This window comes from Phoxinus phoxinus, assembly GCF_949152265.1.
Source record: "Phoxinus phoxinus genome assembly, chromosome: 9".
Lineage (NCBI taxonomy): Eukaryota > Metazoa > Chordata > Actinopteri > Cypriniformes > Leuciscidae > Phoxinus > Phoxinus phoxinus.
The window spans coordinates 37,001,515-37,070,316 of NC_136884.1; the positions used below are offsets into that span (position 1 = coordinate 37,001,515).

The 68,802-nt window shown below is 39.5% G+C and overlaps 1 protein-coding gene across 3 annotated transcripts; it reads right to left on the reverse strand.

The window, feature by feature from the left end:
- Positions 1-518: 518 nt before the first annotated feature.
- LOC307004126 (NACHT, LRR and PYD domains-containing protein 12-like) lies at positions 519-49,793 on the reverse strand. 3 transcript variants are annotated; one of them, XM_079623077.1, is made up of 11 exons: positions 49,467-49,793; positions 48,774-49,052; positions 43,965-44,243; positions 36,540-38,334; positions 36,081-36,254; positions 32,461-32,628; positions 30,127-30,294; positions 23,610-23,783; positions 20,325-20,371; positions 4,281-5,741; positions 519-4,126 (listed from the first exon to the last, which is right to left on the reverse strand). In XM_079623077.1, exons 3-10 carry the CDS (start codon positions 44,221-44,223, stop codon positions 5,173-5,175), a joined length of 3,354 nt encoding a protein of 1,117 aa, XP_079479203.1. In that variant the 5' UTR covers positions 44,224-44,243; positions 48,774-49,052; positions 49,467-49,793; the 3' UTR covers positions 519-4,126; positions 4,281-5,172. The 3 variants fall into 3 exon arrangements, with proteins under 3 accessions (XP_079479203.1, XP_079479204.1, XP_079479205.1); XM_079623078.1 differs by having other exon boundaries at positions 48,784-49,052; positions 49,467-49,774; XM_079623079.1 differs by lacking the exon at positions 43,965-44,243 and having other exon boundaries at positions 48,784-49,052; positions 49,467-49,791.
- Between the last annotated feature and the right edge of the window lie 19,009 nt (positions 49,794-68,802).

The window sequence follows — 68,802 nt, forward strand, 5'->3', positions numbered from 1 at the left end:
TAGTTGGACCAGGGAGAGGACTAGATGGTCGAGTGAGAGGACAAGTTGGACCAGGCAGAGGACTAGATGGTCGACCGAGAGGACTAGTTGGACCAGGCAAAGGACTAGATGGTCGAGCAAGAGGACTAGTTAGACCAGGAAGAGGACTAGATGGTCGAGCGAGAGGACTAGTTGGACCAGGTTTAACGTGCTAAACTTCCCTGCCTAACAAGAAACAGAGGATAAACCAAAATATTAGCACGTATTGCTAACCTTGCCTGCCTGAACAGAGGATTAAACTTAAATTAAATCAACTTCTCTGGTAAAGCAAAGAAGAAATATTCCCTAACTTTAACCTCTTAAGGCCCAAGCTGTTTTTTTACATGCATTTTTTATTTCTCTATTTTTATTTGGGGTTATTGGAACCTAATTAGAATAAAAATTAAGTATCATCTTTTGATACGATGTACTTTTAGAGAAAAATGATGTCCACATATTGGAAATGAATTTCCACAGAATTTCCATAAAACACAATAAAGTCACCTTTGTGTAATAGAATGAAAAACTCTTTATTTCTGCCTTGAACACAGCAGTTTTTTCCTGGCTGGTTTTTTATGTATTAACACATACACACATATTGTTTGAACATGTTTTGACTATCAGTGAGTAAAAACAACATGGAGACATTGCATTTTTGCCCATTTTGGACAGTTACAAATAGTGGAACATTTGATATGCTGCAAAACAGTTGCAGGATGACATTGTATGTCTGTAACAATATATAAAACATTCAAAGCATTTTAAATATCCATGCTTGCTACTAATGTGTTTTGAACATCATAGTGAAAAAAAGAAAACACATAGTAGGTGAGTAGCTCATGTGGCATTTTGCATTGAACATGTTAAAGGCTGCGATCTTGATGGCGATAACTGAGCACTGAAGGACCAGGCCTGCTTACAGAGGCCCAGAGGTCACCTGATTGATTGACCTTCACGGAGTCGGAGAACATGGAGGAACCAAGGATCATGTACACACCTTGATAATAACTGCCATCACTTATGTGTGAAAGGCTGAGTAACAGTTGCGCTCGGTTTGCAAGCACAGGAACACTTTGCAGGACATACAACGCACTCGGGTTCTTCCAGTGCAGCCTAGTTGTCTGCAGCGCATTGCATTTTTCAGGCCGATCATCTCTGGGATAGGGCTGTAGCAATACACTAATCTCACGATGCGATACGATACACGATATTCAGCTCACGATACGATATATATCACGATATTCAGGCAACGATACGATTCGATATAATTCGATACGATTCGATATAATTCGGTACGCTTACATCATTTTCTGATAGATTTAAAGGGGACATAGTGATTTTGGTGACATCTTGTGTTGTGAGTGTTTCATTTACTTGGATTAATTGAAATGAAAACTCAAAAAACATCAGACAGCTTGCAAAATAAATGCTGGACAAAATTAATCAAAGATGTGTTGAGAAAAGTTGTATGGGGGAGGGGCAGGGGGGGGGGGGGTGTTGTATGTGGAGGGAAAAAACTTCCATCACAATAAGTTGTGATTGTCAAAACATTTGGTAACTTATTTTTATTAAGTTTACTGACAACATGTTACAGTGTTTAGCTGCATGGTTACAATTACGATTCATTTTGATAATTATTAGTTACATACATGTTAAAAAATAAATCACTAATGCTGTAAACATAGAGAGCCCTAGGCTATTTTTATTAAAGGTTAAAAATAACAACTTAAATAAAATATAATGCGTTCTTTATTATAATAACAACTTGATAATATTTTAATGATATAGTTAAAAATATATGTAGCCTAATATAGTGGACATATTTAACAAAACTCTATAGCTAATTTTTCCAGCCTATAAATGGTCATTAAATTGCTTTCCTGATGTAAATGTAACTTATGTGACATTGTTCTAGCCGACCTGTTTTGCAGTCCATTTACATTTACCATTTACCTGTTTTATTGACTTCTTACCGCGGTTGAAAAACACTGATTGATCCGAGGCATACATTTTGATAAGTTCGGGTTTATAATAGTAAAGAAGAGTTAGAGTTAATCGGGTCACGTGCCGCTTGAACTGAGGCGCTACAGAGATCTGTCAGTCACGTCGCATTTACAAGCGCCAAAACGGTATTATTGTTTGAATTGCGTAATAAAATTGACAGAATCTGAGAGCTGATAATTTATTTTATATCAAAGTAACCTGCTCTGTCTTGTCTGTCGTTGTCAGTGTCCTCTTTGCTCCGCGATTCTTTTCTACATGAGAAAATGGATGTGTGGCGTGAGAGCGTGTGATACGTGAGTTGGCAGCCCTGCGTTAGTGCCACATAGCTTACAAACCGCAACGCTTTTATCCAAGTCGTTGCTTTCCTTTTTTTTTTTTACCAAAGTGCTCCCACACATCTGCTTTTAAGCAGGCGGGTGCCGGATTTATATTCGCCGCCATTCTCCGAATATCCTCGCTCTGACTTGGTAAACAGGAAGAGGTAGACGTCTGCGTCTGTGTAAAGTTAGTACGGGTAACTTGCTCTACAGCAACACTAGCGGCTGGCTGACCAAATCGCTCTTCCTGCAACGCGAACGAGGGTTAACACGGGGGATTTGAATGGGACGTATGTATCGATACTCGCGGCTAAAAAATCTATACTTTTTTGGGGAAAAAAATATCGATTTATATCGCAGAATCGATAAAATCGCCCAGCCCTACTCTGGGAGGTGGGCATTAGCCCTTCTGTGGACCGTGACATGGGGCAACTCTGTCACATGACGTTTCACTCCCTGGTTTGAATCTTCTTCTTCCTCTGACTGTGTCGAAAGTTCTGGATCTGCACCGTGATGCCGGGCCAAGAGGATCGTAGCCACTTTCATCCGGAACTGAAGGAACTGGATGGGTCTTGTCTTTGGTCCAGCACATATTGCATGGTCTTTTCGGTAGAGTAGGCAGCTGTTGGCTAAAGCCAGATCCGTGAAGTGCATTACCATCCGCATTGTCCACTTCTTAGTACGGGTGCTCATGTGATAGTAACTTATCATTCTATCCATCAAATCAACTTCACCCATCTTGATGTTGTACTCACAGATAATGCTTGGTCGCGAGACAGTGACATATTGTTTAATTTTCTTGTCCCAGCGCTGGCAGGTGTCTTCTGGCTGTATACCATGAACAACAGACATCAGCAATACTGGTTTGATGTCGTACCACTTCACTACACACAACTTTCCATCTTCAGTGGAAACTTCTGATGAGGTACCTCTTCCTGCGTTTTTCATGGCTTTGTCACTGGGTAACTTATGCTTCGCTTCAGCGAGTCGGTTCTTCATTATTGTACCAGTCAGGTACAGCTCTTTCTCCATCATTCGTTGCACACCTTTGATGGAGGTGAAGAACCAGTCACAATACACCTTTGTGCCACAATGCAGAGTTTGGCACAGACGCTCGATGACTAAGCTTCCCAAACTCAGGTCCTCTGGTTCTTCAACCTTCTCAATCAGTGAACCTGTGCCTTTATACAGCTCAAAGTCAAGCACAATGCCATCTGCTGTAGCACAAACAAAGTTCTTTATGCCAACTGGGTTTGGCTTCATTGGCAGATATTGTCTGCACGGACAGGCTCCTGTAAAAGGAATCATCTGCTCATCAATAGATGCGCAATCAGGTCGATTCAGAGACAAGCAGCCTCGCAGAATCCGATCCAGGCCTCACCTTCCAGAATTTGTCCGACATTCTCAGGTCTTCTGGCACATCATGATCAATAACCACTTTTATTGCTCCCCTCAGTTTGAGGAATCTGGCACGTGTGAAAGGGCAGTGATTTTCAAGGCTTTGGACCAGTACATTCTAATGGTTGGGTATCGGATGCAGGACATCAAAATACAGGCACCAAAAAAGTGGTAAACCTCATCTACTGTCATGTTAAGTGGCTCCCCACTCTTAGACAGTGACATAATATTAGAGCATTCTGCAATCGTCATCATCAAATCTCTATCTATGAACTGTTCAAAATAGTCTAGTGGGGTCCAGCCATGTCTGTCTAGATCAGTTTCGTCCTGATGCTGACACTCTGCCAGGTTTGGCGTCAATGGAGTAGCCTTCCAGCGTAGTCCACGTCCTGCACAACCAGAATCAGAATAAAAATAGTATTTATTGTAGGAAGTTACATTTTTACCCATGTAAGCAATTGAGGTGTATTGGTGCATAAAATACTTGAATCTGTGTGGAAGTTTATATGAAATTTGAAGATTTACCCTAAAAATAATAAGTACCTTTTTCAGAGTCTCCCTTTTTCTTTTTCTTTGGCTTGGTCTTGGTGTTGGCTTTTCCAAGTCATCTTCTGAGCTATCAGCCTCAATCTCTTGACTTTGACGGTGACGTCTGAGAGTGCGGGATGAACCTGTACCTGTGCCTGTACCTGTGCCTGTCTCTGTGCCTGTCTCTGTCCCTGTCCATGAACCTGTCAACAAGTTTTGTAAATTCAAGTTCTCCTTCACATAGCCCTAAGGCCCTAACTGCATAACAATTATTCAGAGCATTGATGCTAATCCAATCATCCTGACTTGATTACTCAAACCTTAACATCTTGAGCTTAATGGTCAGGAAGTGCATAAAGACAAAAGCTAATGTCAGACTCCTGAATTGCTTGACTTAATCTTCATCTATACCTCAAATGCTAAAATCAGTATTCTTCACCGTGACGTTTATGTAAGGAAGCATATCTGAAATAGATTCTTAAATTTGTTTATTCTTCAACGTAAACAAACTAGAAGCCAAAATCAAACACAAAACAACTGAGAGCAAATGAGCACACCATACAAAGCCTAAGGTTTTCTAGCGGAAGAACAGGTGCACATTACTCTCTTGATTAGCCTTCTAGCCACACCTACAGCAGGAAGAGCAGGAGACCCGTCACAAAACTCAGATGTACATTTAAAGAAATCTTCCTGTTTCCACAGATTAGTTTCAGTTTTGTCTTTAGTGGAGTTTTGAGTTGAAAGTCTTGGATTTGCTCGTATCATCCAGACATGTTTGCAGTGAGTCTCATATTTCCTCTCTCTTCTCTGTGTATCACTGTCTGTTTGTCTTTATTTCACTGACAGAAGTTCATCTGTGTTATTAATGTAATAAAGAGCAAATAAGAGACTCTATAACATCTTGTTGTTATTTATTTGTAATGTTGAATCTCTCTACAGTCTGTTCTACAGTCAGTTTCACTGATGATCCATTATAATAAACCCTAAACCCAGGATAAAGTGTGTCCATGAATGTGGTCTGGACTGTGTGGATGAGGCTCAGTGTGTCTCTGTCGACGCTGTAGAAGGACAGAGTTCCTGCACTGGGATCCACACACACTCCTGTTCTACTGCTGATGAGCTTTCCAGGGAGTTTAGTCTCTGTGTTATTGTGTCTGAATGAGTAACTGGAGGAAGAGCAGGACAAACTCCAGGACTGATCATTATATCCAAACACACACTCTTTACCGTCCCCCTTCCTGCTGATGCTCTTATATGACACTGATATAAACACATACCCACTCCACTCGATCTCCCAGTAACAGCGTCCACACACACTCTCTCTACACAACACCTGCTCATAATGATCAAATCTGTCTGGATGATCAGGATACGGCTGATCTGTGAGAGTGTCAGTGCATTTAATCACTCTGTTCTCCTCAGACAGACGAAGGTTATTATTCACTGTGTTCAGATCCAGATTGAGCTGATGAGAATCTGATGGAGAGAAAACATATCACAATCAGGAATTATGAATCTGGTCTTTTAATGAAGCTGTCAGAAGAGATAACGCACACTAAGGGTGTTTTCACACTGGTCTCGTTTGCTGCGGTCCGAGCCTGAGCGTGATTGTTCCCGGCGCCCCCGCAGCGTTGGTCTGGTTTCACACTCAACTTGATTTTATCGAACACTGGTGCGTTTGCGTGCATCTTACGTCATTGCAAACGTGCACGGCGCATGAGAGAAAACAGAACGCTGGCAATATATGTTTTTTTTTTTATTAATTCGGTGTTATTATGTGCAGCTGAGTGAACAACACAGGTTTACTGTGTGTGTGTGTGTGTGTGTCGCATAAGGTGGTCTTCTGCTGCTTGCAAACGGACTCAGAGGAGACAGATTTCCATTTCCTTTAATTTGTTGCCCAGATTCCACACAGTATGTGCGAATTAGAGCCCTGCATTTCAGCCCGAGCCCGACGGGCCCCGACTTATTTACGCCCCTAGGGCCGGGCTTCGGGCCCATTTTCACGTCATAGTTCACACGCGGGCCGGGCCTCGGCCTGTTTTAGGCTTATCCTTCTTTTTATAGCCTATTTCAGACATGTATTAAAATTAAATATGAGAAGTTGACGATGGAAAAACAAACATAGAAAGACGTTTTAAACCTATCACACTGACATATGACTGACACATGAGAGTCTGCTCGCGCACACACGCACGCACGCACACAGGTTTCCCGGCGGCACGACCCAAGAATTGCGCGACTGGCGCGCTGTTTTTAGGATCCCCGCCAGCAGCAGAAGTATAGCGAGCGTGACTTCAGCATAGCTGGAATAGTTCAAGAAAAAAGTAGGCTACGACTGGATTAAAACCTTCCTTGTGGATGCTGTGATTTCTCTTCACGATGCTCTGTGAGAAACTGTTCTTAGCCATGTTAGGGGCTGTCTTGTTGGTTTTCGTTTGAAAACGACTTTATTTTCATCAGTCTGTTGGAAACTATTGGAAATAAGAATGGCCATGTTCTGTAGTGAAGACTTGATTTTTGAGGTAAGATAATCTGCATGTTTGTTTTTAATTTAATGCCATTTATTTGATTTGTTTAGATTGTAGGCTATAGCTCATGTCGTTTGCGAGCGCTGTTGCGACTGTGAGCAGCAGAGCAGTTTGCCTCAGCTTTTAAAAAATGATAATAAACTTTTAAACTATAACTGTCTATGTGTGATATGCTTATGATGTTTTATGGATTTTATTGTAGCCAAGCAAAGTGTTGATTTGAGAGGCTAAATGGATCGAACATGTTTAACTCGCTGTCGGCTGGTTGTTCGTCAATAAAAAAAACAAAAAGAAACCGAACATTTGTCTAAATTAACTTAATAAAGAAATGAAAAGAAACATAACTAACAAAACGGACCTATTTTAATGGCTGCAAATAGTTCGTTTGCCCTAGGCCAGGCTACAGCTGTGTATATATAAAAAAATAAAAAATAAAAAAACGGGCTCGGGTCGGACTCGGGCTGATAATTATGATGAGCTGTCGGACACGGGCCGGGGCCTAGATTTGAGGCCCGTGCAGGGCTCTAGTGCGAATACACTGCAGGCTCACTCTCGCTCGTATCCAAGGTAAATCATCAACACTATCATCCCTTACATGTGTTAACTAAATGCATAATAATCAGCTAAAACGCAATGCGCAGGTCACATTACTTCCTGAAGAAGTGCGCACCCGAGTCCGTGTTGCTTTCACATTCACGAGAACCGTGGCACGGTAACACCTGACATGATCACGGTGACATGACCAGTGACTTAGAGCATCATGGTAGAACATTAAAGTCAACTAGTCAACTGGTCTGTGCAATAGGGGTGTAACGGTTCTCTGTAAAAAAAATCTAATCGTACAGTTCTCCATCCGTGGTCCTTGCATTGCTGTTCATCTCACAATCTGACGATGCATCTATGATATGTTTTGTTGAAAATAACAACCAAAAAACAGACAGAAAGAGTTTGGCTAATGTATGTGTCAGTCAATGGATAATCATTCTGTCTTCCCAATACGTTACAACAGCAATGATCAGAAACATGGAAAAAAAGTCCCTCTTTGTAAATTGTTCAATGCAAGTGTCATATGCTCAAATAATGAATGACTTCTCATATTAAAGCCTTGCCAATTTAAACATTTAAGCGCAAGACGTTAAAGAGAACTTGCTTATCTCAAACAGCGCTTAAATACTTAGTTCTCTTTCAATTATTGCGCTTGAACAGACAAATTCACACAACAATTATGTCAACATGCCCCTCTTGGCAAGTATCCTAGCAAACACAGTCAGTTAATCGTGAACATAAACAGATGAGAAAGACGTGTAACCGTATCAGACGTGCAAGTGTACTGGATCTGTGCACTACTTCCTCGGCACCCTCAATTTTGGCAAGTGATGCATTCATGACATAGCCAAAATAAAAAGATTTCTGCTCAGAACTCATTCTGAATAGACACATAACCAACATATATTTAGAAAGCCAACCCTTGAGAGTTTACAGTTCAAGACTCAAAATTCATCAAACTGTTATAAATATTGAGATATATAAGGTCAAACATAAAACAAAAACAACAAATATTAAGAATATATTTATTAAATGTATAAAATATTTTTTTAAATGTAGGATATCAACTTATAACCACAACTAAAGTGTAGCTACAAGTGTGGTCATGCTTCATTTTAAATCTGAGGATGATATCACTAAAAGCATTTTATGAAGCCTATTATAAGGTCATATCATGGGAGGTTTTGGAGAAGTTTTCATGGGAGGCTTTGGAGATGCTTATCGGATCATTTGTATTGCCCTATAAATACCCATTTACAGTCTTTGACTAATGTCTGGCGAGGAGAAATGGCCCATTAGTGTAAATCGACCAACATTTAACACTTCTACCAGTGAGAGACTTAATCTGCCATTATTCTTTTATTCTTATTCTTTTGTTTGAGATCAGCCATAATAGCCTGCATTCCTGTGTTATTTGCTTGGTCATCTAAATCTCTGCCATCCCACTAATACAAGTAATCCATATATTATCTTCAGTCTACGAACAAAAAAATAACTGTTCTTGAAAATTCTTTAAAAAAAAATATTGTATGGAATAACGTTAGTCAAGCTCATGTAGCAGGTGCATTTAGCTCATCATGTAGCCTCAAGCTAAATGACACAATATAATTTATTAATAATACAGTTTTACTTAAAGCTCACTTTAAAACACCATCGAGTATTTGAATCATATTCCGGTCGCGGTTTAAAATGGTTTCAAGTCAAAAAAATATTTTAAAATATGTTTTATTTAGCATTTTATACGAAGCTAGGGGCTATCTTTACTAGCATGCATACTGTAACATTCTTTGTTCCTATATAATAACCAAAATCGAACAGAAAGCACACACACAAACCAGATATACTTGAATCCTGAATTTATTAGCTTTTTTTAATCACACGAAGAGATGTTTAGTTGCGTTTGCCTCGTAGCTCAGAATGAGGAAGTAAACAGACAGCGCGTCAGTGAAGAAGCACAGCCTTTTGGTCACGTTGGACACGTGGATGATTGACAGATTTAGAAACGAATCATATCGCGCTGATGTCATGGTTTACTCGAGTCAGGAAAAGTAGAGTCATCGCTAGCTCTGTTAGCTGTTTTTAGCATTTTTGATCGCTTATTTCAAGTATATTTGAATAGAAATGTGTTTCTGCATTATAAAATATAAAAAAAAAAATGTCATAATAATTCATTATTTCTCCAAATGTGCGCACCATTGGACTAATATCCCTTGCGGATCGTGGATATTGTATGTATATGAACACAAATAAACCGGACATGAGATGAATGGCTGCTGTATAAAGTGATGATTTCTATTCCAAATAACGAACGTTACAGATGAATTATTTTGCACTCCTGGGATAAATTAAGAAATTAAAGTCACTGAAAACCAGTTTAATTATAAACAGTGGTCAAATATCGAAGCTGGAGTTTTAAACCATCCTAATAAAGCTAATATTGTCCAGATTAAGTAAGAGTGTGATGTTTTTAACTAGTAATGAAATTAACAAAAAAAATATTCAGGATCACCAGTGATCCTTGCGGAGGAAGGGGTTTTAATGTTTATCTAATTAGTGATTATTATCAAGGTATTAATCAATATTTTAAATATCAAATGAGTTGAATGACTTAGTTATAGAAGTCACCGACTTGTCTTGACTTCCAATGACCCTTGTGACCTATAGTTGTCATGATGAGCTAGAAGAACAGATATATGGTTTAACACAATGAAGACCTTCAGTAACTGAAATGTTCTTTTCATGTATTCTTTAATGTCTATAATACATATCTGAGGGTCTGGCCCATGCCAGGAAAGCAGTAACAGTGCTTGCTCATTTATCCTGGTTTCCTGAGATGAAATATGGACTTATTTTGTTTGAGAAAGGTCTTCATTGTGTTAAACCATATATCTGTTCTTCTAGCTCATCATGACAACTATAGGTCACAAGGGTCATTGGAAGTCAAGACAAGTCACCTTCATTTATATAGCACTTTTAACAATACAAATGGTTTCAAAACATCTTTACAGTGATAATAGGAAATTAAAGTAACAGAGATTGTTTTAGCTTTACAACAGCTCTAGAATAAAGTTATTGTCCAGCTAAAGTTAGTTTTGAAACCAACAGTTAACCTGTTAACCTTCACCAGAGCGAGGACGCTCTGAAGCGTTTTTTTTTTTAAATAGTTCAAAGTTACTATCAGATTTAATGTTATTACCTTGACAAACTATACATCATTAAAAATATATAAGTCTCACGTTTCAGTATTTGACCACTATTGTATTCTGAGAAACTTATAGTGACAGTTATGTCTTAATTTGTGTCAGGATTTATGTAATGAAAAAATGAGTCGATACCTTTAATATGAATTATGAGCGTCAGCTGCTCCATTCAGAAAAAAACTCCGGTGCTGTTGTCTTGAGAACGCGTGACAAAACAACGTTCCTCAGGGCTTTTGGCTCAAAAATGTGCAGATTTGGAGAAATATTGATATATTATCATAGGTTTACATCATATTTCTATAGACAGGAATAATATTTATTGAATTTATATCCAAATGCGTCGATGTATACATAAAGAGCGCTGGATACTCTGATGTACTGTGTTTTCAATCCATACAGCAGGCTGAGGGCGCCAGAGATACACAGTATTTTCCGTGCACTGCACATGAAGAAGAACATAACATGACAATTCTGGACGCCACCACTAACATAAACAAAGCAGCTAACAGAGAGAGATTGCCATGTCTATGGCTGTAACATGCAGATAAAGATGTTTTGAAGACAATAAACATGATTGCAATGATATTTGATTTACCTGTGTTCTTCGAGCCATGTCAGGTATTTTTATAATAATAGATTATATGTATAATGTAATGCTAATCGGTATAGACTTTACAATAGTGCAGAATAATATCAAATCATATATTTTCTGTCTGATTTTCTTTTCTGAAGCCAAATAAGCTCATAGAAGATTATTTAAAACACTCGACTTGCACTATAAAGTAAGTTTGGAGCTCAAACAGGGTTTTAATCTCATAAATTGTCGTGTATTGATGGTGTGCTAAGCTAACATGCTAGCTAGCTCTCTAGTTGCACCTGCCATCTAGCTGTTATTTTTTATGATTTTTTTTCTAAATCGGAATGCTTACTGAAATATTTCTTTATTTAAGAAAGGCATTTGATACAGTTTCAAATGTGAAGTGAAGATTATGAAAGAAATTAGGGGGTGAAACACCGTGATTAGCCAGTCGTTAGCGATTATAATGGAGACAAAGGAAAAGAATATTTATGGCCATAAGCCGGCTGGAAAGGTGTAAATGTGTGCAGGAGAGAGTGACACTGAATGGGGCTCGTTTGCACCACAAAACAATAGAGACAATAGACTGAATAGATGCTAATAGATGACAATAAACACAAGTTTGCATTTTAGAGTCAATTCAAAATAAAGTCATTTGAGATGATCTTGAAAAACATTTAACAAAATACAGAGTTTTAGACTTATCACCTTCAAATTTTAAATATAACATGGTCAGACATGTGTCTTTAGCTGGAGTGCATTTCTAGAGTGCTGACGGGCCAACTTCAATTTAATTTTCATGAAGATGATTCATAAAAATAAATTTCTAATAACTTACACAACTTTGAAGCTATTCATAATTTTTTTTTCATTATGACAATAATTCATTCTACATTTCCAATAAAGTGCCAGGTGTCAGCTTTCAAATGAGACCATACTTGAGCTTTTAGGACAAAGGGTCAATTAATTGAATCTTTTTTAGGTTGGGTATGCTATTTCTGGGGATTTTTCAAAAGTGGCGCTGAAGGCTAACAGGTTAAAGGGTTAGTTCACCCAAAAATGAAAATAATGTCATTAATGACTCACCCTCATGTCGTTCTAAGCCCGTAAGACCTCCGTTCATCTTCGGAACAGAGTTTAAGATATTTTAGATTTAGTCCGAGAGCATTCTGTCCCTCCATTGAAACTGTATATACAGTATACTGTCCATGTCCATAAATGTAATAAAAAGATCATCAAAGTAGTCCATGTGACATCAGTGGGTTAGTTAGAAGTTTTTGAAGCATCGAAAATACTTTTTGGTCCAAAAATAACACAAAATAAGACTTTATTCAGCATTGTATTCTCTCCCGGGTCTGTTGTGAATCTACGTTCACGACTCCGCAGTGACGCTGCTGACGTAAGACGCTGATGACGTGTTATCTGGTGCGCCCGAGCTTCGTTTACAGTCTGAGGGAGACGCACGCTATATTCAAGCTATTCTACATTGTTTGTGTGGATATCATTTTTTTAATGGTGCGTAAATGTGCATGTCGCGGATGAGACACTTTTACAGCGTGCGTTTCCCTCAGTCTATAAATGAAGCTCAGGCGCACCAGAAATACACGTCATCAGCGTCTTACGCCATCAGCGTAACTGTGAAGGATTGACAACAGACCCGGGAGAGAATACAATGCTGAATAAAGTCTTATTTTGTGTTATTTTTGGACCAAAAAGTATTTTCGATGCTTCAAAAACTTCTAACTAACCCACTGATGTCACATGGACTACTTTGATTATCTTTTTATTACCTTTATGGACATGGACAGTATACTGTATATACAGTTTCAATGGAGGGACAGAATGCTCTCGGACTAAATCTAAAATATCTTAAACTGTGTTCCGAAGATGAACGGAGGTCTTACGGGCTTGGAACGACATGAGGGTGAGTCATTAATGACATTATTTTCATTTTTGGGTGAACTAACCCTTTAAAGTGACCATTTCTTAGTTAAAGCATTTACTTTACTGTTCTATATTAAAGTTTCCATTGAGAGAAAGAACATGTTATCTTGATGTGTTGGGAAGAGTCTCCATTTTACAGTTAGAGCCAAACCAAATTCAACTTGAAGAAGCTGTGTGTCTGTGTGTGTGTTAGTATTCTTGGTTACAGGTTAAGGAACAAGTGACATTATTAGAGATTGACTTAGTTGTATTCTTCAACATGCAGGTCTTGTTATTATTTTATAATTATATCTGGTCCTTTGGTCTTTAACTGTACATTCCCTAACAATAGCTTAGAAGAACTCAATGTTGCAATAGAAACTTTAGAAATAAATTAGTCCAACGCAGTCGTACAACGAGCACACTTGGGCCCTTAAAAGGACAGACAGAAAAATGGAGCACAGCTGGAAGAAAGTAAAACAAGAGGTTTTTAGCATTTCGTGGAAAGAAAGCATTATTGCATACAGAAAGGCCCCTAGAACAAGTGTCCAGACATGTTGTTGTCACAACAGATGCCTCCACCACCGGCTGGGTGCCGTATGCAATGGGCATGCTGCCTCGGGCTCCTGGACAGGACCTCGACTGCAGTAGCATTTCAATTGGGCTTTGGCGTACGGCGCCTCTCTGGCAGACAACTGCAGAGCTGCCAGCCGGGATACATCTAACACGTTCGCGAGATTCTACAATCTTAGAGTGGAGCCGTTTTCTTCCTGTGTGTTGGCTACAAACAGGTAATGTGTTCCCCTCTAACAGAGGGATACGAACGCTAGGTAAATAGATAAATAGATACCCCACTAGGTGAACCCTCAATTGAGTTCCTTCAGCAGTCAGACATGGCGGAGGTGTTTGACACCAGGCCCATTACTCATGTGCATGCCCAGCCAGTCAGTCCTTGTAGTGCACTAGATGCCTATATGATGTTATTCCCCCTCGGTAATCCCATATGTGTATTTTCCATAAGGTTTCCCTGTCAGTAAACTTGTGTCTTTCCCTGGGCGGTTCTGCTCTGCCCCGGCTCTGTGTCGGTGGTAGATCAGAGATCTTCCATATCGTTAGCCTCAAAGCACAATTGCCTAAGTAATTTTTTGGCCAAACTGTGATTAGGCAATTATGCTATGAGGCTATCGATATGTAGCACTGCCCCTCGAAACAGTCTATATGTGTAGCCATATGAAAAACAATGGGAATTGAGATCCAAAGCACTCTTCCCCATGAAATATCACATAATAGGAATAGCAGCTATGACCGTCCCCACAGTGATTCCTGTCCCTTCCATCCCGTTTGGTATTGAGGACTACCCCTCGGGCTTATTTGGGGTGCCACTGCCCTGAACCACCGCTGAATGGCCGGGATCCTGTCTCGGCTCCTCAGCAAAACATGAATGAAGGGAGTAATGCCGGTCCTATTCATACCCATATGTCTGGGTAGATGTGTCTCGACATGCAAATCTCACCGGCCAATGTCCATTGGCTCGTTCTCTTTCCACTTGGAGGTGATTGGGCTCCCAGAGGAGACCCCATGACGTCAGTCTGATGTAACGTCTCTGTTCCCTCCTTCAGGGAATGGGGGTTACATTAGTAACCTAAATGTTCATGTAATGATCTCCAGAGCGCTATTTTCATTCTGGCCAGTAGGGGTCGCTCTCCATGTCATACTCCTCCAGGACTGTGGATGGCGCTTGTATCATGAACACTAGTCTCTCCACTCCTGAAGGAGGCGCCATTACCCCTAACATGTTCTAAATCCTTCTCATCAATCCTGATTCCCCACACCTGTGTTTGACCCTTTATAAGTCTTTTTGTTCCCTGCTTCTGTGTTCAGTCTTGAGCCATTTATCCCGTGTATCCTGCTGCCTGTCTTTGAGTTAAGTGTATCTCTTGTTGAATATTTTTGGACCCTCGTGTCTGTTTTTGTTTTCACTGTTGAAAGGAGATGAAAAGAGTGTTCCAACACCGAGCCAGTAGGGGAGACGTGGATCACCGCCTGTTGAATCTCTCTCAAGGAACCCGGAGTGAGGCTGAGTTCGCCATAGAGTTTCGTACTCTCGCAACAGAGAGTGGCTGGGATCAACGAGCCCTAAGAGCAACCTTTCACCACGCTTTGTCCCCCAAGCTTAAGGACGAGTTAGCATTCAGAGACCCCGCTACTGATCTTGAGTCCCTTATTGATGTGGCCATCCTGGTCGACCATCGCCTCAGAGAACGCCAGCTGGAACGCCAGCGGGAGACCAGCTTACTTGAGGCCGTCAATCCTGTTCAATTGTCTTTTGCCCCCGGTGACCTAGAGGAGCCTATGCAGTTTGGGGGAACCCGGATATCCCAGACCGAACGCAATCGAAGGATTAGAGAGAGATGCTGCCTCTACTGTGGCAAACCAGGCCATTTTCGCATGGAGTGTCCTGAGCTGTCGGGAAAAGCCAAGTCTCGTCCTGGAGTAGGGAGGCAGAGGCGAGAATAGGAATCATCCCCTGCTCTGCGACCTCGGGCTTGACGATCCAGGGCACTATCACCCAGGGCCAGCGACAACATCAAATATGTGCCTTTGTTGACTCAGGGGCTTCTGGGAGCTTTATGGACATTAAGATGGCCCAGAGTCTATGGTCTAGATGGTCTATAGAGTTGCTATTTACCCTGTGACTCTCCAAGAACCCCTAAACATTTCTGCAGTTGACGGCAGCCCGTTGGGATCAGGTCGGGTCACCCAGTGCACTCCGCCTCTTCAGCTACAGGTGGGGGACCACCAGGAATGGGTACAGTTTTTCTTAATTCATACCCCTAAACTCCCTATAATCCTTGGCTTCCCATGGTTGACTGCTCACAACCCACATATTGACTGGTCCCAAGGAGTCGTCAGAGAGTGGGGAACCAACTGCCAGGTCTCGAGTACTGCTTTCTGTTGTTCCTCTGAGCTACTTAAGACCTTTCAAGAACCCTTGCCAGCCAACCTCAAGAACAACCCCCTCTTTATGGTCAAAGCCCCGCCTATGGAGATCATGGCCGTTCCCAGGATGGAACCTGTCACTAACAAGTTTCCACTTCACCCTCCCAAGCCACCCCAGGTTCCCCCAGAATACACAGACCTCCTTGAAGTTTTCAGTAAAGTCCAAGCTGCCACCCTACCTCCTCACAGACCTTATGACTGCGCTATTGAACTTATGCCAGGAACTTGTCCACTCCGTGGAAGGCTCTACTCCCTCTCGGGCCCAGAGAGATTAGCTATGGACAAGTACCTTAAGGAAGCCCTGGATAGCGGGTTCATTCTTCCCTCCACATCACCGGCAGGAGCCGGTTTCTTCTTTGTTGAAAAGAAGGATGGTAGTCTCCGACCCTGTATCGATTATCGGGGCTTAAATAACATCACCATCAAGAATTGTTACCCCCTCCCACTTATGACCACAGCTTTCGAGGTCCTGCGGGGGGCCACCATCTTTACTAAACTGGACCTTCGAAATGCATACCATCTGGTCAGGATCCGGGAGGGGGACGAATGTAAGACGGCATTTAATACCCCTACAGGCCACTACGAGTACCAGGTAATGCCATTCGGCCTAGTTAACGCTCCAGCTGTCTTCCAGGCTTTTATTAATGATGTGCTCAGAGAGATGCTTAATACTTTTGTGTTTGTTTACTTGGATGATATTCTGATATTCTCCCGCAACCTTGAAGATCATGTTCAGCATGTCAGACAGGTCCTTGCCCAGCTGTTGAAGCACAAGCTGTTCGTTAAGCTGGAGAAGAGTGAGTTTCATGTCCCAGCTGTCTCATTCCTTGGCTTCTGTGTGTCCAATGGTAACCTCCAGATGGATCCTGGCAAGATCCGAGCAGTCTTGGACTGGCCCCAACCCACTTCAATCAAACAGGTACAGCGCTTTCTGGGGTTCTCCAATTTCCATAGGAGGTTCATAATAAATTTTTGTTCTGTTGCAGAGCCTCTCTCCGCACTGACAAAGAAGTCAAAAAAGCCATTCATATGGACCAGCAGAGCTAACCATGCATTTAAAACACTGAAACAACGCTTCACATCTGCTCCCATCCTAATGCTCCCAGACCCAGAATTGCCTTTTGTGCTGGAGGTGGATGCCTCAGATGTGGGGGTAGGAGCTGTCTTGTCACAGAGAAGTAAGAGCAATCACAAACTTCACCCATGTGCCTTTTTCTCTCGCCGCCTAACCCCTACTCAGAGAAACTATGATATTGGGAACCGGGAATTGCTGGCCGTTAAGATGGCGCTGGAGGAGTGGAGGCACTGGCTGAAGGGGGCCAAACACCCTTTCCTCATCTGGACGGACCATCGAAACCTCACCTACATCCGGGACGCTAAGAGGTTAAACTCACGACAGGCCCGTTGGGCCCTCTTTTTTAACCGATTCAATTTCACCCTCTCTTATCGCCCAGGTTCAAAGAATCTCAAGCAAGACGCACTCTCGAGGCAGTTTGAACCACCTGAGAGGGAATCCTGTCCAGAAACCATCCTCCCCACATCCAGGGTGGTAGCCCCCATCCAGTGGGATATAGAGACAGCCGTCAAGAGAGCCCAACAGCAACAGCCTGATCCAGGTAATGGCCCAGCAGGGCGACTCTTTGTTCCTAATCGTATGCGCTCTGAGGTCTTGCTGTGGGCACACGCTTCCCTCCCCTCTGGACACCCGGGAACCACTAGAACCTGCAAGCTGATCCAGAGGAAGTTCTGGTGGCCCAAGTTACGAGGAGATGTTGGGGCCTTTGTCTCTGCCTGCTCCGTGTGCGCACAGAACAAGGAGTCAAGGACCCGCCCTCAAGGCTTGCTGCACCCACTGCCTATCCCAAGACGTCCCTGGTCTCATATCTCCCTGGATTTCGTCACGGGCTTGCCTCATTCACAGGGAAACACGGTAATCCTGGTGGTGGTGGACAGATTTTCTAAGACTTGTCACCTCTTACCCTTACCCAAGCTCCCCACAGCCAACCAGACTGCAGAATTAATGATGAAACACGTGTTCAGAATTCATGGCTTTCCCCAGGATATGGTTTCTGACCGGGGGCCACAGTTTACGTCCCGGTTCTGGAAGGCATTTGGTCGGCTCATCGGTCCTCTATCAGCTTGTCCTCTGGCTTCCACCCCCAGTCAAATGGCCAAACTGAGAGGGTAAATCAGGAGATTGAGAAGACACTGAGGTGTCTGGTCGCTGACAACCAATCCACTTGGAGCTCTCGACTTATGTGGGCTGAGTTTGCTCATAATACCCTGTACCATTCTTCTCTAGGCATGTCCCCTTTTGAGTGTCTGTATGGTTTCCCTCCCCCTCTATTTCCCGGACAGGAGCCAGAGGTTGAGGTCCCAGCTGCCACACAGCTAGTGCGCCGGTTTCGACGTTCCTGGAAGAGGGCTCGTGCTGCTCTAGTTAGGGGGGCTCGACTACAACAGAGGCAGGCTAACAAACGCCGGAGGGCAGGACCCACGTTTCGCCCAGGACAAAGAGTGTGGCTCTCTACTCGAGACCTTCCCCTACGGGGTAGAATCCCGTAAGCTGGCTCCACGATACATCGGCCCCTTTAAGATCCTCAGGAAGATTAACCCGATTTCCTTTCGACTCATTCTGCCCAGGTCTATGAAGATTCACCCCACTTTCCATGTTTCTCGATTAAAACCAGTTGTTTGTTCCACTTTGTCTCCAGGCAGGAAGTCTGCCCCAGCTCCCCGCATGATTGATGGACAGCCAGCATACATGGTCCGCAGGCTGTTGGATTGCCGCCGGATACGCGGAAGAGAACAATACTTGGTAGACTGGGAGGGTTATGGCCCGGAGGAGCGGACATGGGTTCCAGCTCGGGATATTTTGGATCCGGCTCTCATCTCAGAGTTTCACCAAGAACGAGAAGACCATCTAGGGAACGTCAGGAGCCGTTCTTAGGGGATGGGCTTCTGTAATGATCTCCAGAGCGCTATTTTCATTCTGGCCAGTAGGGGTCGCTCTCCATGTCATACTTCCTCCAGGACTGTGGATGGCACTTGTATCATGAACACTAGTCTCTCCACTCCTGAAGGAGGCGCCATTACCCCTAACATGTTCTAAATCCTTCTCATCAATCCTGATTCCCCACACCTGTGTTTGACCCTTTATAAGTCTTTTTGTTCCCTGCTTCTGTGTTCAGTCTTGAGCCATTTATCCCGTGTATCCTGCTGCCTGTCTTTGAGTTAAGTGTATCTCTTGTTGAATATTTTTGGACCCTCGTGTCTGTTTTTGTTTTCACTGTTTTATGGAAGCTCGGCTCTCCTAGTTTATTTGTATTTTGTATCTTTTATTTCTCTAGTAAAGATTACCTTTATTTTTTGAAGACTCAAGTCTCCTGGCTCTTTTGATCTTCTGCTATTGGGTTTACGTATTCGGGAGTTAGCTCAGTGAGTTACCACTCACACTTAAGAGCACCGGAGACCAGGGTTCAATCCCCACCAAGGGCAACTTCTTACAGTTCATGAAATCGAGGCTAGATTACTCTACTGGGTAGTTGCACTGCATGCTTAGTTAACAAACTCCAGCTGGTCCAAAACACAACAGCTAGAGTTCTTACTAGAAGCAGGAAGTATGACCATATTAGCCCGGTTACTGAACTGAAATGAGTACAAATAGATGACAATTTTTCCCAGAGCTGCTGTATAGATAAATAAACTAAAGGTACGTTTACACGACAACGATGTACTAAAAACGCAAAAAAAATAATATATATTTCCCCTCTTTACAGATGATGTTGTAAAAATGATCCACGTCCACACAGATCCATGACAGACAAGTAGTGGGCAATGTCACTTTGTAAAGAAAGACTACGTGCCTGAGCACATACACAGACTCATTGAGTGTATGTGTGTAAGTGTGTGTGTAAATGTGAGAAAGAATGTTTGTGTGTGTGTGTGTGTGTGTGTGTGAGAGAGAGAGAATGTGTGTGTGTGTAAATGTGAGAAAGAATGTTTGTGTGTCTGTGTGTGTGTTTGTGTGTGTGTGTGTGTGTTAGTGTGTATAAGAGAGAATGTGTGTATGTGAGTGTATGTCTGAGAGACTGTGTGTTTGTATGTGAGTGTGAAAGTTTCATGTAATGGGTAGATTTAGGGATAGGGTTAGTGTAAGTGTGTGTGTGTGTGGGGGGGGGGGGTATAGAGTTTGTACAGTATAAAAAGCATTACGTCTATGGAGAGTCCCCACAAAAAAGGTTAACCAGGCGTGTTTGTGTGTGTGTGTGTGTAGACATACATTTTCGTGGTCCTGCTGTAATCCTGATCTCTCCTCCATGATCCACACTAGAAAAAGCACACACAGTGACATAATCATTAATAGCGTTATAATTTTTATACTCAGGGCTCTCAAGTTTTATCAAAAGATTGGAGTGAGATCTGTTAGGGGAGGAGCCACGCAAATATTTGCAGCAGCGGCCCCTCTGCCACACCAAATTCTTTGCTTTGGTTTTGATCAAACCCACCATGGAGAACACTCTCTTTGCATCTGCATGCGAGTGGGGAAGAACTAAAACCATTTTGGCAATCGTAGACAGTCTTCCAAATCTGCTCAAACCGGTCACCTTTAAAGGGGTCATCGGATGCCCATTATCCACAAGTTGGTATGGTTCTTTAGGGTCTTCATGTAAAGTTTGCACAAGTTTGATTTGCATGCGAGGTCTGCAAGAAGGAAACCCTTGCTGTCAAAAAAAACCCATCAGGGCAAGACTAAAGCCCCGTTCACACCGCCAGCGACACGCAGCGACAAAGCGACAAGATCCCATTAATTTCAATGGAGCGCTGGCGACTTCCGGCAACACGAGCGACAATGACCGTTGGCGACAGAATGTAGGCGTGTCAAGCGACAGGAGACAAGCGACAAAAGCGATTTTCGCGAGCGACAACCAATAGGAAAGAAGACTTTCATTGGAGCTCACGTTACGTCACCGTCTCGGAGTGCAGGCAAGACAGAGTTCGAGGGCGATTTCACGGTTTTATATGATTTGACTAACCACATTCGTGGATATAATAAAATGATGCATGGAAAAGAAACTGTCAACAGTCTCAGTGAGTTTAATTCATGCATTTATAGTTCGAGTGTTGTAAGTTTTTGATGCAAGTTTAGCACTGCTGCAGTTCACTTTACAGTTTCCCCTGCATTGTGTTGAAACTGTATTATTTGTCAAATACGAATGACGTTTTAGTCATTTATGACCGTATGAGTGAGTTTAATTTGTTGCTTGATCGATCGTTAATCTAGTAAATGATTTAATCCACTGAATACTGCTATGGGAATATAAAAACACTCTCCCAACAGCATAGGCTACTGTTTCTTTTGAGCCTATAATTTCTAGTCACATTAAAATAATATAAAGTTAGTTGTATCCAATTGTGATGGTATTTAGTATAGATATGGCCAGATCGTCCAGTCAACCAATAACATTAGAGCGACAGCACTACCAACGGCCACAAGCGACTTCACAGTACAGAGACTAGCGACACAGCGACAAAATCGCTTAAAGTGTGATTTCGGCTATACTTGCATGTAAAATTAGAGAAGCAACATAATATCTGTTTAACTGAATTAAAACACTCCTCCTCTCTGCCGCGCGAGATGCAGAGCGAGCGAGAGAGAGAAGAGAGGTGCGCGTGTGCTGGAAGAGAGAGAATGAATTATCAGTGCAATTTTCAAATAAAATAATTTTCTGTTGAAAACCAGATTTTTTTCCACAAAAATCTCTTTTTGTCCCAAAAATAAGTCTGGAAAATAGGGGGGTCGTCTTATATTCAGGGTCGTCTTATATTCTGGTATATACGGTAATATCAGGGACAAAATTATAACTTTGCAACCGTCTCCTACAGTATCACATCAGGGAGTGCATTGTAGTCTCCCTGAGGAAAAATTTGATTAATTTATTGTTATTGGAGAGGAAGAATTTTGCAAACTCGTCAAATCATCTAAATCGACAACTTATATGTTAGACCCTATACCGACTAAGCTACTGAAAGAGATGCTTCCAGATGTCATAGATCCTCTTCTTAATATCATTAATTCGTCTTTGTCTCTCGGATACGTACCAAAAACCTTTAAGCTGGCTATGATTAAACCGCTTGTTAAAAAAATGCAACTTGATCCTACAAAACTAGTCAATTACAGGCCGATCTCTAATCTGCTATTTCTGTCAAAGATATTAGAAAAAGCAGTATCCTCACAACTGTTCCTTTCTAGAAAGAAATGATATCTGCGAGGATTTTCAGTCCGTACCATAGTACCAAGACAGCTCTCATTATGCTCTCATTGACAGATGCGGAACAATTAGTTGCGTTAATGACCTTAAGGTTAGATTATTGTAATGCTTTACGGGGTGGTTGCCCTGCACGCTTAATAGACAAACTAAAGCTAGTTCAAAATGCAGCAGCCAGGAAGAACCAGGAAGTATAACCATATTAGCCCCATTCTGTCAACACTGCATTGGCTCCCTATTTAAGATTGTATACATTTTTAAAATTGCTGATTACTTACAAAGCAATAAATGGTTTAGCTCCACAGTACTTGAGCGAGCTCTTAAAGGGATAGTTCACTTTAAAATGAAAATTCTGTCATCATATACTTACCCTCAAGTTGTTTCAAACCTGTATTAATTTCTTTCTTTTGCTGAACACAAAGGAAGAAAAAAGCAAGCAGATCACGCCGGCGTGATTGCCGACCCCAGAGGGTTAAGCTACATTTGAAAACATAATTTTGTATAAAGAGGCATGCTGTTTTGACCACTATTCTCTCTAGATTTAACGTTTGTCAAATTGAAATTAACTATAACAAACAGGTTAAACAAGCTTACTTTTAGACGTGGTGAATGAAATTCGAGGTTGTGATGGTCGTGTCCGATATCCCTTGCCAGTTATTATTCGTACAGCAAATCTTCTTGTATGAATATGGTCAATTTCTAGTGTTTATATGGGCTTGTGCAGTATCACTCAATCGCACAGAATCTGATGACTGGAGTCAATGGTTCCGTTGCATTCATTTTGTTTATCAATTGATGTTGCGATGATTTACATAAAAATGTATATAAAGTCATTCTCGAGTCATACAGTTCAAGTCAAGTCAAGTCTCGAGACATTGGATCTCAAGTCAAAGTCAAGTCAAGTAATTTTCTTAATTTAGTCAAGCAAGTCTCAAGTCCTTAAATTTGCGACTCGAGTCAGTCCCCCATTTCTGCAGACATGTATTGCACACTTTTAAGAGTATTTAAATATGCCTTGCCATGATGTTCTGTATTACTTGAATTCTCATAGAAAATTTTATATTCTGTAATCCAATACTGTCTTTTAGCATTTATCTATATGTCACACACATAAAAGTAACTGTACGTCTCTATATTTGAAGTTTATACAAGATATTTATGCTTATGTGCAGTTTATGTAAATTGTGTAGAACTTTTGTAAATGTGTGAAATAAATAAAGTCAAACTAGTTTAATAAGTGAAGATGGTAATGCTTGTTTTTGGAGGGATTTTACAAAAACTCTTCCTGCTTCACATACTTGAGTTTGTCCAGTGTGCAATTTGGATCCTCCAGTTTTTCAGTGAGCAGCTTGACTCCTGAATCTCCTGGGTGATTGTAGCTCAGATCCAGTTCTCTCAGGCGTGAGGGGTTTGAACTCAGAACTGAAGACACAAAACCACAGCCTTCCTCTGTCACCATACAGCCAGACAACCTACAGACACACAACAATAGTCCACATGACTTGAACATTTATACCCATTTCAGTCATTCATTAGGTATAATTTATTTGTAACTGTAAAAAAATTATTTTAGCAGAAAACTGCGGGGAGCTAATGACAATAAAACACTAGTAGTGACTAGTGATGTCCGATTCGTGAACGAATAATTATTTTGAACATTTTCTTTTTAGTAAACTGGTTGAGCCACTTCAACAAATTGGATAGAATCATTCTAAACAGTTCGCGTCTCGACAATATACTAAAGTTACTCACTTTAAAAGGTTTTTAAAGGTTGAAAAGGTCACGCTTCTATGAAAAGTAAAACATTTCTATCCTGACGAAAATTTTCTTTTAGGCTTTTTAATGGCATTTTAAACGATAAACTGACACAAAGACATTTGAATATGTGTGTATGGTCCTCCTTCTGCACATTTGTAAACACTGACTTGGTGAAGCGTGACCTTTTCAACGTAATTGCGTATTACGTGACGTCACGAACGCGCATCACAGAACAGAGCAAGGCGAGCATTTGTGCTTATAAAACTTAAACTTTTTGATTTTTGAAATGACCGAATGTTTCGCTAAATAAGACCATTATTCATCGTCTGGTATCGTTTAAAGCCCTTTGAAGCGGCACTGACACTGTCATTTGGACCTTGAACCGTTTGGTCGCCAGTGAAGTCCATTATATGGAGAAATGTTTTCATCAAAAACCTTAATTTCTTTTCGACTGAAGAAAGAAAGACATGGACATCTTGGATGACATGGGGGTGAGTAAATTATCAGCAAAAGTTTTTTTAAAAGTGAACTAATCCTTTAATGGCAAAGGTGTAATTACACTCTATTTATCACAAACAGGGCTACCATAATATGTGAGCAACATGCATGTACATGTTTGTATTTTTGAGAGAATAATGTTTATGCATGGTTATTCAAAAAACAAAAAATGTAAGTGTCTGAATTTACGCCACAAAACACATAGTAAATATCTGTTACTTTGATACTTTTGAGTAATGGATGTTGTCGCCTAGAGTTTTTCCTGATCTGAAAATGATGTGGAAATCATCCTGCCTAATCATTCACATAAAACACTACATTGATTTACATTTTGTAAAACACTTTTTGTTTGGGAAGGCAATATGCGCAGGGGCGTCGACGATCCAACACCATCATGAATAGTAAGTGGTTCACACCTGAGAAGACAATGGCCCGCATAATGACCCCGCATAATGAGCTTGCATAATGAGCCTTTCATTCAGGTGTGTCACACAAGAAAGAATCCAAATATAAATTAAAGTCAAAAGCAAATTTTTAGTACATAGTCATACCTGGAAACCTCAATTTTTTTTATACATGCAAATTGTATAATATCCAAGGTAAACATTTCTAGTAATTTTGCAGTCAATTCTTGTACTGTATTTTCAGAAAGTTTTGGAATACATCCTCTGGCCAAATGTGGATCCCCATAAATCCTCTGCGGTTATCACTCCGCCCAAGTAGCAGTGCTTCGCCTTCAGAGAATGTAGTTCCCAGTATTTATACGGTTAAAATATGTCTGTGTCTCATGTGACTTTGTTTTTTGTACACTCTGTGACTATACAAATCACAACATGTAAATAGGAAAATGTTTGCGTTATTTTGTCACTTATTTGGATTAGTATGCTAGCTGCAACCATTTATATCCAGTCTTTATGCTAAGCTAGGCTAGCGGTGGGTGCGTCAAACAGACTTATAGCACGCACGGAGATGAAGATGGTCCCCAGAGGGTTAATCATCCAGGTGGATGCTGCACATTGGTGGTGGTTGAGGAGATTCCCCCTTCTATGTAAAGCGCTTTGAGTGTCCAGAAAAGCGCTATATAAATGTAATGAATTATTATTATTATTATTAATCCTCTGGGGTCGGCAAACGTGCGGGCGTGTTTTGCTGTTGTTTTTTTTTACATAGCAGCAACATAGACTTCAAATACTCCGTCATTTATGGTCATACAGACTTAAAGGGGTGGTTCAGGATTTTGGACATCGGACCTCATTTTCAAGTTAGCCTAGTTGTTATTCATCAGTGGAGACAGTTTTCAAAAATGTTCATCCAGTCCTTCCAGTTGCATAGTTCGACGATGCTAGGCTAGCGCGAGTCAACGGTATAAGCTAGCCTGCCATTAAAAACTGTTTTACCCACTCCACAGTACACCAAAATCAAATAAATGATAACGCCAGACTGTCGATGTAAATGTCTGTTGAGAGAATAATGTTAGAAATCAAACTACCCTTTCATTGCATTGCAATAGTTACATTTTGTTCCCTGTATTTATTAGCACAGTCTACAGCAGCGGCGGAGTGATATTAAGTTACCTAGGCAACCGAGAGAGTCTCCACATGACGCAAGTGTATATTTACCTGCCGCTGACACTCATCACTACAGAAGCAGAGTAAGAAGAGTAAGATTTCACTAAGAAATCAACACAGGACTATGGCCACGTTTGAAAGCCATGCCAATGTTTCAGACTTTGGAGACGAGGAATGTGTTTTATTCAACAAACCGTACATGTATGAGCCGGAATACACAGACGAAGAACTAATCGAGATGGATGCTAAAAGGGCAGAAATTGAACTGTAACGTTATCTCCACTAACGTTGTCATTGTCATTCTATCAGTTATGAAAGATACTAGCTTCATAGATAGCTATAGTAGCCTAACAAAAGTTATTACCTGTTCATCTGCTGTTGGTGCATCTGGAAAGACGGCTGAAACTGCATTCCTTGTCAGTGACTTATGAACGTTTCGATTATGGGGGTTTTCAAAGTCGTGTGGTCTAAAATAATCACTAATTCGCAACTTTAATAGTCTCTGCCGGTGTCTCGTTGTCCAAGCCAGCAGAAAGAAGTCACAGTTGGTTCCTTTCTGGGTCTCTCAATGGAAATTTGTGGAAACTTTTTGCATGACCATCTATTTGGTTTATTTTTACAATTTCGAAATGCACAACGAATCACCATGTTGCCAATTCCTTAGTTTACAATCAAATGTTTTTCAATATCGTTGTTCATGGCTACTACTAGCTAGCTAGACGTCCCGTCTGTAGTGCGCGCTTCTGTTCTGTGTTTACTTTTCGGCGCAGTACTAATAACCGGAGCAAAGTAAAATTCCGCCGCTGCTGAGAAACTAGTTCCTGTAAATGTAATGCGATCATTGAGATGTAAGAGTACCGGTAAGTTACTTTGATTTCTAACATTATTCTCTCAATAGACATTTACATCGACAGTCTGGCGTTATAATTTATTTGCTTTTGGTGTACTGTGGAGTGGGTAAAACTGTTTTTAATGGCAGGCTAGCTTATACCGTTGATTCGCGCTAGCCTAGCATTGGCGAACTATGCAACTGGAAGGACTGGATGAAATTTTTTGAAAACTGTCTCCACTGATGAATAACAACCAGGCTAACTTGAAAATGAGGTCCGATGTCCAAAATCCCGAACCACCCCTTTAAGAAATATGAAAAAATAATCTGTGAGATGTCTACTTTTGCATGTGTCCACTTACAATCTAAACAAAACGTTGTGCTTTTGTAAAATAAATAAATAAAAACAGGGTGTGCTTTCTGCCTCTCTTTTTCTTGAGCACTTCTTTTTCTTGAGCACGTCTCTAAACATAAACAAAACTCAGCGAATACTTGTCACACATTTATGAGCTATATATCTTTATAATCATTTAAGTGTGTAGTTTTAAATGATCTGATTCAAAAAGAAAACAAATATTCTCTGTTTAAGTAATTTGTATAAAACCAACAAGATATCCAGTTTCTCAAACCCTTGCTCATTAGTTTTAATGTGACCACACCCACACGCGCAAAATATATAGACATGCAAATCTTCCACGCGTCACGCGAACGCGCTCATTACCTCAAAAACAATGCACCGAACTTTATCAGTCCTCTGCTGTCGTCGAGTTTGGAAGACACGCTGTGAGCATACATTGAGAAGAAGAAGAACGCGATTTGACAACACGAAAGATTTTAAGGTAAGAAATCATTCTGAATTATATTAGTCAGTGTTATTGTTGCATACACTTCACACTGCAGTCGAACTGTTGCTCGATGCTTCAGTGAATGTTCTCTGCACTAGCTGTGAGTTTGAGTCAGTTGTGCTGTGTGTTTGAAATAGAGGATGGATACCCGCGATAAGGCATAGAACATTTTACATTTAAAACAGCTTATTATGTAGGTAGCCAATGTGCCTGATGCTTTCACTTGATGCAAACGTTCGTTTTTGTGATTAAAATACATGTAAAATATTACCATAACATCTGTCTTCCTTAGAAAAATGTTTTATGTAGCCGTGACAACGAAACACGTGCATGCGCGCCTGTGTTAAGAGCGCTTGTTGCTCCGTGCGCGCTGATGCGCTCATCTGTTGACATTTCCGAATGCCTTCCAACATTTGCTTAATAAAAGGGGACACAAACGTATATGTGTCATTAGTATGAGACAAAAATGGGATTTTAACTACCGGGCTCGGACAGAAAAATTCAGCCCGATCCGCAAAACGCACCAAACATAGGCTTCATGTTTTTACTCCAATCTCATTTCATAACGTCATATCAATTGTAAACATTTGAAGTAACATATGATAATCAATTATATTTTTACTCTAGTGTAGTGTTACTGAAGTGTTTAACGATTTATAGGCTGGCTAGCTGCTATAGGCTTGTTATTATTATTGTAAGCAGCACGCACGTATATGCCTACAAGACACAACAAGGTGTTCATTACATAGGCTATTTTTTTATAAATCGCAATTTTTACCCAATTTTAAAAATCTACAAATGGATTCCCCACAATCGTGCAGCCCTATAGTTTATCTTGATATCACCATGTTCACAGTTGTTTCGTTTTTATTTTTTATTTAAAAAAAAATTCAGGGACCAGATGAGAGACCACTGATGGAGTCCTGCTGACTTAAACATTCACATGATTCTCTGTACATGTAGGCCTTCATGGTAAAATGAAAAATCAAACAACATGGAAATGACAGGTATGTATGACACCTATGTTTCAGGAATGGCACAAAGGTGTGATCAGTGTGTTCAATAATGTGCTTTTTTGTCCTTGTTTGTGTATCTTTGGATTATGTTATAAATCCCAAAAAGCCATTATTTTTTAAATGCAGTCATTCTTTGTGCCTCATAATGATAGTGCCTGAGAGCTCCTAATAGGGCCATTATGAGGGTCTTTGTCTCTCTCAGGTGTGAAACACTCAATATTCATGGTGGTTTACGCCTACTCGCATAAAGCTTTCTTACACAAGACATGTCTTACAAATTTTAAATCAATATATTGTCTTATCTGAATGAGTATTCAGGATGATTTTCACATAGTTTTGGAGCAAATATTCTAGGCTACATTATACAATTTTCAAAAGTCTTGTGAAGAAATAATCAGTATGGGCATTATCACCTTATGTCAGTGACAATTATATTTTTTTTTCCCCCCACAAACCACGCATAAACATCATTATCTCAAAACTACAAACTTTTACATACATGCTGCTGACATATTATTGTAGCAGAGTTTGTGCTGAATGCAGTGTAATAATACTTTAGCCATGAAAATGTCACAAGTAACAGAAATAAGCACAAATGTCAGAGCATGTCAGAACACCTCCAGGACCCAGAAAACACCTCAGACCCCAGAGGGTTAAATGCTTCTGATTGGCCATTGCGTTCAAGAAATCAACACATATATCTGTGATTGGCTACATCACTTAACGCTGCATGTTACAAATAGAAACTCTGGCCTGTAAATCGTTTCTATTTTGTTTTAGTTGTTCTTGTTTTATTCATAGATATTTCTATTTAATCGTTTTATTATCCCGCAGCCCGCACACATTAGGCTACCGCCCGCACTCGCCCATCAAATCTAGTCCCGCGCCGCACGTCTCTAGATCACGGTCCCGGCCCGAGTATAGCGGCGGGCAATATCGGGCTCGGGCAGAGAATCTTAGCTCTAAACAGGACAGAGTAACGCGGCGGATATCGCTCATATACTTTTTTCAGACAAGGGTGAGACACAACGACACAGCAAAGGTCCAGCAGCACACAAAACGATACATACAAAATGATCTCCTGACAACAAGGGACAGACACATATAACGGAAACGGAATAAACAACAGGTGAGGGAAATCAGCTTGTGATCTGTGCACACCGGCGCTGAATAATCAGTACTGATTGCCCAGGTCACAAGCTGCAGGATAATGACAGTACGTACACAGACAACAGGTGAAAGGTGAAAATAAAATAATTTATTGTGAAAGTATTTCATTAATTTTTTTTACAAACATTTACCTCAGTATCTCCAGGTGACAGTTTGGACTCTTCAGTCCATCAGACAGAAGCTTCACTCCAGAATCCTGCAGGTCATTGTTACTCAGGTCCAGCTCTCTCAGGACAGAGGATTGTAGAGCTGAAGACAAACCCTCACAGGACTGAGCAGTGAGATTACATGTGGGAACTCTGAAGAAGAAAATCACAATGTAATTCCATACAGAATAAATCTTAGCAGTGTGATATTTAATAATTAATTTATTGTTAGGATTTTTTTTCCTTTTTTTATGTGGTCTGTTCGATTTATCATTTCTCAAAAGCCACTAATTGATCTTTTTTCCCTATGTATTTCCGCAAACATTGAACATTAAATCATTACTCTTATTTACCCAGTGCGTTATAACGGGAATACTGTTATTCATTCAGTGTTGAACATGGGAGATGAAGGTGTGGCTTTCAGCTTGAAAAACATTTCGGAGAGTTGAAGGAACTGTCACTGTCCCGATTGGACAGTCGCATTGTCACAAAGTTTATCATTTGCGTGCGTTTTCAAGTCTTGCCAATTTAAGCATTCAAGCGAAAGAGAACTCATGCGAGCTGTGTGAGAAGATTTGTGCACGCACACACCCGAAGCACACACCCGAAGCACACACACCTGCGCGTCTCAGACAGCGTGCAAATAATCAAATTAATTCTCTTTCACATCTCCTAGCACTTAAACCCTTTGCGAGTATTCAAGTAAACATAGTCGTTATGGCTTAAGTAAACAGTAGAGAAAGAATGTATGCTAATTTTCCTACTGTTGTCTGTGTTCTTAATGTTAATTTAACTACAAAAGACAAAGAACTCACTCCCTGTTCTTCACTGAATAACATTTTGCAACTTTAATAAGGATTCACCTTTATTTAATTTGCACAAGATTATATGCAGTGTAATATTACACTTGATTACTTTAGCAATAAATACAATACAGGTACAAAAATTGAATAGTCTAATTATTTGTTCTTTTTACTGTATATTTAATTACTAATTTGTTTTATTAATAATCTTTGAAATGAATAAATAGTTTTAGTTGTGGTTTTGTAATTGGATTCGAGAATTGTTAAATTTCACTCGTGTCTCACTTCTTTTGGGTGTCATAACCTCATTTATTACAATACATGGGTAAAAAACAACAAAAACAATAATTTTTATTTTTATTTATACAAAATGGTTGTATATTTAAGCAGTGAATATTTCAATTCAAAACATTTTAAACACATTTTCATCAATAAAAATTGAATAATCCATATTCACCTTTCGTATTTCACTTCCAAAATATTCAAACTGTTTAAAAATACAACCTATAATATTCAACAAGCAATTTTCGGTCAATTTTATTTCGCTTTACAAATTCGCTTCCACAAATTCAGTGGTTCAAATTCGACAGTAAATTCAACATTGACATCCAGGAACTGCAGGAAAAGCAGTAGATTACCGAGCATAATCTTCATCTGCTGTTAGTCGACCTCACCAGCAGGGGGTGGAAGCACGTGTTCTTGACGAAGACCAGAGCAACAGTTAGAGCAAGCCATTCATTCATAAACACTGATTTAGAAATGTAAGTGTATTTGTGATTATTGTGAGGGCTGTTTTTATGTTTAATTCAGTGTCTTCACGGTCCCTGTGTAGCCTACATGCATCTTTCTCTACCGTGAACGAGATTAAAATATTATTCCCCCGAAGCTGATGTACAGAACAAATGTTACAGGTGCGAGTTTGGTATTTTATATCACTGTATTAGTCCATTAAGCTACGTTAAGCATTTTATATGTCCAGCCATCCTGAATTATTGAGGGAAACACAGTAGCCTACTGCAGCACATCGCCGCAATATAAAGTTTAGGCAACTAAACAACCAAGAGAAATATATGTCTACCTCAATGTAACATTTGTTCTGTACATCAGCATCGGGGGAATAACATTATAATCTCGTTCACGGTAGAGAAAGATGCATGTAGGCTACACAGGGACCGTGAAGACACTGAATTAAACATAAAAACATTCCTAGCCTAGGCGTCCTGGGCACAGCAGCAGACAAGGATGAGACACAGCAAAGGTCCAGCAGCACACAAAACGATACATACAAAATGATCTCCTGACAACAAGGGACAGACACATATAACGGAAACGGAATAAACAACAGGTGAGGGAAATCAGCTTGTGATCTGTGCACACCGGCGCTGAATAATCAGTACTGATTGCCCAGGTCACAAGCTGCAGGATAATGACAGTACGTACACAGACAACAGGTGAAAAGTGAAAATAAAATAATTTATTGTGAAAGTATTTCATTAATTTTTTTACAAACATTTACCTCAGTATCTCCAGGTGACAGTTTGGACTCTTCAGTCCATCAGACAGAAGCTTCACTCCAGAATCCTGCAGGTCATTGTTACTCAGGTCCAGCTCTCTCAGGACAGAGGATTGTAGAGCTGAAGACAAACCCTCACAGGACTGAGCAGTGAGATTACATGTGGGAACTCTGAAGAAGAAAATCACAATGTAATTCCATACAGAATAAATCTTAGCAGTGTGATATTTAATAAATAACTTATTGTTAGGATTTTTTTTTCCTTTTTTTATGTGGTCTGTTCGATTCATCAATTCTCAAAAGCCACTAATTGATCTTTTTTCACTATGTATTTCCGCAAACATTGAACATCAAATCTTGTCCACTAGATGTCATCCTCTTATTTACCCAGCGCGTTGTTACAACGGGAATACTGTTATTCACAGTATTCTCATAACTCATATCAATAACCTTCCCAGTGTAGATAGCCTTTCTACAACAGATGAGTTTTTCTCACATACTATAATACACATCTCCAAAATATTCTTAACACTCTGGCTCCACTCAAAGCTCGATCTGTCACCTTTACTCACACATCACCTTGGTTCACTCCCACTCTCAGAAACAAAAAGCAACAGGCCGCCGGCTGGAAAGACTTTACAGGAAAACGGGACTCACCATACACAAAGACATGTACTCAACTCACATCCTCCAATACAAAGACTCCATCTCCAAAGCCCAAACTACCTACTACTCCAGGGTAATCAGCTCCAATGAAGATAATTCAAAGGCTCTCTTCTCCCTCATTTCCAACATCACAAAACCCCCTGATTCACTTCCATACCATCTCAATTCTTCTAACTTTTGCAATAAACTGGCATCTTTTTTCACCACAAAAATTCAACACATTCATTTCACATTCGTCCGTCAGTCCTAAGTTCACCCATCCCACTCTCATTCAATCCAACCCATCTATTATCAACATTTACCCCTCCCTCTGTAAACCAGATTTCTACCCTCATCCAGAAATCAAATACCTCCTCCAGTCAATTAGACCCTCTCCCCTCTTCTCTTGTCAAAGCTTCCGTTCCTGCTCTTTCCCCTCTCATCACTAATATTATTCATGCCTCCCTCATCTCTGGTACTGTACCCCCTTTTCTGAAAACTGCCGTTGTTAATCCCATACTCAAGAAACCCGGCTTTGATCCCACTGACCTTAATAACTTCCGCCCCATCTCGAACCTTCCATTCATTTCCAAACTTCTTGAAAAAACTGCTGCTCAACTTCACACTCACCTTTCCTCCAATAATCTTTATGAAATTTTCCAATCTGGATTTCGCTCTCTCCATAGCACCGAAACGGGCCTTCTCAAAATCACTAATGACCTCCTCCTTTCTGCTGACTCCGGTTCACTAACCATCCTCATTCTGCTTGATCTCAGTGCAGCCTTTGACACCATCTCACACTCTATCCTTCTGGACAGACTTTCCTCCATTGGCATCACTGGCACTCCCCTCAGCTGGTTCCGTTCCTACCTTTCTGACCACTACCAGTTTATTCAGCTAAAGTCCTTCATCTCTCATCCCTTCCCTGTCACTACTGGTGTTCCGCAGGGTTCGGTCCTTGGCCCCATACTTTTCTGATATATCTTCTCCCCCTCGGTCACATCTTCAGGAAACACAACATTAATTTTCATTGCAATGCGGATGACACCCAGCTCTACATCTCTAGTTAACCCAACAGCATACTCCCACCATCCTCCCTAACCAACTGCCTTCATGAAATAAAGTCCTGGTGCACCACAAACTTTCTCAAACTTAACAGTAATAAAACTGAACTTCTACTCACTGGCACCAAATCCACCTTAAGTAAAATAAACAATTCCTCAATTTTCATTGATGGATCTTCCATTTCCCCCTCCCCTCAGGTAAAGAGTCTGGGTGTCATCCTAGATAGCACCCTCAGCTTCACTGCACACATCAATAACATCACTCGCTCAGCTTACTTCCACCTCAGAAACATCCACCGTCTTCGCCCTGCTCTCACTCCACTGCCGTTCTTGTTCATAGCCTTGTCACTTCTCGAATTGATTACTGTAATTCTCTCCTGTTTGGTCTTCCTCAAAAAACCCTCCATAAACTCCAACTTGTTCAGAACTCTGCCGCACGCATTATCACTCACACACCCTCCATAAAGCACACCAGCCCAGTCCTTCAACAGCTTCACTGGCTCCCCATCTCACACCGTATCCACTACAAAATCCTGCTCCTCACTTTCAAAGCCATCCATAACCTTGCCCCTTCATACCTGACTGACCTAGTTCATATTGCCACACCAGTCCGCTCCTCCTCCTCTCTCCATCTCATTGTCCCTCCCGCCCGCCTCATCACTATGGGGAGTAGGGCCTTCCGTCGCTGTGCTCCCCAGCTTTGGAACACTGTCCCCCCTGACCTCCGCAACTCCGATTCTCTCACACACTTCCAATCTTCACTAAAAACTCATCTGTTTAGACAAGCCTACTCACTGTGCATGTGAGCCTACTGCATTATGCTCCTATATTCCTTTTAACCGATGTATGTATGTATGTATGTATTTAACTGATGTATGATGTATACAAGTTTTATCCTAGTTTTAACATAGTTCGTTTTTAATTTGTTTTAATGTACCTTCTTGTAAGGCGACCTTGAGTGCCCAGAAAGGCGCCAAATAAATAAAATGCATTATTATTATTATTATTCATTCAGTGTTGAACATGGCAGATGAAGGTGTGGCTTTCAGCTTGAAAGACATTTTGGAGAGTTGAAGGAACTGTCACTGTCCCGATTGGACAGTCGCATGATCACAAAGTTTATCCTTTGCGTGCATTTTCAAGTCTTGCCAATTTAAGCATTCAAGCGAAAGAGAACTCATGCGCGCTGTGTGAGAAATTTTGTCCACGCACACACCCGAAGCACACACAGCTGCGCGTCTCAGAAAGCGTGCAAATAATCAAATGAATTCTCTTTCACATCTCCTAGCACTTAAACGGACAAATTCACACAAATTTATTTTAAAATGCCCCCTAGGCGAGTATTCAAGTAAATTCCTACTGTTGTCCGTGTTATCAATGTTAATTTAACTACAAAAGACAAATAACTCACTCCCTGTTCTTCACTGAATAACATTTTGCAACTTTAATAAGGATTGACCTTTATTTAATTTGCACAAGATTATATGCAGTGTAATATTACACTTGATTACTTTATTAAATTTCTGTACCTGTATTGTATTTTTTTTTTTGCTAGTCTAATTATCTGTTCTTTTTCTATCAATTACTGTATATTTAATTACTACTTATTTGTTTTTATTAATAATCTTTGAAATGTATAAATAGTTTTAGCTGTGGTTTTGTAATTGGATTTGAGAATCGTTTTAATTTCACTGGTGGCTCACTTCTTTTGCGTGTCATAACCTAATTTATTACAATACATGGGTCAAAAACAAAATGTATTTGTGGTGGGGCCAGTGATAATTGAAACATTAAAATCAGTGAATTGAAAATCGAGAATCGAATCGAGATCTTGTGAACCGGAATCGGGACATCTGAAACGATACCCAGGCCTACTTATTGTAAAAAAAAATATATATATATTTTAACTCAAACCTCAGTATCTGCAGCTGACAGTCTGGGCTCTTCAGTTCGTGAGAAAGAAGTTTTACTCCAGAATCCTGCAGGTCATTGTTACCCAGGTCCAGCTCTCTCAGGAAGGAGTTTGAGGATTGTAGAGCTGAAGACAAACTCTCACAACACTGAGCAGTGAGATTACAGCTATGTAGTCTGTGTAGAGAACAACACAACAGTAATGCAATAGTAATGTTTATTAGGTATAGTTAATCCAGAGCACAGATCATTTGGAAAAGCCTTTGACTGAAGTGATGTAAACAAAGCTAAAAAAAACACACAGTATTTCAGTTTCCATAATGAAATGGGTTAAAACTCAGGCCTGATGCCTGACCCCTGATTTTTTTCTGAATAGTCTTGGCCAGCAAATCACTTGTGTAAGATTAAGCCCAATTAAAATGACTAACAGTGTATATAAATGATTGTAAAGAAGCCTCTTACAGTGCTCTTCTGGTGTTTTTGATCACTGGCAGCAGTCTCACCAGTGCTTGATCAGATCTTCTGTATTTCTGCAGTTCAAACATCTCTTGAGCCTCTTCTGACATCAGGAGCACAAACACCAGACCAGACCACTGAGCAGAGGACAGATTCTCTGCTGAAAGATTTCCTGAGCTCAAATTCTTCTGGATTTCCTCCACAAAGTCATCTTTCAGTTCATTCAGACAGTAGAAGAGATTGATGATCCTCTCTACTGATTTCTCCTTCTCTATTTTCTTTTTGATATAGTTAACAGTGTCTTTAACGTTTTCAGTTTTGAGTTCAAGTCCTGGCAGTAGTTCCTCCAGGTCACTCTGATTGGACTCCAGTGAGAGACCCAGGAGGAACCGAAGGAAAAGGTCCAGGTTTCCATTCTTGCTTTCTAAAGCCTTCTTGACTGCAGCCTTATGGAGTTTAAACAGTGGCTTTATGGAGAATTTCTGTGTCATTTCTTTCCACCGTTGAACAAATGGGTTTGCTTTCTTTTTTTTGTTAATCAAAAACACATAAAGAGCAGCAAGAAATTCCTGTACGCTGAGATGTACGAAGCTGTAAACGTGTTTGGCTGAAACCTTTTCCTCCTGAAAGATCTGAGTGCATAGCCCAGAGTACAACGACCCTTCACTGACATCAAGCCCACACTTCTCAAGATCTTCTTTGTAGAAAATCAGGTTTACTTTCTCCAACTGTTGGAAGGCCAGTTTCCCAAGCTTCAGAATAATCTCATCAAAAGACCTGACTTTGTCTTTAGGTTCAGGGCCATCACAGTATTTTTCTTCCATCTGTTGCTGCTGAGAAATTAAGAAACTTATGTACATCCCTGTGAGAGTTGTTGGTGTTTTGACATTGTCCTCTTGAGCCAGTAGAGGCTGAAGAACAGTAAGAGAGATCCAGCAGAAGACCGGGATGTGGCACATGATGTACAGGCTCCTGGATTTCTTGATGTGACTGATGAGTTTTCTAGCAACCTCAGCACTGCTGTTATTTTTGATGAAGTATTGCTCTTTCTGCTCATCGTTAAATCCTCGCACCTCTGTCACCTGATCAATGTAGTTTCGGGGTATCCGACTGGATGCTGCTGGTCTGGATGTGATCCAGATGAGAGCAGAGGGAACCAGGTGTTTCTTGATAAGACTTGTAACTATCTTACTCACTGTTGTTTTTTTGTGAACATCTGCAATTATGCCAACCTCTTTAAACCTCAAAGGGAAGCGACATTCATCCAGCCCATCAAAAATTAACAAGACTTTACCATTACCTTTAGGAAGAGAGGGCAGTTCTTTAGGATCACTAAAGAAGTGTTCGTGAAGCAGTTCCATGAGACTGCAGTTCTCTGTAATCAGGTTTAGCTCACGGAATGGCAGAGGAAAAATGAAGGTTATATCCTGATTTTCTTTTCCTTCAGCCCAGTCAAGGATGAATTTATTGACAGAGACAGTTTTTCCTACGCCTGCGATCCCCATCGTCAGTACCTTTGTGTTTTGTTTAAACATGGCATTACACTTGATTGCCGTCTCCTTGGCAGTCAGTCGGTTGTGATTTGATTCGATCTTTCTCACCTCGTGCTCGTTCACTCTTCCTCCAGTCTCATTCTCCACCACATATAAATCAGTGTAGATATCGTTCAGGTATTTATTATGACCCGTCTGTGAATTACCAACCAATATCCGCTCACACTCCTGTTTTAATTTGTTCTTCAGTCTGCAGCTGGCCTCTGTGTAATCGGGAAGAGTGGCTGGACTGCCGTTTGCAGTTGGACCTTCAAAAAAGAGGGAAAAAGACAGCAGAGACTAACTGATCATGTTTTTAATTCTTTCCTTATAAAACCAATATGTAATTTGTAACCTGGTCTGCAGTTCCCATTACAAAAATAACTACAGCACATGTGTGACAAAATGCACTTCGGCTGTATTCAAATTAAACACACTTGTACTGCAATAGTGTTTACAAGCACATCTTACACTGATCATGCTTTTTTTTTTTTTTACAAATGCTGACTTGAATGCAGTTGGTTTCAGTTTTAAAATGTCTAAATAACTTTCTTTTTTCTAATTCCTACTTGAGCATTTATTGGATTGGTACCATTGGACCCAGATCAACTTCAGGCCATACTGACCAATGTTATTAAAAGCTTTTTGATTAAACATTGTCATCTAACACAAGACTGTGTTAGGGTTAGGTCAGGGGTCTTGGGACATCAAAGACTTATTTTAGATCTTGTTAAAAGGTCATTATACCACCCCTTTAAGACCATTTTAAATCATTTAACCATTTGTAAAATCAGATATTGTTCTATTAAATGTACTTGTATAAGATCTGCAGCAGTTCTTCTTGGCCCTGTAATTGTAGCTTGCTGTTATATTTTTTTTTTTGTTTCCAGTGATAACCCTAATGAAAAATAAATATACTTAAAGGATTAGTTCACTTTTAAAATGAAAATTCTGTCATCATATACTCACCCTTAAGTTGTTTCAAACCTGTATGAATTTCTTTCCTCTGCTGAACACAAAGGAAGATATTTAGAAGAATGTCAGTAACCAGACAGTTTCTGCTTCCCATTCACTTCCATAGTAGGAAAAAATATATACTATGGAAGTCAATGGGAACCAGAAACTGTCTGGTTACTGACATTCTTCTAAATATCTTCCTTTGTGTTCAGCAGAGGAAAGAAATTCATACAGGTTTGAAACAACTTAAGGGTGAGTATATGATGACAGAATTTTCATTTTAAAAGTGAACTAATCCTTTAAATGTATTTGAAATTTGAAAAATGTTTACTACAAATACATTACATATTTATGTACTTAATATAAATACCCTGCAATTGTACTGTTGGTATACTTAAAAGTCTGCAAAATCTGTTAAAGTAATTTTGTGCTTAATGCACTTTTTAACTGAAAATTGTGCTGAGGTCCAACTAAAGTTATACTTAAGTATATTTAATTATAATAGCTTGCTTTTAAATTATACAGTGATAATACTATCCTTACAAATAGTGATATTAAACACATATGCTTAATATTACTTTCTTCTTTTTTCTTTATTGCTTACATACAATTTCTGAAACTATGGCTCTATTTATGTAAACTATTTCGTGAAACTACACACAAAACCACTAGCTAAACCATTGTAAGTAAGTAAGTAAGTAAGTAAAATTTATTTATACAGCGCCTTTCACAGACACAGTGGGTCACAAGGCGCTTTACAATAGACAATAAAACATAATAAAACACTTTGAAATCAATTAAAACAGATAAAATTAACAACATCTACAACATAGATCATCCAAAGGCTAACTTAAACAAGTGAGTCTTCACTTGTCTCTTGAAATTGTCCACATTCTCAGCAAACCTAATACTGATCGGTAAAGCATTCCATAGACCAGGTGCGATAGCGGCAAAAGCTCTATCCCCACATGTCTTTAGGCGAGTATGTGGCGTAGCTAGCAGATTTTGATTATTAGATCTAAGGGACCGGAGAGGTGTATGAGAATGAATTAAATCCGCAAGATAAGAAGGGGCCTGGCCATATAAGGCTCGATATGTTATGGTGAGAATTTTGAATTGGATCCTGTAAGTTACAGGAAGCCAATGAAGGGAGCAGAGTATTGGGGTGATATGGGTGCGCCTATTTGATCGGGTAAGTAACCTAGCAGCTGAATTTTGAATGGATTGAAGTCGATGAAGAACAGATTTGTTGAGTGAAGAAAAAAGTGAGTTACAGTAATCAATACGGGATGAAATAAAAGCATGAATGAGCATCTCCAGTTCCGACTGAGAGACCACAGACCTCAATTTACTAATATTACGTAAATGAAAAAAACAAGATTTGGTCAAAAATTTTATGTGGGTTTCAAAAGATAAGGATTTGTCAAATATAATCCCAAGGTTCCTTAAACTAGGCCGCACAGCAGATGCCAAAGGTCCAATGTCCTGTATAATCAAAGGTATAGCGTTGTCTGGTGCTACAATTAAAACCTCAGTCTTATCTGGATTCAGCTGCAAAAAACTTTCTGCCATCCAGCTGTTTATGGCATCTATACAATCTAAAAGCCTCGAAAGTTTGGATGACTCATTTCGCCGGAAGGTAAAGTGAAGCTGAATGTCATCTGCGTAAAAATGATAGGAAATATTAAAATCTCGTATGATCTGACCCAGGGGCAACAAGTATAAGATAAACAAAATTGGGCCCAATACAGAACCCTGCGGAACACCACAAAGCAGGGGTGACGAGGCAGATTTAAAATCACCAATAGATACGTCAAAACTTCTATCTGTAAGATATGAGCTAAACCAATCTAAGGCCACTCCTGACACGCCGACCCACTCACGCAATCTCATAATCATAATATTGTGATCCACAGTATCAAAAGCAGAACTCAGATCCAGAAGTACCAGCACTGAACATAGGCCTGCATCCGATGCCATCTGAAGGTCGTTATTAACTCTCACTAAAGCGGTCTCAGTCGAGTGTCTCTTCCTAAAACCTGACTGAAATTTGTCATACAATTCCAAGTTCTCTAGGACAGCAGTAAGTTGATTAGCAACAACTTTCTCAAGAATTTTGGACAGCAATGGCAACTTTGAAATTGGCCGGTAGTTCTTCAAAACTGCTGGATCTAAGTTAGGTTTTTTTATTATAGGATAAATAGTAGCATGTTTAAAATAAGACGGAACACAGCCTGTGGCCAATGAACAATTGATAATATCTACTATACTAGTACCAATTGCAGGGAGTGCTTTTAAGAATAAAGAAGATGGTATAATATCTTGTGGACAGGAGGATATATTAATTTTATTAGTCAAATTTAACAAATCAGGAAGAGTGATTGGTTTAAAAGACTCAATGGTAATAGGCCTAGCTAAACGAATACCATCGACGATAAAGTGTGGCCCATGCAGAATATTTGATCTAATAGACTGCACCTTATCAATAAAAAAGGACATCAGTCTATCACAATCATTTTGAGGATCTATTGTGGTCACAGCTGCTGGGGGTGATACAATATTATGTATGGTATCAAATAATATCTTAGGGTTACGCTTAGAGGAGGAAATTAGATTAGAAAAATAGGCAGCCCTGCATTTCGCAACTAAATCCTTAAAATCCTGCGTAAGTTCCTTAAGATACAGGCGGTGCACTTCAAGCCCGGTTGATTTCCACAGGCGTTCGGTGGTACGGCACCTCCTCCTGAAACAACGCACTTCTTCCGTCATCCAAGGCGTGGTGTTACAGATGGGTTTAGTTTTTATCTTTAAAGGGGCCACTTCGTCCAAGACGGAAGAGCAGACATTATTAAAAGATTGCATTAAGAGCTCAACATCATTTTTACAACCCATCAAATTAAAATCACAGTCAAATCGAGAGCTAAATTGCTCAACAGTTGTTTGCGTAATAATGCGTGATTTTATCAGACGATTCTGACAAGGCGGGTCTGCAATAGTAGAAAGATTAAAAAAGATGCACTTATGATCACTAATTGACATATCTTCACAACATAATGCATTAACATCCAAACCTAAAGTAAAAACCAGGTCTAATGTATGACCACCAGTATGTGTGGGTCCATGAACATGCTGCTTTAGATTATGTGAATCCGTAATACTAAGAAACTCTTTTGCAGCATGATTATCAGCAACTTCAGTGTGAAAATTAAAATCCCCAACCATTAATAATTTTTCAAAATTAATAACGGATGACATGAAGTCCGTAAACTCTGTTAAGAACAGCCCAGCAGGACCAGGCGGACGATAAATTAGGATGCAGTAGAACGGCTTTATCCGACCAACTCTTGTGATTTGAAGTTCAAAAGAGGAAAAAGTTTCCACGCTCACCAGTTGACAGTGGTAGCTATCTCTCCATACCATGGCAAGACCTCCACCGCGGCCAGAAAGACGAGGGGATCCAATATAAGAACAGCCAACAGGACACAACTCATTTAAATGAATAAATTCCGCGTTGCGTTGGCCTGCCCCAACGTCCTACCATTGGTTAAACCAGAAGTTGACACGTCAGACCGCTATGCTTGATCTATGGCCTCGTTTACACAGCAGGTCTTGATGCTCAATTCTGATTTGTTCTTTCAATTGTGACCCATATCCGATTCATGTGTTTACACTTGACATACTATCTGAAACATCGCACATGCTTAAAGGGGGTTCTTTCACAGATGGACGAACGCGAAATATGCTTGATGCATAGATAGTTATGTATCCAAAGTTGGCCAAACATCACCATGATTTTGAGGTGGAGGAGGACGAAGAAAGCCAACATTGCAGAGCCTGCGCATGTGCTTCAGTTATTGTGTGAGCGAGAGTTCTCAGGACTGGTGGGAACATACAACACGATCTCATGAAAGTGCGTATCTATGGCACTCATTTTATTTCTCATGCCATTTATACGCCAAAATCAGTTTTTACGTGCATGATACGCACTGTAAACCCCTTGGGTAGGATTAGGGGTGTGGAGTGCATGCGTATTACACGCCATAAAGATATCATATGCACGTGAAAAATGCGTATCATATGCACGCAAAAACTATTTCTGTCGTAAATGGCACCAGAAATCAAATTAGTGCTATAGATATGCACTTTTATGAGAACGTGGCGGGCTTTAACGAGGAGCAGTTGCTCCGAAATTTTAGGATGAGCAAGCCAACCTTTGATATGTTGTGTCGACGTGTGTCCACATTCCTCTCCTACAACAACACAACGTTTCGTCGGGCAATCCGTCCCTTTGCAGATTCTCTCGTCATTAAACCGTGGATACGTAGCCTAATGCCTCAGAAAATCAGATCTAATTCTGAAACTGTGGCATTATTTATAAAGATGACTTTATTGTAGCCTATTTGAAGCACAATATATTGATGCCATTAGCACACTTAAAGTTTACTTGGAATGCCATTGCAATGTGTTTAAAATCCTTAAAAGTTTGTTATCAGAATAATATTAATGTATGTTCAACACTCGTACAGTGTAATTGATATTCAATTGTAATATCACCAAAATACATTTGAAGTTTATGCTGAGTGAATTCTGCATTTCAAACCTTAAATACAAGAGTATATTTAAAGTATACTTGCAATAGTTCCACTTTAGCACAAGCAAGTATATTAAATACAACTTAAGTTGCACTTCAGTACTGCTTTTGTACAACTAAAATGCATTTAGTACAAAATGAGTTGTTCCAATTTAGCAGACTTTAAGTATACCAATTTATAGCACTAATACATTTAGTTATACTAAAGTACATACGAATAAATTGTGCTTAAGTATACTATTTTTTCACTAGGGAATTTACACCATTTAATTTGAATGTGCTCCAACAGTGACCGCTGTCTTCACATTGCTGGTCAACCACACATTACAGTCACAGTGAATTAAGCATTACCTTGCTTGTGATAGGTCTCCAGCTGCTCAGCCAGACTATTCTGGTTTATCTTCTTCAGGATCTTCACTGTGATCTTCACAGCTTCTTCTCGTCCAAAACACTCCACCATCTTATCCACAGTTTTCAATCTATCTGCATTCTCCATTTCACACTTTTTTATACACTCATGATCATTCTCTAAGTGCCACTGAAACTCCTTTAAATCATCTTCTCTCAGGTCCATCAGTGAGTTTAAAAGCAGCTCTTTAACAAACACCATCGTCCTTCACAGATGCACATCTGCAGGACAAAGAGAAAAAGATCTGAAGTAGTTCCACTCCTCACATTTGGACCTAAGCACTCAAATGTAATTTGGGTTATGAAATAAAGCTGTGATCAGATCAGGACTCTCAGAGACAAATCGTCCAAACTCCTCTGTTAAAGAAGTCCTATAATGCTCCTTTTTACAAGATAACATAATAATACAAGTTAAAGCTACAATATGTAAGATTTTTGTAATAAAATAACCAAAAATCACTTGCACAGTGTGATATATTTCCTGCAGTTGTGTACTTACAATATCCCAAAAGTTCCTAAAGATTTTTAATTTCAGAGAAATTCAAATTTTAAATAATTGCCGTCCCGGAAAACTTGTCGCCTGTCACTGACGTAATATCCGCGTTATCCCTGGTTTCCGCTCAAGTACTGCCATAGTAACCATGCCGACAGACGTGGACAACTGCGTAGTGCATAATGTCTAGATTAGGCATGTGCCGATATCAAATTTTCATGCTGCGATTAATTGATTGAGCCACGGTATTATAACCAGTGATGGGAATAACGGCGTTGTAAATAAACGGCGTTATTTTTTTCAGTAACGAATAATCTAACTAATTACTGTTTCCGTTTACGCAGTTACCGTTACTGACAATAAAATGCGCCGTTACTATAATTGAGTTCACTGAAGCGGGTTTCATCCGATCGGGCTCTCTCTCCGCCATAGGAACTACAAAGTTTTTTCTCTGGTGTGTGTGTGTGTGTGTGTTTGTTTCGAGGCGCCGGACTGGACAAAAGAGAAGCGAACGCCGTCAGCGCGCGAGAGAGAGACCAAGTGTGTCCGAGAGCGCGCTCGACAGTTCACGAGAGAGACCGAGTGTGTCCGAGTATAATATAGTTTATCATCTGCAATGTTTTAATTAGTTTACATGGTTATAAAATAAAACTCCAAAATAACCTGCAGGGAACGTTCCCAGAAAACATCTTTGTTTGACCGGTTGTGAACACGTGCGGCAAACACGACTAGAATTTGAATAAACTCTGATGATGACGTTCTCTGTAGGTTATTAAAATAAAACCCCAAAATGTTTTATTTTATTATTATTAGGGATGCACGATATATCGGCCGCCGATATAATATCGGCCGATATGGTCATTGTTTTACACATCGGTATCGTTCCGATGTCAAAATATGGCCGATGTGAACAGGCCGATTATCATTCCTGTGTATTTGACGTGCGTGTGGGGGCGGGGATGTTTGTTTTTGCACGAGCGCATTTCAGCTGTGAACAGCGCTGGTGTATAGGGGCGCGCGCTTTACAGAGGGTGCACCCTTTATCACGTCTCGTCAGAGCGAGGGGAATAACTGATACTGTGGGAACCGTTTTTATGTGTAGTGGAGCGTACTTTATGGTGGGCATACGATCAACATTTGTTATATCTCCCGTGCTGGACGGGGCGAGGTTTGAACCCGGGTTTGTGTGTAGGCACGCGCACTTCATTGTGGGCGCGCGAACTAGTCATTACACCGTGTCCTAACTACACGCGATGCCGCGACACGCGATAAAAGGTATATTTTCAATGTTAATCAGAGCTTTATGTCCTAACCAGCCGCGACGGCGACACGCGACGATTCTATTTTAGAAACTGTTTCTATTTTTCTGCGACGTCGCGCTGGATCAACAAACACAACGTGTGGCAATGAAAATCTCAGGCACTGTTTATGTGCTTTATTTAATGTTAAAAGCGTGTAATGTGACTTTGAATATCATTTAGTGCTCCAGCTTTGTAGCTGTAAAAGCAACAATGGATAATTCACCTCAGATCTTGAAATTAAACAAATGGAAACAAGAACGTTCAAACTGAAGAAACAAATGTATTATTTGACAAAGATTGTTTAAGTAACTCAGTAGCCTATGTATTTGAATACTGTTTAAATGGTGTAATATTTGTGAATTTGATTATGTAGCTACTTATCCATTTTCTTGCGATTGCCGTCAAGATTACTCTCTGGTGCTGTGCACTTGACGCGACAGCCTGCCCACACGCCGTTCTGATTGGCTCTGGGTTTTGATTGATTTGTATGCAACTCGCAGTCGCGTCGCGGCTAGAGTGGACATACAAATTAATGACTGATATTGGTACACACAGGTAAAGGTGCCCAATATCAGTAATTTCTGAAAATAAATTACAAAAGTAAAAAAAAAAAAAAAAGTGTTTTGGAAAATAGCTCTTTATTTGATTATCATAAAAATGTGTTTTCTATACAGAGATATCGACATCGGTAAATATCGGTATCGGCCATAACAGCAATATTAATATCGGTTATCGGTATCGGCCACAATATTCACATCGGTGCATCCCTAATTATTATTAATGTTGGTACATTGTACAGTATTATATTGAGAACACTTTTAGTTAAACTGTTTACTTTTGTGAGGAAGAAAATAGGCTATACAGTATGTCTACCAGTTGTAAAGGTTTTATCATTTTAATTTGCACTACAACGAGTGTATTTTTGGTACATTTCAGAAGCATAATTTATTTTTGGATTTGTTGGCCAGTTGTGGTCTGTGCAATAAATATTAAAAGTTCTAAACCATCTATTGTGTTTTGTTGTTTTACTATAGTAATAATAATATTTTAATATTTAATGTTTCTCACATTGTCCCACAACAACATTAAACCAGTGTAGATCGGTGTACAATGTTTTATAATAATAATTTGTTCTATTTAGTGTCCATTTCATTCATTTAACATATTTAATATTGGGGGTATCCAAGCTATTTCACATATTTAATTATTTATTTATTTTAAGTAACGCAATAGTTACTTTCCCTGGTAATTATTTACTTTTGTAATGATATAACTCAGTTACTTTTTGTGAGAAGTAACTAGTAACTATAACTAATTACTTTTTTTAAGTAACTTACCCAACACTGATTATCACAATATTTTAATTGCACAAGAGAAACAGGTTAAAAAGATAGACAAACTTCAGTGTTGTCAACTTTAATAACTTTTTAAATAACAAAAAGACCTCAAACTGTTAAATACAAATAAATATAAATTAAACAATACACAATACAAATGTATAAAGTGAGTAATTGTATCAAACAGAAAGTGCAAACTGCTAAATAACTACTTTTGTAATTTATTTTTAAGTAGATATAAGAGCAAAAGAATCAACATGATTCTATAACAACTTTAATAACTTTTTAAATAACACAAATTATCTCAAATATTTCAATACAAATAAATATAAATAAACGCTGGAATGCCTCTTTGGCCTCGTTTACACTGTCAGTGAAATGAGACCCAATTCCGTTTTTTTTGCTCATATGTGACACAGATCGGATGTGTTCTATGACCGTGTAAATAGGAAACCAACACATGCATTCGGATATTTCGAGATCGGTTTCGGGCCTCGTTCATAATGCGACTGTCATGTAAACAGGCCCGATTTTCTGAGGCATTAGGCTACGTCTCCGCGGTTTTATTGCCCGACGAAACGTGTCGTTGTAGGAGAGGAATGTGGACACACGTCGACACAACATATCAAAGGTTGGCTTGCTCATCCTAAAATTTTGGACCCACTGCTCCTTGTTAAAGCCCGCCACGTTCTCAAGAAAGTGCGCATCTATAGCACGAATTGTATTTCTCATGCCATTGACACCATAAAGATTTTTCACGTGCATATGATATGCACTTCATGGTGCCATGCTTCTTCTCCATGTGAGGATTGTTCACATTAGACTCGAGTGCTCAGCACTACGCAGCATGCACACAGTGCTTCTCCATGTGGGGATTGTTTACATCAGAGTGCCGTGTACGCAGTGTTTTTTTAAGCAGTTGATAAAAAATAAGCTAATGCGCGTTCAAAAAATCTAAATTCGGATCTATTATTATTCACGGTATTTTGAAGTTCCCGCGATAACAATATTGTGCATATTTATTACCGTGATTTATCGCATTACCGAATACCGGCACATGTCTAGTCTAGATGCACGTTCATGCAGTTGTTGTTTCGTTCAAACATTATGGATCATGGCAAGCAGACTTTGGGACAAAAGGAGAATTAAAACGAGGATCAATATCAGCGTGGCGTTTTCGAGATGCCGAGAGCTAGCGTCCGCGACTAACTTCTACTTGACAGAGATGTCACTCTTGTATGTACTTTATTAGACAGGGGAGCAAATGTACATAAAACTAATCAATGTTATATAGCTCAACATGATGAAATGTTAGAATATGATCAGTATGTTATTCTAATGTTGATCTAGCTTACTGCTAGTCTCATACAGACAAACTAACACATAGAATAACATTATAACTTTAACACACTCAAATGCAGCTTAGTGTGATATTGTAAACCAGGGATAGGCAACGCCGGTCCTGGAGCAATCAATGTTTTCAGGATTACTAGATAGATACAGTTGAGTTGTTATCAGGGCTGAAGCTAAACTCCTCTAGGACAGTGGCCCTCCAGGATCGAAGTTGCCTATCCCTGGTGTAGACCAAGTGAAACGTTACCTCACAAGTTTAATTCGTCACATAAACTGACCTGTGTGAGTAGTAATTCAGCACTTGTGGGTAGTTCGGTAGAATTAAATGTCCTTATTCCTTTATATCCACGGGACTCGTGTGTGTGGCGCTGATATGTCTCTTCTTAGCAAGTGTGTGGCGCTGATATGTCTCTTAGCAATCGCGCCCTGCTTCATATCACTGCTTCTCATCCATAAACATTATTAGATCCATCAGAAGTTCCATAATTCCGCAGGAAATTTTGCGTCATCAACCTATGCCTTTGTTATTGTAAGAGGTCAGCGCCCCCTAGCGGCAAAAAACAAACAAAAACATACATATTGTATCTTTAATACAAGTCTCAGATTATAATATAGTTTGACACAGAATGTTTCTGTGGACAGACTGAATTATGATTAATATACTCTCACATGATCTAAATGAATGATTTGAAATAAAGTTTGTGAGATGAATGTGTTTTTATGAAGAGAGAATTGAGATACCGTCTGTTTTGAGAGACATATGAGGCTTGAGAAAGCTGTGTTGATCAAATCTGCTAAAATTACTGTAAAAGAGCAAATATTGCGAGTTTTGTTTGCAATCTAAAAGGTTATACACAATGTGTCTGTCAATGCTGTTTGATAAGTCTAGATCAATGTGAATGGATTCATGACACTGTTAAATCTATATATGTCAGTATATTATGAAGTAGTATTTACTAACCATGAATAATGACGGTGAAGATGTTTCTTGTTCCTCCGCTGAACTTGAACTGTCTTGAAGTGATGTTGCTTTGAAACTCCTTTCAGTTCTGCGTTTGCATAAAGGACTGTGAGAACTTTGGAACTTAAACCGATTAAACCAGAACTTTTTCAGAAAACTAGTAGAAATTTAATTTTTCAAAAGGACTTGAGACACAAACGTGAAACTATGTGGGCAATTACTGTCTGCCATCAAGACACAAAGACTGTAGTTAAAAGTTGGAACGTCTTTTTTCTTCAATAGGATGTGCACTGATAACCTATTTTCACTGAAGCGTTTCCTGTCTAGGGCATGGTGTGAGAGATGTTTTTCTCACCATGGTATAGATCTTCAACTAAATGAACATAACAGGAAACAGCAGAGCGAGGTATCAGTGATGCACATAAAGCCACTGGGTGAGACTGTCCTTCTCTGCAGAAAACTGTCTATATGCAGGCCCAGATTAAGATTTCAGAGGCCCCTGGGCACATTCTCCTGGCCCAAACACACACACACACACACACACACACACACACACACACACACACAATCAAGGTTTTATCTAGGAATTATAGGGTGATTTACACTGACATCAACACCTGTAGATAGTCTCCATCATACAGGATTTTACACCACATAATTGCAACAATGCTTTCCTGGACCAGCAGTAACAATATCAAGACATTTCACTGCATAGTTTAACTCACGCACCAAAACACACACCTGTTAATGTTTCCTGTCTGTCTCTCTCATCCTCGCCGGTCTCCAGGGGCTGCCTCTCTTTGTCACACACACACACACACACACACACACACACACACACACACACACACACACACACACACACACACACACACACACACCAAGACCAAGCTGCACTATCTGCCATTTTAGGTCTTTAGACAGCTCAGAGCAAGACACACAGCAAGCAACTGAGGCAGTTGATGAGGTGGGGACCCGTCTAAACCCCAGCAACTGATGCCCGTTGTACGTGTTCATCCGTGACAGCCACAGCATGCCTGGACACTTGTTCCACTCCTGCCCGAAGAAACGAAGGGTCTGACCACGGGCCGAAGCTTTGGTAACAAATGGAGAAAATGTAAAAACACACTCTTCTTCACTTCTGAAACAAACGCAACATTTTGGAAGATCTGCTAGGATCATACCACTATTCTTTCTGAAAATTTTCTTCAGCATTTTTGTAGCCAAAGGAGGTTTTATGAATCAGAAAAAATCATCAGTCATAACGGCCGCCTCATATGCCGAGTCACGTTTACACTCACTCATATATCTAGCTACACATTGTGAAAAAGAGTTTTTAAACTGTTCAAGCAACATCAACTTTTACTTTTTCTTACTTAGTATTTTTGTCTTGTTTCCAGTCCAATTATCAAGAAATTCTTAAATCAAAATGCGTTTACTAGATGAGTAAGATACCATAAGATATTATGTCTTGTTTTCTGGGGGGAAAAATTCAAATTAAGTGAGTTTTTGACTAAAACTAGTAAAATGATCTGCCAGCGGGGTAAGGAAAATAATCTTGTTTCCGTTTGAATTAAGAATTAAAAATAAAGACCAGTAACCAGGTGCACGCTCACGCCAACAAACCCTAAGCTTTATAGAGGCGGACATCGTTCACTTGATGAGGTCGTAGCAGGAGGAACCCGTCACATTTCTCATTTTCTTCCTGAACAAGTGTGCACCCGAGTCCGTGTTGCTTTCACATTCACATGAATCCCAGTTCAAGTGCAACCGAACTCAGACCACCTCCTTCAGTCAGGGTGTTTTCACACTGGGCCGTTTGCTGTGGTCCGAGCCCGAATGCGACTGCGCGTGGAATCAGGGCAACAAATGAATGGAAATCCACTGTCTCCTCAAAAGAGTCCGTTTGCAAGCAGCAGAAGGCCACCTTATTTAATAAAATATCACGCTTGGCATTGAACTTTCAGCTTTATAATTTTACAGGTATTATTTATGCTCTAACAGCAACATTACACACTAGCTAAAGTACAAAAAATGGGATCACGAAGAACAGGACCTTTAATTAATACTTTTCTCAGTACACATTACTTTTATAATTATCATATAATGATTGAATAACAATTTTACCAGTGTTTTCCTTCTTCTGTGTTCAGTTGCTCTTGGTAATTCAGAAACATTTATTGACATATAGTTTTTGTAACCAGATCGGGCTGAATTCTGAAAAGGAAGAGATTGGCAAAAGATTGGTTTTATATCCTGGATGCAAAATAAAGCATTGTTGGAATTCTTAAGAGAAATGGCATGCACATCCAATAATAAATAATAATTAGGATTTGTTGCAGATATGGCTGCCTTCAAACAGTACAGGAAAATTAAATGCATAACACCGCAATTAAAAATAAAAATCATTATTACCTCTCTTTTTTTCTGTACCCAGCTTCTTAATGAAGCGATGTTCTGTCGTTTTTGGAATCTCATTATCTTGTGAATTGAGGTAAGATTTGTATTTCTTCATTTCTGTCACTTCAGTGCCCAAGGGTATTTTACCTACGCAATACTTTAAAAAAAAAAGAAGAAAAAAAAAAGAAATCTAATATACTGTATATTTCGCAGTGCATTCATTTAGACCAATCAGAGCCAAGTTCCGAGTGTGATTTATGTATTTTAGCCTGTAGGTGGAGTCGTGAGAAGGGATACTATTTAATCTGTGATGGCGTTCTCTGTTCGCCTCTCTCACCGCCTCTCTACAGGTATATTTTACTTAAACTTCGGATTTTTTTTTTAGTAACAGGTAGTAGTGCTTTGTAACGCTATAACCTTAACTGAAAAAATAAAAATAACTAACAGTCATAGCGTTGTAACCTTCTTAACCGTGAATATACGGGGTGGCATACAATTTTAAACCTTTCTCAAGCTTGATGGGGCTTTGCTTGTTTTTTTGCAAAAACAATGAACATCATTAACGCTGATCTCCGGGAGATCTTGGAGACAGCGAGTGTAGTAAGTAGCCATTACTATAACCAGAAACGACAGAGTTGTACTAAGTAGAACGTGGAAGTAGTTGTGCACAAAGAACAGACATTCCTCCTCTTCCAAGGTTGAGTTTAACCCTCTGAGGTCGGCAAACGCGCGGGCGCGTTTTGCTCGTTTTTTTTTTACATAGCAGCAAAATAGACCTAAAAATACTCTGTCAGTTTTGGTCATACAGCCTTAAGAAATATGAAAAAATAAGCTGTTAAATGTCTACTTTTTTATGTGTCACTTAAAATCGAAATAAAACATTGTGCTTTTGTAAAATAAAGAAAGTAAACAGGGAGTGCTTTCTGCCTCTCCGTCTCCGTGAACTTTTTTTCTGAAGCACGTCTCTAAACTCAAACAAAACTCAGCGAATACTATTCACTCAGACATGAGCTATATATCTATATAATCATTTAAGTGTGTAGTTTTAAATTATCTAATTCAAAACTAAAAGAAATATTCTCTGTTTATGTAATCTATATAAAAAGAGCGAGAGATCAGCCGTTCTCATTATCGTTCTGGCATCTCATTACTCTGCTAATGTGACACGCCCATGGAGAGCACGCGCGCTATTCAAACGCAGATTATCTGGAGCAACACATGCAAACCAGTCAACGCCCACAACAGCTGGAAAACACACTCGCTGTGAGGAATAATAATATCGTGATAATCCTGGAAATTTTACCTCAAACGTGCTGGAGTCCCTGCTGGAAAAACCAGCATAGACCAGCATAATTTCCATGCTGGTCTATGCTGGTTTATGCTGGTCTATGCTGGTTTGGTGCTGGTTTAGCTGGTGGACTAATGCTAGGTGATGCTGGTCAACCAGCATGGTCTTGCTGGTGATGCTGGTCAACAAGCATGGTCTTGCTGGTGATGCTGGTCAACAAGCATGGTCTCATTAATGATGTTGGTCTACCAGCATGGTCTTTGTTTGTTTTATTTTAGCTCATTATTTTGTACACATTTATTCAGCCAGTACTTACAATGGCCATTTAATAAGTTACTTGTTTATTTCTACGTTTAAATTACTGAAATAGGAGACAATTAAATATCAATTCAGCTAGTTAAGGTAAAGGTGTTCTTTATGGGCAGTACATTAATATATTGTAAAAACTTGGCCTGCAATACAACACATACCACTATATTAATTTCCATACAAATGCATTACAACAAATAAACTTAAACTAAACTAAAGATTCTTGAACATTAACATCTGTTTGAAATAAGTTTTATTGCAACAGAATATTTGCACGTTACATTCACATTTATAGGAATTACTTGATACCATTGCTACCATGACAATATATACAGTGCATTCAGTATTCACATTAATAAATGATCATGCTTCATCTCACTTGATGCTTAATGTGTGAGATGAATACATGCCTCTTTAACCATTTACATGTTCTAGCTTTTGTGGCAATATGGCCTGTAACAGTCAGTTAACAAACATTGTATGAATATTTTTACTAAGGCTATAGCTTTTGCTGGTATAAACTAGTCCTTTATGCACCATCCTCCTGTGCACTACCATTTCCTCTGGTGCATGTTTTTCTGCAGAAATGAAGGCTCTTTTTTCTTCATCAGTTGTCTCTGTCACTCTGCCACTATCCAGAACAGTTGTGTCTTGACATTTTGTGAAACTCTTTACTGTTCGGTCATATGTCATTTCCAAACAGAACTCCTTAACTTGCTCACTAACTGCATACCTTGTGGTAAAGAGTGGTATTGCTCTGTGCAACAGGAATTTGTTCACAATCTGCAGAGCTACACACTTAGTTCCATGCACCAGTTTCAACAGACCTTTGCATTTTCAAACACAAATGCTGAGTGTGCCCAGAGTGGCCCCCACAATTTCACAGATTTTGCTATGCGAGTTAGCAAGTGTACATTAAATGTCATAGATGCCTCGCCATACAGCAACTGAAACCTTGCCACAAACTCGTCTTGGAAGGTAATGTTCTCATTCAGAAGTAGAAATACTGCTGATACCAGAAGGCCTAGGTGCTTCACACGTCACTTCCTGAACGCGTTGTTTGTGTTTGAGCTCCATCGATTTGATTCATAATCCGTGATTTCTCTCTTTAAACTCACTTACAACGAACATTTTCTACTTTTCCTCACTGAGAAGCACTGCTGCTCAAAATCTCATAGTTACAACGCGGACTGTTGAGTAGACGCGTCTCAAACCGATTGACCCAATACCGGTCCGTTACACCTGTGGGTCACGGCTGAGCGCGTCTTCTTTACACTCACAAACTAACATTTTCTCGCCTATCGTGCGTCTACATCACACCCGTACCATTAAAAAGACAGATTATATCCAAGATTTCAGTCATAAATTAGCATTAATATTGATAGCATCACTGGTAGCGTCGTTGCTAACTTACTGTCCATCTGTTTAAATGGCGAATATATCAAATGTATGTTGTCTACCTTTTGGTGCAGGTGAGGACACATTCGAGCTGCACGCGGTGCAGTCTGAGCTGGAAGCTGTAGAGAAGCAGATCCGCAACCTTTTAGAGAGACAAGCCAAGATAAGAGACCGGCGTTTAGCTCTTGAAACATCTTGCGTCGATGCACACAAATCAGTTAATAATCCGCAGACTCCGATTTCGTCCACGCCGTGCGTCTCTCAGCATTGGTCCCGTGCGCCAAGGCGGTTCTCACAAGTTTCATACACCCCGGCTCCGAGGCGCCGTCACGAAGCTTGGGTTGTTTCGCAGCGGAAGACGCGAAGAATCTCTCCGCCCCTCCCGGTTTTCGAGATTTCCACTCAGAACCGCTTCTCCCCTCTTTGCGAAACGGAACGCGATGCTGTGATCATCGGCGATTCAATTGTTCGGCACGTCCACGCTACGTCAGGTAAGAGTAAGGTGCGTAGCCACTGCTTTCCTGATGACCGTGTTTTCGATATCGCTGCGCGGGTACCCGAGATCTTGAACGGTGACGAGCGCGTCGGAGCTGTCGTCTTGCACGCAGGAGCGAACGACGTCAGGCTGCGGCAGACGGAGGTTTTGAAAAAGGATTATAGGAACCTAATCGAGACGGTACGCACCGCATCGCCTGAAATAACGATCATCGTGTCTGGGCCGCTTCCCACGTATCGACAAGGGCATGAGAAGTTCAGTAGATTATTCGCGCTAAATTAATGGTTAATGTCATGGTGCAATGAGCAGAAACTGCTCTTTATAAATAATTGGAATCTGTTTTGGGAGCGTCCTAGGCTCTACCGCGCGGATGGCTTACACCCAAGTAGAAATGGAGCGGATCTTCTGTCGGATAATATCTCCAAGATGTTAAAGACCGTTTGACTAGTTACCAAAAATCCAAATCACAGTCTCTGCTGCACCAAATTAATTGATATAAATACTAGTGTAAAACATTTAATAGAAACTGTGTCTATTCCTCACTTAGTGAGATCAAATAATAAATCTACTGCAGGATCTAGGAAAAATCTAATTGTTATTAAAACAAAAAATCTCAATATTAGTGAACAAAAACAATTTCTAAAGCAAGGTCTTCTGAACATTAGATCACTCACACCTAAAGCAGCTATTGTAAATGAAATAGTCACAGATAATAGCATCGATGTACTTTGCCTTACTGAAACCTGGCTTAAACCAAATGATTATTTCGGTCTTAATGAGTCCACTCCACCAGGATACGGTTATAAGCATGAGCCCCGTCTGATTGGTTGTGGCGGCGGTGTTGCAACAATCTACAGAGATATTCTTAATGTTACTCAGAAAAGAGGTCACAGGTTTAATTCGTTTGAAGTACTTGTATTAAATGTTACGCTCTTAGATGTAAGAAAAAAATCCCTATTATCTCTAGCCCTGGCTACTGTATATAGACCGCCAGGGCCCTACGCTGATTTCCTAAAAGAGTTTGCAGATTTTCTCTCAGATCTATTGGTCAACGTCGATAAAGCATTAATTGATGGAGATTTTAACATACACGTAGATAATTCAAATGATGCGTTAGGGGCTGCGTTTACAGATTTACTAAACTCCTTTGGGGTCAAGCAAAACGTCACCGGACCAACTCATCGTCTTAATCATACACTCGATTTAATTATATCATATGGAACCGATCCAACCGATATATATATCATTCCACAAAGTGATGGTGTCAGTGACCACTTCCTGGTAACTTGTATATTACGGACTACAGTACTATGTCATACTGCGCCGCGTTACCGACCAGGCAGAACAATCCTTCCATCCACCATAGATAATTTCTCAAATTGCTTATCTGATTTGTCTCAGTTACTGCCTGAACCCAAACAAACAGACGAATTAGAGGAAGTAACTAGCACTATGAGCACCATTCCCTCTAGAAAATTGGATATTGTTGCACCCATTAGATTAAAAAAGGTTAGAGAGAAAACTAAAGCACCATGGTACAACAATACTAGGCATGTTCTAAAGAGAGAAACCCGTAAATTAGAGCGTAAATGGAAACAAACTAATTTAGAGGTCTTTAGAATCGCGTGGAAAGACAGTATGTCACGTTATAAAAAGGCCCTAAAAGCAGCCAGGGCTGAGCATCTCCGCAAACTAATAGAAAACAACCAAAATAATCCAAGGTTTTTATTTAACACCGTGGCTAGACTAATAAATAAACAAACGTCACCTGACCAAAATATCCCGTTACAGTTTAGCAGTAATGATTTCATGAACTTCTTCACTGAGAAAATAGAAAGCATCAGAACCACAATTGTAAACATTCAATCTTCAATCGAGCCTTATAATTCAGCCTCAATTATCACCCCGCAAGAACAACTACAGCGCTTTACAACTATAGAACAAAAAGAGTTAAATAAACTTATCACTTCATCTAAAACAACAACGTGCTTATTAGATCCTATACCAACTAAACTACTGAAAGAAGTGTTACCTGTAGTGGAAGAGCCTCTCCTCAATATCATTAACTCATCTTTATCTTTACAGATGGTACTCAACCAGAATAAGACTTTTACCGCGGCGGTAAAATTGCGGGTGTGTATTTGCTGTCTTTGACTGCTAAGAGGCGCTACAATCGCAGACTTTGAAAAGTGTCAGCTTATTCTCTCTATTGCGTAATCTGCCGCCGCGCAGCGGCTCATTGAGAGTGATTGAAATGTAGTAACAGATCAATTCAAGTGAAACATGTAGTTAAACGAATTCATAATCACAAGACTGAAATTAAATGTAGGCCTAATACATTTAATAAATAATGAAAACATTTCAACAAAACATTGCAATAGAAAAATATTAGGCTACATCAATGAGGCTTTGCAAGAGCAACGTCTTATCAGCGGACCGATAGCGCAGTGGACAACGCAACAGCACGAGCTTCAAGCGATGCGAGATCGAATCTCATTAGCTTTGGCTTACAGCGTTAAATGTTTTACCATTCTTGATGCTTAGATGGGTAACTGTTTATTGAAGTCAAGCGTTGTTTAATTATCAATGGCACATTACAACATAAATTTGCTACTTTCCAGTAGAGCCGCTGCACAGACGACAAACCTGATGAAGGAAGATTGTCAGTCGATCGCGTCAGAAAATTAAAATGACGAAGCTATCTTTAATCTGCTAAATTATTGTTTTGTGAATCATCCACGAAATTGAGATGACTGACATTGATACCCGCCATAGCAAAGGAAGACATTTTTAAAAACAGATCCTGGACATTTCAAGGTTTAAATAAAGTGTCGGGCAGTTGTTGTGGCAAAAATTCATCAAACAAACATCACTGCGTAAGGGACACTCAGAGTCAAATTATAAAATAGAAGTATTTATTCTTGCAAGAATAGGAGCAGTCTAATACACAGTTGTTACCCTGTGCAGAAGAGTGACACACCCTCGGACAGACTCAACAAACTTTTATCTAAGATTCAAGGCCTTCTTCTTCAGAGCCCTCCTCCCAGTAGTCTTCCATTCAGTAATTTTCCATAGACAAGAAAGCCATAACACTAGTTTAGATTCGTCACTAAGCCCCCCCCTGCATCAAATGGCCTTCTGACATCTAGGTCAGAGGTCCTTGTTCGTCTGTTCTCTGGAGTGCCTCTCCCTTCTGCTTTCCCAGGTACATAAACAGAATCTTCTCTCACTACAAGTGAGAGTCACACATGTGACATTCTTTGAATCATCTATATTTTACTAAAGATCAATGAATATCATAAAATCGCCACTACAACTCCTCACTTTTTATCATTATTAATCAAACATAATAATAATAATAATAACAATAATAATAAATGCAAGTTCAAGTCATTACATCACACATCATAAAAGATCACTCTCCTTGAACCTGTGAAGAAAAAGTTTAGAATGAAGAAAGCATAAGGCTGTTTTTGTTGGGGAAAGCCCCATTAATTATTTAGCAAGCAGGTAAACATGTTTACTAATGCCGGGCTAAACCGCAGTCACACTAGTAAGGAAAAAGATTATAGCACAGTAGGAAACAAACAGATAAAATGCAAATGGTAAAAGCATTAAAAAATTAAAAATATTAAAAAAAAACCTCCTTTACATATCAATCGTTCTCAAAAAGAAAAGAAAACATCAACACATTTAACTGTAATTTCTACTTGAATCATCTGCATAATTTTGTTCATCATCCTCATCATCCAGATAGACTGTCATTTTCAATTGACCAGACATTCCAGTTTTCTCATATTCACCCATGAATAACAAAATTATCAGAATAACACTTACAATCATAACTCCTACACATTCAACATTTTCCCCATATCCTTTTCCCTAACCATATTTTGTTCTTTTACTTTTAATTCAATCAGGCAGTGGTTCTACTTAAGCTTCAACAATAATCCCTAAAATTTACATTAATTAATAGATCTTCTCTTCCTGAAAACATTTACCTAAAATATTTTCTAATAAATCAGTAACCAATCAAATCATTTGTCATATACCAATATCAATACTAAGCCCTATTTCAATATAATCAGATAAAATCCTCAAAATCATCACAAAACCACATTCTTAAACCATTAGTTGGCCCACATCTCGTTCGCCCCATGGACTAATGGGATGGTTGCGGCCTGTTGGTGTAGGTGAGCGGCTTGGACCCAGGTGTCACACTGATCTCCTGAGATCACAACCGCACCCCCAATGGAATGAACCATTTCCTGCTTGCTGTCACCTGTGAATGGAGAGTATTAAGTATTTTGTTAGTGACCGCTTGTCTTTCCCTCGTCCCTTTTGGTGTGACCTGTGGAATTTTCAAAATCATCTGTTTACAAACTGAAACATATTATCATTAGACATTTCTTGCTTATTAGAGTCAGAGTCCTTTTCCCCTGAAAAACATATCCACTTTGGTTAAGTTAACAAGTCAATATTCATACATTTGGAAAACAGAATCAGTTCAGCTTGCTGCAATCCCTCCTGACATTCTGCAAAAGGAACATTTTTTGTTATGCAATAATAACCCAGGCCAGGACAGTTAGCAAAATTCATCCGTAGCCATTATTCAACACATTTTGCCGTCTCCCAATCCTGCATGCTCTCTGTAAAGAAAAAAAACAAATTTCGAGGTTATTGTCAGATAGTAAAGTACGTCCTGCCACTTCGATGTCCTGGCGTTTCCTGTTGAAACAATCCAGACAGCAATTTTGTTAGGCAGAAGAATGGCTTCTTTCAGGGCTTTTACCCAATTACCCCTTAATAAACCATATTTGGCAATTGTTATACCATCCCCCTTTTGATGGTCAACACAACTCGATCATCAATTTAACATAACATTTAACATATGCTAACCCAAACGTTGTCCTTCAGACAAATTTCCTCCAGACATCTTTCTCTGCCTCTGAAACAAAAATATTATATTCTTCACTTAAAGCCACAATTTCATTTTCTTATCGAAGTATTTGAAGGGCAACGGCCCTCAGTCTCACTGCGTATCCTGCTTTTCAGGCCTGTTGTTTTGTCTCGCAACCATTTTTAAAAGTCGTCAGGTCGTGCTGTACAGACTTGGTCAATGTCAGTCAAAAAAACATTCTCCTCCTGTTTACTATAATCGTAAATGGCTCTCTGGATAATTTGATATTGACTTTGTTGTTGCCGTCAAATCTATAACATCTTCTTTTATTTCAACAATTCCAATTTATATAAATATCTAAACACTCTCCAGAAAGTAATTCAAATCCACATCATAAATGACAAAAGTAATTACAACCAGACAGAGCGTGATGACCAATCAACTTAAAGCTCGTCCCATGTTCTCTATCATCTTCTCATCAGATTCACTCAGCATTTGCCTTCTTTACAATTTGTCACTTGCCTTAACTCATCTGTAATGATAAAACACTCTCCAGAGGTTAAAGACACAATATACTCACTATTCAGGCGGAATAGCTGCCCTAAACTAACACCTACAAGACATAAAGTGCTGTCACCATCACACACACTCATGCTAGACACACATATGTTAACTGCTCATTTCCAATGTTCGCTTTTTTTAATATTAACTCTAAAAGTATAATATTTAAAGTTCAAATTAGATTTAAACTTCATATTTTCCTGTAGCTTTTATATAATTTTACATGTCCTTTCAAACCGTTTCAAATTCTATCTGTTCATTATTTTGTCTTTAGAAAAGTCTGGGTTGTTTTGGTTCATTATCATTATTTTGTTTAAGCTTGCCTTACCAGGCCTGATAACAAAAAGACAGACAGAGCACCATCCCTTCCTCCACTCAGCAGTCTCTCTTTCACTATACACAAATAATCTTTTTTAACAGCCTCCTAAGACTGAAACTTAATTAATCATAGTCTAGAACCCTTAATAGTTCACAAATGTTAATATACAAATGTTTAACTCAACTTAGAACCATTACAACAATCTAAAATACATTATGCTATAATTTTCTAAGGTTATCTTTAGTTTCAATACTTGTATAAATTCTCAATTCACCTAACCTTTGTTATCCAAACTCTACAAAAACTGTCTTAATCTTTAGCCACCATGTCTCATGATCTTCAGGAGTTAAAACCATCTTATAGACATATTAGTTCAAAATCAACACTTCTATAATTTTCCTTAGCACTGCATTCACATTCTTAGTTCTTTCTCAGACGAAAACTTTAATATCGTCTTCAAATCCTGTTCTACTTTCAAACCCACATTAATACGTCACTTTCACATTCCATCAACTTTCTTTTACACCTTTCTGAGTGGTCATTTTCAGTTACTGCTAAATGACCCCACTGACCACAATTAAAACATTCTCTGTCCCCTTGCCTATAGTTCGATCTATTGAGCTTTCAAACAGCTCCAACTTACTAAACACCCTTGAAGTGTCCCAATCAGGAATGTAAACAGAGCTGATAAGCAGTTCTCTCTATTCTTTGACAGTCCACCAGTGGCGGATTCTATCACACAAGCCAAATCATTATTTTATCATTATTTTTGGCAGAACATTAATTTTCTGCACGGAAATGCATAAATTGTTTTCTAAGCAGGCTTCACAAAGTTTCTGTTTAAACTTTAACACTTGTCCAGGGAAAATTATCCCCGACCCATAATTTCCTTTATAAAACAGACAATGTCTTTTTTCCCTCAATGACTTAATATCAACAAAATATCCGACATTTTACATTATTGAATTCCAAAATATGTCTTTACATTTCTCTAATTCGTTATTATCATCAACAACACTGATTACAATAGCAAGTACACATTTAACATCCGGAAGCCGGGCTGAATAAGCACGCGCTGTTGCTGTACTCCCAGCTGGAGTCTTTAGGTTCAAAAGACAATGGTTGTCAAACTAAAAATAAACATAATTTCACTCTTTATTTTACCACTAAAATATAGAATTGTTCCCCATTTTGCTTAATGAAACATTCATTATCTTTATATCATGTTAATCCCTGTTAATCATACTCAATACCTTATCATTATTATTTTTAATCTGAACCTCACTTTTCATACCATTTCTTAATCTGACTTAACAGGCGTTCATAAATAGTTCCATACATTTTATCAGAAATGTTATTTTCATAACATACATTTTCTACAGTTGTTTTCTTCTCAAAATGGTTAGTCTGCAGATTCAACAAGTATTATCATTACTGTCTCAGTCCCACTTATCTCTACTGTTTTTACAGAAACCAAAATATCATATTACTCAAATCTCAATCCTTCACAAGGACAGCCTTATTGCTGCTTGCTACTTCAACTTTTGTTACAAACAAAATCTTCTGACATCTAATGTCTTGAAAAATAAAAACCTTTTATCAGTTATATTCAATCTTACTATATGGAAATACATTCTACATCGACTCCGTTCTCTTTTATCTGCTTCAAGCCAACAACTCATTGTCTTTTCACACTTTTACACACGTTGACCGCAGACACAACAACCTTTCTGTTTCTCACTGCCCTGTTCAACTGATTCTCGCACCATCTTTAATCTTGTGGCGCTCAATATCATACATTTCTGCCCTTAATTTTATCTCATTTGACAAAACACCGGTGTACCAAATTTCGCAAGCTTGCTTTTGAGACCTCCCCATATTGGCCGCTTATCTGTTTTCTGTGGATTTCTCTTTTACGCGCGTTCTCAGGCGTCCCCGACAAACCCGATCTTTCTTTTAACCCAAATCGGACGGGTTACACTATTAGTGTCCTCCTAATTACGGTTTACCAAAAAATCTGTTACGATTGTCTTGGTTCCCCCCAATTAGCTTCAGCACCCAAAAATAGTTCGCTCCGTGGTGGAACAACTAATTTTCAGGTACCTATCTGTGTGAAATGTCTTGGTCTGTCACAGTTCTCAATTAATTCCAGAATATTTATCTGCTTGAAATATCTTGTTCTGTCACAGACCTCAATTAATTTCAGATTATTTTCCTTGTATCTGTTTGAAATATCTTGATCTGTACGTAGATCTCAATTAATTTCAGATACGTACCACAGAAAACAGTTCTCAGCCAATATGGTTCAATTTCACTCTTCCCCCAATTAAACTTAATTTAATTATACCTTACCCAGAGATATGTTGTTCGGAGCCACCTGAGTTCTTTGATTCCAGTGGTCGATCCTCCCGGGGCTCTGACATCGGTCGGCCTCTCTCTCTCAAGTTTACGAGGTAGAGCTGGAACTTACTCAGTCCAGGTGGCCAAACACCGTCCGATCTCAGGTCCAGGAGGCACGTCCAAGGAATCCCACTATTCTGACACCAAATTGTTGTGGCAAAAATTCATCAAACAAACATCACTGCGTAAGGGACACTCAGAGTCAAATTATAAAATAGAAGTATTTATTCTTGCAAGAATAGGAGCAGTCTAATACACAGTTGTTACCCTGTGCAGAAGAGTGACACACCCTCGGACAGACTCAACAAACTTTTATCTAAGATTCAAGGCCTTCTTCTTCAGAGCCCTCCTCCCAGTAGTCTTCCATTCAGTAATTTTCCATAGACAAGAAAGCCATAACACTAGTTTAGATTCGTCACTAAGCCCCCCCCCTGCATCAAATGGCCTTCTGACATCTAGGTCAGAGGTCCTCGTTCGTCTGTTCTCTAGGGTGTCTCTCCCTTCTGCCTCCCCAGGTACATAAACAGAATCTTCTCACACTAACAAGTGAGAGTCACACATGTGACATTCTTTGAATCATCTATATTTTACTAAAGATCAATGAATATCATAAAATCGCCACTACACAGTTTATTTATTTAAAACAGGGTTGCATCGAGTTAGAGTTTATTAGAGTTTCTTAAGTAAGAAACAGAATCTTATTCTTGCGACATTTTAAATCTGTATTGCCAAAGAAATTGCAGCTAAATAAACAATTAAAACAGTAGGCTAGTCTACAAAACGAAAATAGTTCAAAGCAACATAAATTAAGATCATGCGTTTTTCTTTGCTTCTCTCTCGCGCTGGATCTCTTTTATTTTAGTTTATTTAGTCTCCCTGCACTGCGCGCGCCGGGTCTCTCTCGAAATTAAACAAGATTTCAGGGTAGTACTGTAGTATGTCGCTGTGTGTCATTCATACAAATCACGAAAAAAAAACTGTAACAAATGATTGAGTCTTGCTTCAAACAGAATGCCTGGTTGAATTCACCGTACAATAAAACGAGGTGGATCGCGAATAAAAACCTCTGTATCTGCTGCTCACATGCATTCGTTTAGTTGGCAAGAACGCGTTTCGTCGATAGTTCATGTTTAGATAATGCCAGATTGTTGACAAACACACTACTCAAACATGTTAAAATTCAACAAAACCAGTTGAAACAAATGGATTGAACACTTCAACTGAAAGTGTGTGTGAAACTTACATAAAACTACAATATTTACAATTTAAGGGCCTACATTTGGACACATCGAGAGATTTATCTTTAAAAGTATTTTGCCTTTGCCTGGTCATCAGACTCACTCTGCATATGAAAGACAGAACATTTAACACCTCCTGAACCCCAACCCCCCACAGGCGATCTGAGTTTGAGACCGACTCAAAACAAAGAGAAGTCGCAATTCACACTTAATTCTAGACATAGCATTAGGCTAGTAAAGTGTTGATAATGAAAGAATTTAATTATTTAGGCTACATGTAGGCTAGGCTAATATTTCTGTCATAAAAGTTTATTAATAAACATTTAATTATTTCAATAATTGAAGAAATAAACTACCTCGGTTTGGGCCAGCTTTTTCCAAGCAAACCTAAATACAAACGCATGTTCATTTGTTCAAACGCATGTTCATTTGTTGTCATGAATACAATGTTCAACTCAATGTTAAATTCCACGGGGATCTTTGGATCCTTGCAACCAGGGTGCGCGATTTGTGAATTAGCTATTATAATTTTTTATATATAAATCTCAAACCAGTGCTTGCTGCTGCTAAACTAAATAACATTTATATAATAATTATGAACTTAAATGAAACAATATCGCAACATTTCGACAAATAAATTATCTGATCTGTTTTTACAATTTAATTCAAGGCGATTTAGCCTAGACTACATTTAATTATAGCGAGATTTTCACCCTTGTCCGTTCATCATTGGGAAGCGCTCACATGATAGCTAAACATGTTTGAGTAGATCCTCTGCACCTCTCGGTTTCATACGGATTACCTAATCAGATAACATTTATTAAATATTTAGACATTTAAAGGCTTTAGACAGCCGGTTTCTTATCTTGACTGAGCGGAGGCAAGTGGCTTTCGGTTCATTTTTATGACGCGCAGTTCCCGGAGACAGAGACGACAGATAAACTTTTGTCGTTAGCCTAATATGAATAAAAGTTTACAGTTTTGAACGATGTAGGCTACTTTACTCTAATCTGTATGATTAAAAAACTACGGAGTAGCCTATTAGGGCCTAAGTTATTTTAGCTGTCTGTTATGAGAAAAATAAATCCAAATTAACGCGTCACCGCGTCTGCCGAACACTAATTCAACATGCCAGAATAAAACCCGACTTTAGAACAATGGATAGCGCCACTCGGCGTGGTGTGCCAAAATACTTAATTATAAACTTTAATATTTCATTCAAAATAATCTCAAAACGCTTTGTGACATTTTGAAAGCCGTGCATGCATTAAGGCCACTGGAACCATGAACGTAACTGAAACTGGTTCTGATTTTATTGTTTGTCGTTTAAACGTGCCTGTTGCATATCTTTACATTATATATTTTAAAGGAACACTCCGACTTTTTGGGACTTTAGCCTATTCACCTTGTCCCCCAGAGTTAGAAAAGTCCATACATACCTTTTTCATCTCCGTGCGTGCTATAAGTCTGTTTGATGCACCCACCGCTAGCCTAGCTTAGCACAAAGACTGGATGCGAATGGTTGCAGCTAGCATACTAATCCAAATAAGTGACAAATTAACGCAAACATTTTCCTATTTACATGTTGTGATTTGTATAGTCACAGAGTGTACAAAAAACAAAGTCACATGAGACACAGACATATTTTAACCGTATAAATCCTGGGAACTATATTCTCTGAAGGCGAAGCACTGCTACTTGGGCGGAGTGATAACCGCAGCACCTGAGACGCGCCGTGGTGAGGAGCAGAGAGTTCGTTCAGAGCGCGTCTCAGGTGCTGCGGTTATCACTCCGCCCAAGTAGCAGTGCTTCGCCTTCAGAGAATATAGTTCCCAGGATTTATACGGTTAAAATATGTCTGTCTCATGTGACTTTTTTTTTTGTACACTCTGTGACTATACAAATCACAACATGTAAATAGGAAAATGTTTGCGTTATTTTGGTCACTTATTTGGATTAGTATGCTAGCTGCAACCATTCACATCCAGTCTTTGTGCTAAGCTAGGCTAGCGATGGGTGCGTCAAACAGACTTATAGCACGCACGGAGATGAAAAAGCTATGTATGGACTTATAACTCTGGGGGATAAGGTGAATAGGCTAAAGTCCCAAAAAGTCGGAGTGTTCCTTTAAATGGTCTATTGGTGAAGTAATTTATAGCATTGATTACTGCTGTGGAGGGAGGGGGGATTAAAATAATTCAGCAGAAGCAGGGATGTTTAGACCAGAAGGAAATCCCCGTCCCCCTGGCAAATCGCACCTTGCTTAAAACCATGTTTTACAAACTCTTTATAGGAACAAAAAAAAAAAAAAAGGCTATCCTGTATAAAAAAATTTTTTGTTTGTTTGATTGTCTGTATTAATAATAGGCTATGACATGCATTAATGGGCTAATATAAAATGTACAATAGTCTATGTTTGTTCGGGATTCGAACCCGTGTCATCCAAATGACCGATACGTGAGTTCTACCACTCGGCCATGAATTTACCCACTGAGAATTGCCCGGTTTCTCCAGTCTCTATTCTCCAGAGAAGCGCTCATCATTAGTCTCATTCCTCAATAGAGTAGTAAACAAATAATCAGCTTCATTGCACCCAATTAATTTTTGTTTGTTATTTTTGTTATTATTATTATTTTATCACGGTGCTCCCAACGGGCAATAGGCTTATGTCGCCCACCGACATCTAGGCGTAGGCTACAATATGAAATAAAGGCTATATTGTTCTCGTCTCTATTTTTAAATTATGATTCTATTTTTCTGTCCTAAACAATGTTCTATAGTAGCCCATTTCATCTGTTAATTGACATTAACCCCGCTTACATTTCAAAATACGGCAATAGCTGCTGTTTTGCACAATGTCCCTCTGCGCCACCTGGCGGTCATTTCGCGAATGACTTTGAAATGCGACTGGATTATTTTTACCGCGGTAGTTTTGCCGCGGTGCCTGACGCGGCGGTAATAGGCATTCTGGTTGAGTACCATCTGTAGGTCACGTTCCAAAAACATTTAAACTGGCAGTTATAAAACCACTCATTAAGAAACCACAATTAGATCCAAATAACCTAGCAAATTACAGACCCATTTCAAATCTTCCATTTATGTCTAAAATACTAGAAAAAGTTGTGTCCGCTCAATTGTGCTCTTTCTTGCAAGAAAACGATATCTATGAAAAGTTTCAGTCTGGATTCAGGCCACATCATAGCACAGAAACTGCGCTCGTTAAAATTACAAATGATTTACTTTTAGCTTCTGACCAAGGCTGTATCTCAATACTAGTTTTACTCGATCTTAGTGCTGCGTTCGACACTATAGATCATAAAATACTCTTAGATCGACTTCAAAATTACACTGGTGTTCAGGGACAGGCATTAAGCTGGTTTAGATCGTACCTATCAGACCGTTACCATTTTGTCCATTTAAATGGGGAAAAATCAAAGATAACGTCAGTAAATTATGGAGTGCCGCAGGGATCTGTATTAGGCCCCCTGCTATTCTCAATTTATATGCTGCCACTTGGTAATATTATAAGAAAACATGGAATAAGTTTCCACTGTTATGCTGATGACACTCAATTATATATTTCATCTAGACCAGATGATAACACTAAATTATCTGAAATGACAGAGTGTGTTAAAGATATAAAATATTGGATGACGTGTAATTTTCTTCTATTAAATTCAGATAAAACGTAGGTATTACTGATTGGTCCAAAAAACCGCCCACAAAACCTCTTACAATACAACCTTAATCTAGATGGACGTCCTGTTACTTTATCCTCTAAAAGACCTGGGTGTTATACTAGACCGCAACTTGTCTTTTGAAAATCATATTTCAAATGTCACAAGAACAGCCTTTTTCCACCTTAGAAACATTGCTAAGCTACGTAATATGCTATCAGTTTCTGATGCAGAAAAGTTAGTTCATGCATTCATGACCTCGAGACTAGATTACTGTAATGCTCTATTAGCTGGTTGTCCTGCATCCTCAGTAAACAAGCTACAGTTAGTCCAAAATGCAGCCGCTAGAG

Bases quoted from the DNA above. Each gene is read 5' to 3' on its own strand.
- LOC307004126 (XM_079623077.1), bottom strand. From the start codon at position 44,223: ATGGTGTTTGTTAAAGAGCTGCTTTTAAACTCACTGATGGACCTGAGA. The intron at 38,335-43,964 runs GTAATGCTTAAT...TCTTTTTTGAAG, and splicing joins GGAGACCTATCACAAGCAAG to GTCCAACTGCAAACGGCAGT. The intron at 36,255-36,539 runs GTAAGAGGCTTC...TTCTCTACACAG, and splicing joins AAAAACACCAGAAGAGCACT to ACTACATAGCTGTAATCTCA.